Raw genomic sequence first — 72,089 nt, 5'->3', positions numbered from 1 at the left:
GTCGTCTGCCATGGAGTAATGAAGACCCTGCACCAAACTTGGGACCTGCTGGCCTGCAGAGCGGGGCAGCATGGTGTGGAGTGTGCCATGTCCGCAAGGCCTAGGCTTGTGGCTTGGAGCAGCACATGGTGGGACCCTCTGCTAGCACGACAGTGGCAGAAGGTGAGCAGTGCGGCCTGGGTGCACAGGGGTGGGCATGCTCCGATGGGCGGGGGAGGGGCTGGGGTGAATCTGTCTGGGTGTGCATGGGGGGAGAGGTGATGTTGTCTTGTGCAGTTGTGTGTACTGTGCCAATCATGTATCTGGACTCTGTTTCAGATGACGGGTCTGTCTCAGATGTGTGACCTAATGAACTGCACTACATGACCGGTAAGTGGTTGGAGACACACCGGTGGCAGCAGGTGAGCAGTGTGGCCTGGGTGCGCAGGGGTGGAGCTCTGTCTCTCTCTCTCCCCCTTTCTTCTTCTCTCTCTCTCTCTCTCTCTCTCTCTCCCCTTTCTTCTTCTCTATCTCTCTCTCCCCCTCTCTTCTACTCTCTCCCCTTTGCTCTCTCTCTGTCCTTTGATGTGCGCAGGACACACCTTCTCATCATGATTTTTGTCTTGCAGGCTGTGACCTACGGATTGGCCCTAGGGGAGCAGCAATGTGTCTTCATTTAATTTCAGTGTTCTTTTTAATAAAGCTTAATTTGTTGCTTCGGAAATGAATGTGTGATGCTCATTTTTGTGACAACATATGCATGTCACCAGTTGTGATTCTGTGACATCATGCGGATAATTTTGTATGTGATTGGATGTAGCTGATGTGGCATGTCTTTGGTCAGGGGTGCCGGGGAGGTTGCAGCGGGTGTTGTTTCCCTTTTGGCCCTCTGGGCTGCATGTTAAGTGGCCCGGGTGCATCTGTTGTTCTTCAGGTGTGGCTCTGGGCTAGTCTTCCTTTTGTGGTCCAGGCTGTGGTCCGACTTAGCACCAGTTCGGAGCAGGTGTTCTTTTCCTGGTGCTAACGCACCTTATCGCATGTTTCGTGTTCTTATCGCAGTTGTGGCTGTTCTTTGTGAATGTTGTGGAGTGGTGTTGTCGCGGCTTTTGGCACGGGAACGCCTACTCTGCATCTCATTAGCGATAGTTGTGGGGGTCATCCGTGGCGATGTTTTTTGCAGCTGCTAACACGGGTAAACTGGTGCTGTGGGCTCTTAACAACAGCTTGTGATTGGGGTGATAAGTTTATCGCAACTTTGGCTGCGATAAAGTGCCGTTAACTCGGCGATAGCTCCTTGTGAATATGGCCCAATGTGTTTTAACACACCTATCTAAGTTGAAGGTTGATATAGCAATGATTCAGGAATCACATCTTACAGAGTCTGAATCTCTAAAATTAAACAGAAATTGGGTTGGGAAAATGTTCTACTCTCCAGGTGATGGTAAACGCAATGGTGTTATTACGCTGTGCCATAAATCTCTGCATGTTAAACTTATATCTCAAGAAGGTGATGATGTAGGCCCCTGGATATTTACAGACTTGTTGATTGGGAAGGTTCCACTCACTTTATTCAACATTTATGCGCCAACTACAGGTGATTCCCTTTTTTGGTCTCACCTTGCCAAATAATTGGTACAATGTTCTCAAGATAATCTCATCCTGGCTGGAGATTGTAATCAAATCATAGATCCTTTCATTGATCATAATTCCTTAACCTCCTTTTTATCATCTAAAGCTCACAAATCCATCTTACAAGCCTTTCAACATAGACATTTGATTGACACATGGAGATTGTGTAATCCCACCCTGAGAGAATATACATACTTTTCTCCAGCACATCAGACACAATCTCATAGAGATCATATTTTTATCTCCCACAATATCACTCAATCCATATCATTTGCAGAAATTGGCTACATATTGATATCTGATCATGCCCCTGTACTTATCTCACTAGATATATTAAATATGGATCGCCATTTTTCTTAGCAAACTAGACACTTGCAACCAAAAAATGCCAGAGGTTGTTCAAACAACACACAGAGACTTCTAGGTACCATTTTTAGATTTTTGTTCCTGCGTAGCGAGGCACTGCATTTCCCTCCTCTTCTAGTGTCAAGGGTGGTGGGTGAACTGTGCTAAAATGGAGAACCAAAATTCCAGGGTGCGGTCCAGTTACCCAGAATCCATTACAGTGCAGCATCACAGATGGAAAACAGTAGCCAAGTCCCCTACCAGCTGGAGAACATAGAGCTATCTATCTGGCTGCGAGTAAGTCTGGAAAAGGACAAAAGAGATATGCAACACTTTTTAAAAGGAGTTCAGTAGCCAGACTAGACTCCTTAGACAACACTAAAACACGACTGCTTTCAAACTGGGAGCCAAAAGATTCCTATTGAACAAATATTTACCTTAATTAATGCTTGGATCACTTGTTCGAAATCTCTGTTCCTACAACCTTTGTACCCACATATGATGCTGCTCCTCTTTACCGAATTCTACGCCCCCCCTTCGCAGCCCTTTATATTCTTGTTTTTCATATTACTTTCTGTGAATCACTTGTTCCGGGAAACAGGCGAGTATTCCTGTGGTATATTTCCTACTTGTTGTCATTATGGGATATATACTCCTTTTCCGCATTACTTACTTGTTTATTGTACTATTCTCCTTGATTCTCTTGTTCTGGGATTAAGGTGTTTATTTGTCTGAGATTAAAGTGATAATTCCTGTTCTGTATTCTTACTGTTGTCAATATTGGATATATGTCCTTTCCTCCTTACTTTGTAAAGCGCTCTGATATCCTTTGGAATCTTGTTCGTGCTATATAAAACTTTATAAATAAAATAAAATAAATAAGCCTTCTGCTCCCAGACGTTGGAGCTTTAACAATTCTCTGCTACTTGATTCTGCCTTTACCTCTGCTTTCACCTCTTTCTTTGAAGATTATTTTCATTTTATTGAATCTGTTACTTTACCCTTCCATACAATCTGGGATGCTTTTAAGGCTGTGGCTTGTGATTTTATTATCAATTATGTTTCCAAAAAACAACATACTGCCCACAAAGCTGCCACAGACCTTTTTGCAAAGATAAAGAGATAGGAACATTCCTATTATACTACTAAATCAAAAGATTGTTTAACAGAACTCATAGCTACCAAACTTAAATTCAACAAGGAATCTACAGAAAATGCCTCTCTATATTTACTCTCAAGTCCAGTGCAAAATTCTATAGTGGCCAAAATAGGTCTGGTAAGTTACTAGCAAATTATCTTAAAGTAAAAAAAAACAGATTTAACATTGAGTCAATATTTGATGATCAAAAAGTACCTAAATATAAGGATTCAGAGATTTTGCAAGAATTTTACCAGTTGTACGAGTCCCTGTGTCCTCCAGAATCTTCACCCTCTGATGATAATATCTCGAATTATCTCTCTTCCATTGAGATTCTTTTGATACTCATTTGAATTTGACTCTTTGGAACTAGATATTTCATTGAAAGAATTACACACTGCACTACTCACACTTAAAAAAGATAAGGCCCCAGGCCCAGACGGATTTACTGTTTAGTTTTTTCTGTACTTTTCTCAGCTACTCCTCCCCAAATTACACCAACTTCTTATTTCCTTTTCACACGTAGGAACCTCCTCCGGCTCCTTCTTGGAAGCCTTGATTTGCCCCATACCCAAAGAAGATAAAGATCCACGTGTCTGTAAAAATTATAGACCAATCTCATTAGTGAATATTGAATAAAAAATGTTTTTAAATTCTTGGCTTCAAGATTGAAATCATGTCTACCTGATCTTTTAGGCAAGGAACAGTCTGGTTTGGTTAAAGGCTGCTTCCTGACAGACAATATACGTTTATTCTTTGACATACTTTCCAAAATCTCTCACACTTCTGAGTCTCTAGCTGCTATAGCTTTAGACGCAGAAAAGGCATTTGATAGAGTTTACTGGCCTTTTATTTTTTTCAACACTTAAATGGTTTGGTTTTGGTCCTAAAATTATTAATCTAATTTCTCAACTAAATTCAAATCCTAAGGCATCTATTTCTGCAAATCGTCTTACATCCTCATATTTTAACTTGAGAAGGGGTGTTAGACAGGGATGTCCCTTATCCCCACTTTTGGTCAATCTAACTTTAGAACCTTTTCTATCTAGAATCCGCCACAATTCAACTATTTTTGTATTTGCTTCTGAAAAAACGCATATTAAATTGGCAGCTTATGCGGATGACATCTTATTAACTCGCTGGAAGCCACAATCCTCTCTTCCTACTTTCATACAGGAGGCAAATGCTTATTCTTCTGTATCAGGATATAAACGTAACAATGATAAATGCAAAATTTTACCTACAACTGAATTCACTTTTAAAGATGATTTTAAAATAACCAATTTTAAATGGAACCCCCAACATATAAAATATCTGGGTATGTATTTCTCCACGTCTAGCACATTGTCAGTTTCCATAAATTTAGATAAATGCTCTTTAAAAATATCTACTCTGACAGACAAATGGCACCCTTTATACCTCTCTTGGTGCGGGAGAATAGATATGATAAAAATGATTTTATCCCCGATTGTTCTTTTTACTATTTCCAATATGCCAGTTGCCATACCTCAACAAATTTTAAAAAATTAACTCCTTATTATCAGCTTTTCTTTGGAATAACAAGAAGGCCCGTATGTCCTTATCAAGACTCACACGTCCAAAATCAGCAGGTGGTGTTAATTTTCCTGACTTTCCTACTTATCATAAAGCTTTCATATTACGTCAATCCTCTTATTGGCTAACAGAACCCTCACAAGATTCCCCTCTTTGGGTTGAACTTGAACATTCATACCTCACCCCCTTCTCCTTTCAAGAATACTTGTCATTTGCTCGTAAACCCCAAAACGTATATCTACTCCTTTTGTTAAACACACGACTAAACTATTAGTTACACTTTTATTAGATAAATCCACTGATGCGGAAATGCTCCTACATTCCACCATATGGCATAACAACCAAATAATGGTAAAAGTTAAGCCCATCTACTGGAGGACATGGAGACAGAGGGGTTTGCTATGGGTCAATCAACTGATTTCAAATGATACGGTCATATCTTTCCTTCAGGCTAGATCTATTTTTAACTTCCCTCTTTCATTTCGTATTAATTACCAATTGCTATACAACGCTCTAAATCTAGCCATTGATCGAGCTGGTCACACTTCTATCTCGCCTCCTAAGATTACGAATATCACCCGTAACTTTCTGAGCTCATGCCCCAAAGCTTCCACCATATATGCTTGCTTGCGTAAACTACAGACTTCTAGAGATAAATCTAAAGTGGAGACAGATTGGGAACATGACTTAGATGTAAATTGTTCTACTCACTTATGGAACACAATTTAGCTTAAGATAAGAAAATCCTCCAGAGCAGCCAATACTACACAGACCCTTTTCTTTATCTAAAATAGATTATTTGTTTCCCACATGATTCTTCATAGGATGAATGCTGATATACCTAATACCTGCTGGTCATGATCCCCTACAGATGCGAATTTAAAACATGTGTTATTTACCTGTCCTTATGTATATAACTTCTGGAAACGTGTTTGGAAACAAATTACCCTCATATTTAGTTCTAATGTATCCTTCTCAGTTATCAATATTTTTTGGGCTCACTCTCTAAGGATTGATATGACTGTCTCATGAATATGCAGATTTTGGACTTACTTTTGGGAGTAGCGTTTCAACAAATTGCTAGAAATTGGAAGAATCTGTCTGATCTTTCCTTCCAGGCTTGATTGTATGCAGTTTGTCATAACCATAGAATGGACACAAACTATGTATATCCAGTATCCCTTGCTGTGAGACGTCTATATTCCTGGTCCCCACTTACAAAGTTTCTTGATTTTAATGCTAATCTTTCTCATGCACGTGATGCTTTGGACCAAGACGTTTCTAAACCTCTTTGACATTCCGTTTTTTGTTTTTTAAGAACTGTTTATATATATTTACTTGAAATGCATTGTTGTAGATCTGATAAGTGACCAGACTTGTTTTGTACCTTATTTCTTCCTCTTCCCCTTGTTTCCCCCTTTTTGACGCTGTAGACATGATTTCAGTTATAACCATATTTTGCTCATCATAAAGTATTTATGCTCTTTACTGTATTTTATCTTTTTCTTTTTCCACAATAAACTTTGCTTTTTTGTAACTTAAAAAAGATTTTATACAATGAAAAATCTATAAATATGTTTTAAAAACACGTGACTGGCACTTTAAGTGCAATAACAGTAATTGTTTTAGTACAGACATAAGTTTGCCACCTTACTGGCATATCAGCAGCCTGCATTATATTTTTGTGTCTGCATGTCTTCCTCTGTTCGCAAAACAATATAACTAGCAAAAAAATGGGCCTTTATTTAGAGTTTGGCTACTGGGCAACTCTGTCACAAGAGTGTCAGATGTGCCATTCTCCATATTACAAGTTGATGGGATATTCATGTTGTTTTGACAGAGTATTCCTTTCTGCAAACACTAAATAATGGTCATAGTTGCAGACACTGTTTATTTATGTGTCATTTTGCACGCAGCAATGATGTATGTATTCATTCATGAAGCAGTGCACAGAGTTTACATTACCTTTTGATATTTTTTTATGTAATCATTCACAGTTGTAATTATTTTCTGACTGAATGGGCTCAAGATGGTTTAACAATGCCGATATGTTGTTTGTCTGCTTGTTCTGTTGACTGTGCTGAATAGTAACATATTATGGGACAGGATATTTTGAGAGCATTTCATGGATCCCTCATCGGTGAGACTACGTTCTATTTACTGCTGGTGGTGTGCTTGTTGATTGCTCCGATTACCTCTGCTACATCTTTTGGGCTTCTTCAACTGGATCCATTTAAACCATTCAGCTTAAAAAGCTCTGCATTATGCCTTTTTAATGCATAGCACAAACTACTAAACCAAATTAAGTTATACAATGTATTAATATTCACTTCATCATCTCTCCACTTCAACCTCTCTCATAAGCTAAATACTCTCTTCCACCCTATGTACACTCTGAAAGCAATAGCAAATCTCATATCTGGACTATGCAACTGGGAAGAATTAACTACTCATGTACTCCAACTCACACCCAATGAGAGGCAACGTTATGCTCAACTGTAGAGCCCATGCGTATACAGTATGTTATAGACTAATTTGATATGATCATAAGAATCAATCTGTAAGCAGCTACTTTGAGTTTAGGCTACCCCACTTTGGAATGTTTCAGTGTTTTCATTTAAAGCATACATAAAAACATGATTACCTGCAGAATTACCTCCTGTCAAACCTTTAGCAATGAGTGTGGTGCTCAGATGAATTAAAGAATTCTTAACAGTACCACAATTGACATAACTATGTGGCAATATATCTCTTCCAAGATATATTGAAGGGTATTGTGCTCAAGAATGTGGGCCATTCATATCTTTTTAGGCATTAACCTCATAACCTAATGGGCCTAACCCTACTCCTAACTGTATTTGGAAATGGACTTACAGTGTGCTTTGCATGTTTGCTTTAACCCCATCTTCTCAACAAGTCAAAGTAATCGGTGTGGAGATATCCCTCCCTAAACCACAACTAAACTTAATTCCAGCCTTGTTAACATACATATTCCAGTCACCGTGGACAGGAATTAACATGCACTCCACCTCTGTAGCACCCATGCACCCATTTCATGCAACTGAATGCACAAAGTAGATATATTTTTCAACTTATGTAAAGAAATGCTCTTTTCATTAAAACCGGCCTTCATAAATTCAACTCTTGTGTGTAAGAAAAACCTTTCCTACAGCTACATGTGTTAAGTGCAGAAAACAACTCACATACAGGTCAATACATTTTCAAGCATTTGTTATCAGCGAAACTTTGGAATAATGTAAGATACTTACCAGTGCTTACTCTGTCCCCCTGTCTACCACCTCGATAGACATTCCAATTCCATACCCTTTGCTACTGTTGGTAAATATGCATTCTGATATGGATTCAAGATGAAGACTGGCATAAATGATGTAATTAATTTGGGAGGGACCCCCCTACCAACTTAATAAATTCACTCTGGTTAGGTCAAAATTCAGTTCTGAGTGTCCACTGGTAGCAATGGCACAAGCAGCAGGCAAACCTCAGAGAAGTGCATGTTAAGCTCAAGCACTAAAAACTATTTTAAACTGCAAAACCCAATATAACAAAACTCCCAAACAATTAAGAAAAATAGAGAAATAAATAATGAGCAAAAAGACACCAAGGTCTATAAAATAGGTTAAGGGGACCTAGAGATACTAATTCAGATTGAATGACAAATGAGTTAAGAAAAGTAAAAGCCACTCAAAAGTCACAAAGGACACTAATGCTGGTGATTTCAGGCCAACGGCGATGAAAGACAGGTCAGATGCAACAAATGGGATTTCTTCATCAAAGATTTTACCTTCTCACTTATTCAAAATCATCCAGCAGAGCAAAATCCAAGGTTGAGGTCGGAGAGTGTCAATTGAAGTCTGAAATGTCATCTGTGAGTTCCTCCTGAAGCTAGTGGTTTTGGTGGTAAAAGCTTGCAGTTAGAAAAACCTGAATTTCATAGTTGCCTTGTCTGCTTAGTTGGTTTAGATAGCTTTTGCTTCCCCACCCTTGTCCGAGGTTTTACCTTCAGGCACGGTCACTTTTTTGGAAGTCAAAATCCGCAAGCGGGGCATAGCTGCAAGAGGCCAATGCTCCACAAGACCACATACCTTTGCTATGAGATGACACTGAACCAGTTTTCAGTACAATAAAATGCTTTAAGCAGGAGAATCATTGGATTGTGCACAGCAAGGGTGCAATCTTCCTGGACAAGCCTCAGTGCGTTGGCCCAGTCCCCTAGAGGTACAAATAAATGACTAAGTGCCACTTTTCCAACTGCTTGAACGTTGATTTTAGTCAGTCCTTCAGCCCTCAGTTCCTCAGCACAGGCTTCCTGGCACTGGCTCATTCTCCAGTAAGGACTCCTGCATGGCACTGTCCTCTATGCTCAGCTGGGCCATCTTGGAGTCAGCAGAACATTTGCTTTTTTGTCCCTGAAGCAAGCAAACATGAAGTCCGACCACTTGACAGTTGCAGCGCAGTTCTAGTTCTTTGGTGTCAGCAGGATTCTTCGAGTACTTAAATCCTTTAGGGACTCCTCTTCTTCCAGCATAAATCAAGAGTCTTCTTCGAGAAGGGCACTTTTTTTAGCCGAGTCCTCCTAGATTCAGGAACGTTCTAAGGAGGTGGTAGCTGAAGTGCCAGATTGGTCCTGTGTATTAGCCAGTCATCTACCTCTTTTTTCAGCAATTCCTATTTGGTTTGCAGTAAAGCTAATACAAGATACCAACAAGATTTATGGTGCTGTTTTGACCCTATATCAGGTCAATGGGTCTCATCAGGTCCATTCATCTGGCTAAACATTGCAGCTATGAGTTAAAACAGAGCAAATGTGGGAAGCTATATGTCTCTACAAATGATTTTATGATTAAAGATAATGTTTCTCAATCTGATAAACACTCACCCTACTAGTGGGGCAGAGCAGTGCCCTTCTTAGAGTCAATCAATAAAGTGTAGGGTCCTATAAAAAAGAGATACAAAAAATGACTATTTAAACAACTTACACTTCACAGTTGTCTGAATCGACCAACTCAAAACCTCCACCAATTTGGCTCCATATCTTTTAGACCACTTGCTCTTGACCGTATTAAAGCTCATACTCATAGCTCTAATAAGATGGCCCAGTTGACGTGCAAAATAAGGATACAAAAGGGAGCCTCATACGGTGAGAGTGCCTCATGCCAGACAACTGTTAGATGAAGCATGCGTGGCGAGGAGCACCTGTCACTAATAGGCAGAAGAGGAAATCCATTGTGCAAGAATTGTACAAACATCAACTAACCAGAGAAACACTAACCTGTGAACCGCATGTATTTTCATGTAAATAGTCACCAGGACTCCTCACTAAACTGTGACATACAATGATCACAATCATCAATTAAAGGCATAGGAAAAGTTTGAAGCAAAGTCTTTGTATTGCAAATTAACTTACTTGCAGAGAACTCTGGTGTGTGGACTTCCTTTCCTGATGTGGATCTATGAGTGCAGACGATCGGAAGGTACCAATAAAGATCAAACTCCCTGTGCTAGATCATAACCTACTGGACGCCATCTCAGGGAGGAGGAAGGGTGAGATTCAAGCTCGCACCTGAGTGGGGTAAGGAGAAGTGTTCATGTATCGCAAAAGCTAATGTGGTGACCGATCTCCCTTAATCATGTCACCCAACTACCAAGAGTGCACATATAGCTCCCCTAGGTAGTCAAATTCCTGCACTCTGTCTGAGGCAATCAATGGGGAATATAGTCAAACCCTTCAAAAATGGTGAAACAATGTACATGCAATCCCTCCTAGTAAAACATGCATGCGCCTTTTGCTCTCTCACAATAAATAAGGGGGAACAATAATTATTATTATAATTCACACCCAGATATCAATCTACATACCATTTCCTTCAAAACTAGTGTAGACATAGGATCGATCATCATATGTACACCACAGTGTGGGATGCGGTATGTGGTTCGTTCTTGGCAATAGAACAGGTGAGGTAGCTATTCATCAATATTTCTGCTTCCAGACTATCTCGGGGGCTCATAATGCCACCTCTTGTCACCCATCATACTACATTTCCAACAATCATAATCATCAGTTTCCAGTCCTTGTCCAATTAAAGATCTGCCACTGTCTGTACAAGAGAAAAAGGCATTGTAGATCAAACACATAGTTCAACCCCTTGGTTGTGCTTTGCAGCAAGTCCATTCATTTGCATTCCCTCATGCAAATAAGGAATGCAAATGGATGGACTTGCCTGCAAAGCACAACCAAGGGGTCAACCAAAGTGTTTAATCTATGATGCCTTGCTCTCACTGTGAAAATGAGTGTGTCTTTTACTGAGCGCAACTGACTGAGAGTGAGTTAATGTGAGTGAGTAATTGACTGAGTGACTAAGAACTTGACTGTGACATTATGAATGAATGTGTGGTCGTGAGAAAGTGAGTCACAGAGAGTGAATAACAAAGTAAGTATGAGTGAGTGAGGAAGCCTACATAAAACACAATGAGCGACAGAGGTTTGAAGTGAGAGTAAATGAGTGAGTAAACAGGTGAATATGTGAGAGAATGACATACAGTTAATGGGAAGTGAGTGAATGAGAGTGATACAGAGTGATTAAAAGACAGCCAAATAAATAGATAGATAGAGTAAGAGAAAGAGACCGAGACAGATACAGTGACAAATAGAGTGACTGAGAAAGAGTAACAAAAAGTTACAGAGAGAAATAAGTGATAGAGGGGGCAATAGAATGACTAAGAGAGTCATAGAGAGAGAGAGTGACTGGGGCAGAGAGGCTGAGAGACTAAGAGAATGATGTAGTGAGAGATAGTGACACGGGAAGAGTGACGGAATACCTGACTGAATGACTGAGAGTGGAATTGGGACAGAGGCAAAGTGACAGAGAGATAGACTGCGAGAGATATAGTGAAAGAGAGTGAGTGACAAAGTTACTAAGAGACTTACTTGGATACTGTACTGTGACACGTATCTGTAGCTGAAAAGGATTGAGTGCATCAGAAGAACTCAAGAGTTGAAAGGGCTGAAGGTTAATGGTGATAAGAGCTAATAAAATTGGCAAATGACGTGAGGGAAGTATGATACACAAAGAGCATGGGACAACTCAGAAAAGCAAGCGTTAAGCGAATGTGTAGGGATAAGAGTCTGTACCGCACTGTCTGAAAGAGGACTGATACACAAAGGGGATTCAGGAGCACAAAAAATATACAAATCAAGGGCACAAGGAACATGCAAACAAAAGGTGCAAGGAACATACAAATGTGCCTCTCAAGGTAATCGTGAGTAGGACATTGGTGATGAGGAGGTTTCGTTGTTGTGAATGATGCATGGATGAGCCTGAGTAGGGTGAGTATGGGAAGGACTTCTGCAATATAGGGCTGAGGAGGAGAAGGTTTTCGGGGGCCAAAAGACAGCAGATTCTAAGCCTAGGAAGTGACTTTTTAAAATAAAATGTACGAGAACAATGTGCTGTAAAATGCACTAAATAACATAATTTTGTCAAAATCTTCTCGCTAAGATAATTATCCCATCCATTCTTTATCCAGTCCAGCTCACTCATTGCTCTTGCTTGCTTACTGAAATTTGTGGAATCGTGCTACACCCCACAACTTTCAAAGATCAGCAGACGCCTCTGGTCCTGACATGTTAGGTATTTGGTCTATGCAGTGTTCATATGTGCCACAAAGACTGATGGTAGCAGAGCTGCATCCATCAGCTCGATATGAGAGAGACTTGCACTTTAAAAATGTAATCTCCTTTTATGTAAGTGGAGACACTATATTAACTTGATTTCTGATCAAGGGGGCTTATTTAAGAGAGGCTTGCGCATTGGAGTGTCACTTTTTTGATGCTCCGGTGGTGCAAACCTCTCAGGCATATCTATGAGGCCACGCTAAGCCACTTTGCATGGCGTCATAGATATGGAGTAAGACTAAGCACCGCAAGTCACTCTGTTGCCTTAGTCTGCACCAGGGAGGCATTCCATGGGTGTTGCAGTGGGTTTTCCCATGCAACACCCATGGATTTTGAGGCTGGCCCAGATTTACTTAATCATGTAAACATGGGGTAGTGCCAAAACCTTACCCCTCCCCATAGCAGAAGTAATGAGGAGAAATATTTGTATTTCTCCTCATTTATTTCCACTTTCCATGTGTGCTGCCTACTGCAGCAAACATAAAAAGAGAAAAAAGGCCTCTCTGGATTGTTTTCATGCAGGAAGGTGCCCCTTAGTAAAAAAAACTATCCAGCATGAAATACAGACACCCTTGCACCATGGTGCAAGGGTGTCTGTATTGGCACTAGACAGCAAATTGTGCCCCAGTGCAGGAAGAAAGGACAGGAAGGCAATGTATTCCATAAATAAAGTGCATTCTTGCTCTTTCACATTGGCGCAGAGCAGCGCAGCAAGAAGCCTTGTGGTGCCACCCTGCACCAACTCCTCGTAAATGAGGGCCCTAGTTTGCAGTGAACCGTCTGCTACCTGAAGAAGAAACTAAAGGCACAGAAGGAAATTAAAGGTGCAGGTAATGAAAGGGGAAAGAAGCCTTAAAGTTGGCTATGATATTGAAAGTTGTAATAATCTCATAAAGATAAGGAAAGTGTATTAAACCTTATTAGAAATCAGAAAAAGCATATAAAGAGAAGAGTTTGGGAAATCTGTTATAAGTAGTAAAATAAATAAATGTAAGAAAGCTCTGGAAGTCAATACAGGAAGGCTCAGGTAACACACAGGGGTCAATCAAGTGTGTGGTGGAAGAAGCTGCATGGGAGAAGTATTTGGAGGAAATGGACAGTAAAAGGACAGAGGCAGTGCAATAAGTGCAATTCCTTGGCTATGATTGTACAAGGGCATTACGTCCCAATTCACAATATGTAATTTTTTTTGTGTTGTTTTTCTTCATTACTATCAAAACTATGCAGCATATATACAGCATATAACAGAGTACACATTTGCGTGGCTGTGGATGGGGACTGGGGTGCATGCCAAAACACGTGAAGGGGAGTGGCAGGAGGTGGCAGAATTCCAAGATATTATAAGGGGCAGGTGCATGTCCGAGGACTAGGATGAGGATAGGAGAGGGAAGGGAACAGAGACAGGAGGAAGAAGAGAGCGGGGAAAGTATGGCACAGGAGGGGAGAGAGAGGTATGGGAGAGAAATATGAGCGTGAGCCAGTAGACAGGGGCAATGAAGAGGGGGGAGAGAAGAGAAGAGGTAGGAAGAAGGAAAAGGGGGGACAAGGTGAGGGCGTTAAGCTGATAGCTCCTAGCAGGTTGCCTGAGTAGAATCTTGTGGTCTGTGGAAATTCAAACACCATTGTTTGGGGCTTTAGGGGTGTGCTGGTGAAGTATTTATGTATCATCTCGCAGGAAAAGTGCTCACGTCTGCATGAACACCTCTGACTGGTCTTGCAGGTTGTAGATTACCCATTTGAGTGTCACTGCCTAGATCATATTCCTCTTGTGATGAAGGTGTGGGGGACCACCAGTGGCGGAGGATGCAGATTTTGGCTGTTGACAATGCTGTGTGGTGAAGCCAGCACTGTCGTGAGAAATCTCCGATGGACCCACTACGTCATGCGGGAGTATCAAAGGGGAGTGAGGGGGAGTTGACGGGGCATGGTTGTCCCAGGGTGTTCCTGACTGCCATCCAAAAGATTTGTCTCATAGGGGGAGAAAAGAAGGAACTTCAAAACCTGGGTTATATAGGTGTAAAAGTCCCACAATGGTTGGACATACACAAAGGTGTTTAAATACCCCTCACACACCAAGAATGACCAGTGGTGTCATGCTTCATCATAGGGGTCTTCCCGCCCCGCTGCGGGACGGGGCGTGCTACGACCTACGGATACGTGGGAGCACTGATAGTAAAGTGCTATGTGTAGTGCAGTGGGAGGGTCTGGGATAAGTGTGAATGTGAGTTAAAAAGGACCTGGCCCCTAGGACAAAAGAACTTTAATAAGTCGGAGGGGGCTGGTACTAGTAAAAAGGTGGTGCGGAGACTCCCTACTCAATGTGTGGTATTCTCCTAGTATGTTGTCGACATGTTTCGATGCTAGGCATCTTCTTCAGGACAAGGTTAAGATCCCTCCTATGTGCGCATATTCGTACTCATGATAAGTTTATCATTTATAAGAGAAAACATGCGTGAGTATACAGTACCTAATGGTATTCGTATTAAGTTCTGTAAGAAAAAAAGGCAAATTACTCGTTCAGATTCCCAGGAATTGTGAACATTGTACCTGCAAACAAAAGAGGTGTGCCACAAAGGTGACAAAAAACGTGATAGTTTAGCCATAACTCTAAATGGTTGCAGAAGAAGGTGCAGTGACCTGTAAGAAAGGTAAAGACATACACGACACTACAAACAAAAAACAGAAAACACACACTCTGAAATAATGGACGTAACTGTTATTCGAATATGAGACCAAAGATGTAAAAAACATACTTAAGTGTATGTGAGGTGTTGCCTCATGGACCTTAGGGTTGATGGAAAACCAATATGGATCCTCAATGCTGAAAACGATAATAAGAAAGGGGAGAGATGCCCGTTATCTACTGACTACTCCTAGAGAAAACGCCGTTATCCGTGACCTCTAGCGGCTAAGCCGTACTCACGAATCCTTTAGCAGCCAATCGCTACAAGTGCCTCCATCCCGATGTCCGGTCGTACTGTGGGGAAATCCCTACTGAGCCCCGTTTAAATACAGCCAGCTTGCACCAATCTGCGGGGAAACTAGTTGCACCTGGTGAATATCAGACGACTTCCGGTTGAAAGGGTGCCGGTAGACTAGACCCGATCGATTAAAGGATCTATGTCCACCGGAAGTGGGGACCCAATACGGGTATTTTGACGGGGTGCGATCACATGCGCCCCCTGTAAATGTGAAAAATAAAGATTAAATGAGGGTAAAGGTCTCCCAAGTATACCGCCACACAGCCTGTTAGACGGATCAGCTGGACTAAGTGAGAGCGAGGAGCGTCTCTCGTGTGCCGAGAGGTATGATAGCTGAATAGGCTCCCGAGTGTCGAGAGGTGTGACAGCTAAATTACAACGGGGAGAGAAGCCAAATGCTGGGAGGTGATGGGACTAATCCGAGGGTGGGGGTCAAAGGGTATCAAGAAAAAGGAGAAGGAGGTCCTCTGACGGCAGAAAGGATGCTTGGGTGGTTTGTTGTAAACACAGGTACAAGCATCCCTAAAGTGCCAAGAAAGAAGTGTCATAATTGATATCGTTGGTCATAATTGACAGTGAAAGCGGTAAGGTAAATCACTATGCCAGCTGTGACCATGGTATGTCATCGTTCAGGCCAACCATGTGAGTGCCCAGGCGGAACACCCAACGTTGTTCTTTCTCGAAGAGTCCTTGCTCATTCTGTAGTTGCTCTATGACCGTCCATTTGAGATCATCGACCCCATGATTCTCAGTCAGGAAATGCGTCGCCATCTTGGTCGTGCTTTTTTTACATCGGATGTTGCTCTTATGTTCGCCCATTCGCACCTTTACTGGTCTGGTGGTCATACCCACATATTCCAATTGACAGGGGCAAGTAATAAGATACACAACGTTTTTGCTGTTGCAATTGGTGAATTTTCTCTGTTCCCAGATTGTGCCGTTGGCAAAAGTGATGTTGGTACTCTTCTTAGTGAGTGTGCAAGTGCTGCACATCCCACAAGGATGGTGCCCTTTGACAGGTGGTTGAATGCCTCTTGTGATCTGTTGGGCAGGTGGTTTACGTGGTCTGGTGTGAACCAACATGTCCTTTAAATTTCTACCCCTTTTGTGAGAGAACATGGGTTTCGGTAGATTGAGGCCTCCACAATTAAGAATTTTCCAATTCTTATTTATGATCTTGGAAACCTGGTTTGAATGTGTATTATAGGTAGTGACACAGATAGGCCTGGTTTCCTCTTCCTGTGACGGTCGATCCTCTAAAAGAGAATCCCTATTGTTGTTCCTTGCTCTCTTGAAACCCTTTTTGACAATTGCCTCCGGGTAGTGTCGATCTAACAGTTTCTTCTGCAGGTCTTTCGCCTGGGCCTTGAAGTCTGTCAATTCTGAGCAGTTTCTACGTAGACGTAGGAACTGGCCATAGGGGAGATTATCACGAAGGTGCCTGGGGTGGAAACTGTCATATAGCAACAGGCAGTTCTTGGCCGTTGGTTTGAAGTGTGTGCTGGATTTCAATCTGCCTTCATCTGCATAGATGTTAAGATCCAGGAAAACTAGGTTGCTACTGGATGATATATGCGTGAATTTTAAGAAGGTATTTTGTACATTCAACCAATTCATGAAGGTGACTACTGAGTCGGAGTCTCCTTTCCAAATCACTAGCACGTCGTCAATATAACGCTTCCACAAGATGATGTTCTGTTGAAACGGGTTGTGAGGGTTCAGTATCTTTTGGGACTCCAGATGGTGGACATATAATCCCGCTAGGCTCGGCGCAAAGGTACTACCCATGCTGGTACCGTGTTTTTGGAGGTAGTGCACATCATGGTACAGAAAATAATTCCTCTTGAGGGCCAGGGTAATACATTCCATCACCAGATTGCGAGGGGTGTGATAGTTCCAAGGGGTGGAAAAAAGAACCTCCTCAATGATATCCAAGGTGTCGTTGTGCGGTAGACTAGTATATAGGCTTTCCACATCCAATCCTATTAGTAGATGTTGTGTAGGATCGAAAGCCAGATTTTCAAGAAGTTGTAATACTGCTTTTGTATCTTTTAGGTAGGTATCTGTACCTTGGACTAGTGGTCGAAGAAATGCGTCCGCAAATTTCGACAAAGGCTCCAATATTGAGCCAATCCCAGATACAATGGGGCGTCCAGGGGGATGTTCCAGGTTTTTGTGGATTTTAGGGATTGTATAGAAGTAAGGTGTTCTCGGTGCCTTCTGTACTAGGAAGTCCGCCTCCTTTCGAGTGTTAAGTAAATAATTTGAAGTGGAGGACGTATCCATCTCTGAAGCCCGTGAAGGGCCATCCCTCTACACTCCCCAATTTTGTTACTAGTAACTAATCCAAAAGATTTGGACAGAGGGGCATTCTCAGAGGATGCAGGTCAGATCACAGTGGGTGGCCGAGCATCTCCAACAATTCTTGTCAGGTATAGGCCTTCCCTGTTCAGTCTCCCTGGGGTCCAGTGCCATTCATCGAGCGTTTTGAAGAGGCAGAACCTCAAGTGCACCTCGCAGGCGCCCTTATCCAGGGCTTACATGATATCAGCCCAATCGCCCTCCTTGAGTGCTATCTATAGCTGGGTCTGCCACTTGACGCAGAAGTTAAGGAGGAGAGGCTGTGATAAAAGGTGGTTTGTGAGCGTGCTGTAGACACAGTATCTAATATTAGACGCATTATAACTCTGACCCGAGCAGCCAAACTTGATAACCTCCCTGCTGTTATAATAAAGACTCGACCAGATTGATGGGCAGATTTTAGATTTGGATGTTCTCTGACATATTAGATACAGGGCTGATTCCTGAAAACTGAAGAGGTGCAATTATTTAACCCATTCACAAATGGGGAGATATAAAGGCCCCCAAGAACTAAAGGTTGATTAACTTCTTAGATGTGGGAGAAGAAATATTCTTTTGGGAATGTTGACGGAGTGGGCTGAACTGAATCATACTGTGCCCACAGAACAGTGGGTTTCAAGGAGTGTCACTCCACAATAGATCATTGTTTTGCTCTCTGGTCCATTGCGCAAAAATCAATTGAGCAGAGAGGCTGTCTGCTCTGCTGTTTCATGGATTTCCGTGCAGCATTTCATCTGGTGGACCGGAACTGTTTATGGGAAACTTTGGTCTAAGGTGTCATCCCAAAAGGACTTTTGGTTTTATTGCAGGAGCTATACAGGCGTAACTGGGCTCTGTTAATTATGGACACTGAAGGAACCATGACACAGTAAATATCCATTATTAATGGACTAAGGCAGGGGTGGGTATTGGCCTCTTTACTCTTCTCCTTATTTGTGGCTGACTTGCCGTCTGCTTTGGTGGTGGCCAGGGGTACCAGTCCAAGACTAAATGGCAAACATATATCATGCCTTTTGTATGCAGACAATCTCCTAATTCTAGACTAGGAGGAGATTGGCTTGCAGACGAAGCTGGATGTGTTTAGGGAATGCTGTAGCTATAATAAGCTAGTGGTAAATATGGATAGAAGCAAGATCTTGTGCTTTGATAAAAAGGTAGCAAAGTTCAGATGGTATTTGGGCCCTACCAAAAGAGTTTACAAATACAAGTATTTAGTGGTTTGGTTCGAGAAGTTGTTGAAATGGTATACCCATATGGAAGCTCTGAAGGCAATGGCTCTTGCCTCGGCGAGCAGCTTGAAAATATTTAATAGGGACTAATGGGAAGATGCCTTAAAAGCTTATGTGGCTATGATACCCTGTAAATTCAATACGGAGCAACATTGTTATGTATTTGTGGTAAAAGTGGGTGGGATGCTGAGGAGGAGAAATGTCTAAAGAGATCTACTGTCCCATCCTGGATCTTCCATGACTCAAGCTGCAACGATGGAGACAGACGACATTGTGGAATATACTGGCCAAAGTGGCGCTAATAAGATTCTGGCTACATTTAAGTGCAGGGGAGGAACAGAAAGTCTCCAAATGTTGTAAAAATTAGATCAAGAAAAGTGAACTTAAATGGGCCAAAGGTGCCAGAAGCAATCTGTAGACAGTTTGTAGGGATTTGAAGATTAAGCTAAACCCACAGAATTTTCAAATAGAGGTCTCAAAAAGTGAGCTAAGGGCTTTGGGTAAAGCTCTGTCCCGGGAATATGATCGGCAGTATCTCGGAAGTAAAAATTAGTCGAATTTATGTTAAATTCCTGGCAGAATGAAACATGGTTTCCATATGAGGAGGTATTACCAAATTGTTGGCTTGGATGTGAATTGCTAAGAATAAGGACTGTCATATAAATGACAAGATAAAAATGGAAATGATCCATACCGGAGGGAACTGGACATGTGATTTGAGCACAAAACGCGATACTCTGCACATTTTAGTAGACTGCCTAAAGGTTTTATCCCTGCGGAAATAGATTTTACACCCAATATTTTAAAAATATGGCATTAGGAGTCATGCGGAAGCTGTAGAACTTCTAACTGATATGCGTTTTTCTGGATAATGCATGTGCTATTGGGAGGTTTATGATTGCAGTTTCAAAGGTTCTGTTTGTGTAAATAAGATTAGAGTTTCAGGTAATTTATGATAATGAGCTAATACTTGTGTAATAAGGTTATGTTGTTAGTAGAACTGGGTATATTTTAAGATGTTATGGTTTTAACTGGATTTTCATGGATGAACTTTAAACACGTAAAACTATGTATGTAACTAAGAGGATATATATTTACAATGTGATTATGGCTGTCAGTGGTGTGCTGTTTAAAGACCTAAGGTCTAAATAAACATTTCTTTGACTGACTGACTGACTGACTGACTGACTGATTGAGGGTGGTAATTACAGAGCAACAGTTGTGGGTCATTGAAAGGAAATATTAATCTCTACTTAGCATCCAATACTTTTGGTGTGTGTGGCTGAGCGCACAACCACCCAGGCTGAAGTAAATGCCTCATCCAGTTGCCCCCATGACCATGTGCATTTTAATTGTACCTTTCTGACACAATTAAAAGAAAGTTTTACTATGCAACACAAATCTACAGTATCTTTGAAGTGATTGTTCATTTGTTGAAGGGTAGACCACATTTCCAGATAATAGGTAAGTATGTGAAATGATTTTGATTTGTTGTATCTCACTGTTAACCCTGATGTCACCACAATCCTTTCAAAATGTTTTGTTTTGTTTTCATGATTTGTAACTCTCATTGTAGGTTGGAAATGTCTTATATGGAGTTGGTAACACATTTATGTGAATTTTAAAATATGTACCACAACAGGCAACAGATAGTGTGAAAGTGCGACGCTTTAGTGACTGAAATGTTCTCTGCATAAGAAAGCATAATCATACCACATTTTCCTCCAGAAGCCCTTTCCATTTGAAGAATCTGCTCATGCATTTCAAATATCCGTAAAGGTGAGAGTTTGATGGATTCCAGGTCATTTTTCATCAAGCATATCATGGAGGAAATGGGATTCTTAAAATAGTGAGAGAGCCGAAAGTATATTGAAAGCTATGATTCACAGTTTTTGCTTTTAAAGCACTTTGATCATGTCGTGAAGAAATTGATGTTGCTTTATCAGTGACATTCTTTCTGTCTGATTGAATTTTAAACCTCTTCACCCACTTTAAGAACCGACATGGAAAAACTGTATATGCACACACCTGTAATCTAGTGAATTCTGCTGAACCAATTTATTAGAACACACGTCACGCATTTACATTCTATAAAAGCAATACTCAACAGCAGAGTCGATTTTTTTTCAAACACATGACTTCTTTTTTATGGGTTACTCCATTGTCTGGTCCTTAAAAAAAGTAATACTTCTGAATGTTATACTCGTGAAATAATATCTATACTTGAGCATTGTAATGTGTTAATTTTTATAATGCTATTCAGTAATATTTCTGGATAATAGTAGAGTAAAACATCAGAATAGATATTGTGTGTATTGTCTGGTGTGCACGTTAAACTGGATAGCAGATTCTTAGTGATAGAAAAATTGAAGTGGCACATCTGTAAATGTAAATTGTAAATTGATACTTGTATAGCGCACTACTCACCCGCAAGGGTCTCAAGGCGCTTGTACAAATACCACTGTGGAACCCATCCTGGCTTTCCCTGTGAGGTCTCCACTACTGGGCACCCCTAAGGTGGAGGCCAGGGATCCTTAGCGTTGTGGGGGCCGTTGTGGAGATTAAGCAAGCTATTGCCCAGAGTTGCAGAGTGGGACTCCATGATTGAAATAGGCACTGAGGCGAGAATTGTCAGGTCCGTGGAATATTTTGAGCCCAAGACCCGCCGAGGCAGGGAATTGAACCCTGGTCCCGGGCCAGACCTCTGCATCAGGGTCTGCTGCTCTAACCATTGAGCCACACTTCTCCACACATCTGTCCCTGATGTTTGTGGAGAGCGGTTTGCACAACCTCATATACCTGTGTCATAATTCCTCTATAGATGTGGAATGTTTCTGAGCTACTTTGAAGAAGGCCTAGGCGGAATTTATTTTATGCTTGCGTAATTTTCAGCAATTATGCTAGTAATCGATGTGTCATTTGAGTAAAAATCCTATTGCTTGGGAACAGAACGCAAGTGTCTGTTGTTTACATCATATGCAATTTTGCTCTACTTTTCTTAGCACAAAAAAACATTCTTGTGTCCAAAATGTCAGAACTGCATTACGCATAATTTGCCTACTTTCACTTAATTTTCTTGAACATTTTGCATATTTTCTGCAAAGGGAATTAGGTGAATTGCACCCAGGCCCACTGAGAAGTAAACTGAAGGTCATCTTCTTGAACAGGATCATCAGGTATCAAGAAATTTGTTAGGGAATGTGAAGTGGCTTTTAGAAGTATTTCAACAGTCTGACATATTCAGGGTCAGTATCAAATTTAGACATAAGGCTCACAGTGGCGGCTTCTCCGGTATGGCGGTGGTGCGTCTCCTCACTGCCTTTCAGCAGTGCAAAAAAAGGAAAAAACAAAATGATATGAACACGATGTTATTATAATTTAATTTTTCCATGCTGAGCCAGTTTTGGGGAATGGCAGGGCTAGGCTGTCATCATAGCCAGCAAGGGGGGGAGTGGTTGGTGAACTTCAGCATGAATGACAGTTTGGCCAGCTATTTTGGGCCGGTCAAACAGTCATGCGCACTTAGCATGTTCTCCACCCAGCTGTATTGCACAGCCTGGATAAAGAATATACACAGGGTACCACTCCCTGTTTCAGAGCCTAACCAGGTCACTCAGACCAATCATAATGCTGCTGTCATGCTGGTAACAGCAGTGTCGCGATTGGCTTGGGGTCCTTTGTGTGCTTCCGGGAGGGGAGACGATGGAGGAGAGACGGTGGCTGTGCAGATATAAGTGTTTTTATGGGGGAATCTTTAGGCTGCCACCACCATTCCACCCTAGCTGCTACTGAATACTAATCATAAACAATTGATGAAATCTAATTAATCATTAGGGAAAATATTAAGAAGTCCGTCATCTACGTTCTAGCAACCCTTGCAGTTTGGCAGTATATGGCTGGAAAAATTGCAAATATGGTTAGCTATTCTCCGTCACTGTTTTTCCGGTGTGAGGGGAAACTTATATCCAAAACAGGAGCCTGAGTTCTTCGGATATATTTTAACCACACTTGCCATACTAGTAACTGCTGATCCAATTATCCTTCAAAGTGTCATAACTAAGTTATTCCAGATTTGGAACTAAGGAGTGTGACAAGGAACGGAAAACGTTGGATGAGGAGTTTGGACTTATTTATGAATTACCCCCATCTTTTTTGTTTGTCCCAATTCTTACCATGTAATGTATAAAATATTGAAGCTCCAGCTTTGAACCAGCTCATCAAATCAATAAAGAACCTATGCAGAACACTGCTACACATTTTACTTTATTCGCCAAGCTGCAAAACTCCCTCGCCTCAGCCTGAATAACTCTGTTATCAAAGTCAGAATAAACGAAACCTCCAATATGGGCAAAACCACTGTGCCAAAATGTGTGAAGGAAAGCTATTTAGATGCCCTTCAAATATACATTGAAAGTAACATTCAGAGGCGTAGCCCAAGGTGTTGCCTTTTTCTTTTTTATCTACCACGAATGTATTTAATTATTTATTTATTTATTATTTTATTGGAGCTACTTGCTAAGCTGCTGTACAAAAGCAATGAGACAGTACAAAAGGTCTAAGGCATGATCATACACGGCAAAGGATGGCCCCAGTGGGACAAGTTAAGGAAATAATGCTGTGCAATATATAAAAGAATAAAATAGATTTACTAATATAGATCAAAGCAAAGCAAAGAATAGAAAAGCGATAAACACACCAGTTAAATTGTTCTGGTGTTGAATGGAATTTGTGGCTCAATCACAACAGCCTTCTAAGCACAGCAGGACGTCCATGCTAGACGACACACAATAGAGTTCAAAGTGCTATCTAATAAAGCAAGAGGGCTGTAACTAAAAATGTTTGACATTTGGTAAATTGTGAATTAAATACTTGTCCATTCACAACGAACACTGCCATGTGTGTCTCATTCCTACTACATTTAATATAACACAAATCAAGACAGAACTGAATTAAAAATACAAGTCCCTCCATATGTTTGTATTACAAAGAAAAAGAGCGAGGAGATTTTTAATAGAGTTATTTCATTTTTATATTCCCAAAGTCAAATGATAGGTGCGTGGAAAGCGAAGAGCAATACACTGCTCGTTGTTCTTGTGCAGGGGAGAATGTGTGACGACGATACTGCATGTGGAAGTAGGCACATCGGAATTTAAGCGACCCATTAATACAGTTGTACATTGGCACAAAACCAAACCCAGGGACATATTATCAAGGACGGCGTTAAAATTATCGCCGCTGAGCAGCGATAATGGGCTTGATAATATGCCGCAGAGAATTCCAATACAAGCCCATGTTCTGGTGTAAACCTGGGCTTCTAATGGAATTCTCGAGGGCATATTATTAAGGCCATTATCGCCGCTTTAGGGGCAGTTTCCTGCCGCTAAGGCGGCGATAATTTTAACGCTGTGCTTGATAATATGCCCCAAAATGTTAGAAACTCACCTTCCACTTGGTTAGTAGATGTCATTTTGACTACGGTGGATATGTCCCTATTTCACCACCAGGACTAATTATAACCTGTGAACAAGCATTTCTAAGTGACTGATAAAAAAGAATAAAAGGGTCACTCAACTGTCCCAGGGGAAATATTCGTACTTGTTAAAAGTAAGAAATGACTTTATTGTGTATAAAATAGCAATGATGTTTGTTCCTTAACAAAGGGTTACAGTGTGAAAGCCACTTCCAGGGAATTACTCCAGGAAATCGCAAATTTGATATAAGCATGTGCTAACAAATGGTGATGCAAACTGACGTGCCAGAGAGATCTGGCAGAGCAACCAATTTAAAAAAAAGATAGGACAAGAATTTGGCAGGATCCCTAATTCTTCAGAAGTAGTAAAAAAGAAAGCTGCGTAATCCCTGAGAAGTAATAAAAAATAAAGCTGGCAAGCGTATTGAAAAGTCCTACTATGTTCCCTATAAATGAACAACTCTCTCCACACATCGAGAAAATGCAACATTTCTTTCCTCTGCGGCACTTAATGTTGCATGACTTGATCATTGTTGGATATGAGAACCCTAGACTCATAAAAAGGCCCTGACTAGTTTTTCAAAGGGTGAGTAAGCCTGCATGGCTCCTTGAGCATTAAGGGGGTAGAGTGTCCAGTGTCGCATTTGGCAGTATTGGAGACACGAAGCTTCAGGGATCTTAAATCAAGTTTCCATTACACAAATTACACAAAGGGCTCAATGGTGCCACCTGCAAAAAGATCGCACAGGGTTCTACACTCAGCAATTCCCCAGTGGTAGAAGGTGTGGGTTTGAAGGACTGGAGTGAAGTCCAGGTTTCAGGCAAGCTGCGTTTTCGGACACAGTAATATAATGAGGCCTCTCATGACCGCAAATCTTTCCCAGAGCTCAACACTGTTCTGGTGCGGGTCGCCTTGTATCTGCTTCCAGGCTGGGCATGTTTGGGGAGCCAGGCTAAATCCAGCAAAGGACGACAAGCCACTGCACGGTTTGTCACTTTCGCGAACCACCCATTCAGAGATAAAGCGGAGATGAGCCTCCCAATAGAATTCGAGTAGGTTGGAGTGGTCCAGTGCCCCCCTATCTCTAGGAAACATTAGCAGGGGGCTGGAGATCCTGGGTCATTTACCTCTCCAGATGAAAGTAGGTATATCCTGTTCTAGGCGCATGATGGCATCAGTGGGAATGGCTGTGGGCAGGGTTTTGAACAGAGGAAGTATTCTGACCAGGGCATTTATTTTTCCGACATTAATATGACCCAGCCATGTGATGCATAGTGGCTTCCAGCGATTGAGGTTTCTAAAATGGATTGCTGGTACTCTGGTCAGTTGCCCTGTGTCCATGAATGGAATGTGGGGATTATGTTGAGGCCTAGGTATCGTATGAAGCGTGATGCTCATTTAAATTGGGCAAGAGATTACAACATGAGTAGTTCCTGCTTGGGTATAGTAATGCTCATTGCATAGGCTTTCATCAAGTTTATTTTAATACCCAACACTGCTGCAAAAGCATTGAGGTATTGGACCACTGCAGGTAGAGAAGTAGTGGACTGTGTGAGAGTAAGTAACAGGTCCTCTGCAAAGAAGCTGACTTTGTGGGATTGGCCGGCAAAAGGGATACCAGCGATGGCATCAATGAATCACTGACAAAATATCGAAACACAAAATTTCATCATACAATTATAACGATACAAATTTATCGATGACATTATTATCAACATCATATACTTATTTAAGAAATCACCAAAATATCGAACAAACAATATCGAAGTCCAGAAATATAGATACCAGAAATATCGGCAACATACTTATCGAAATACAAAAATATCGAACTTCATTAAAATACATACACTAGGTTACAAATATCGTAAACTAAAATATCGACAACACTAATATCGTAACTTTATATATATCGACTGTATAAAAGTATAATAAATAGAAATAAAAAACTACATAAATAACACTAAATTGATAAAACCTCATTCACAAATTGTTTCTGAACAATAACAATTTTACTACATGAAATACATTAACACAGCTAAAAAAATACTAAAACATCATTAACATTACTACATTAAACATTAATAATACTAAAATTGACTAGAATAATTCAATTATATTACATATAATATAAGCGATTTGATTATATATACACAATTATACACAACGTACTACTAATTAGCGTTTTCCTTATTTGGAAACTAACTACCAAAACATTTTTTTTTCAAATACAAATTGACCAATAGAAACACTCCAAATTCAAACTAACCAATTAAACAGACATTACTACATCCAAAACACTATATAAAAAGTTAAACTTCATTCCCATTCTACACTCAAAATATAGAGAAATAATGAAGGACAAACTCAACAGGAATTTAACTACAGAACTAAGAAGATCAGCATACACCCAATATTTTACTCTATCAAACGTAAGTAAACTAAATGCAACTCATTAATACTAAAAGCAAATTACTTGAAACTAGAATATATATAAACTATACATTAATCTATATATTGTTTCTATTTTATATTTCCACTACAGGAAACTCCAGAACAAACTAAGAAAACAAAGAAAAGCACCAAAAAACATACAACTAACAAAGTAAGTATTTATCAACCCAAATTAAACTAATTAATTACACATCCATCCTAAATCAAAACCAATGCCAAACCCCCTATCCACCCCCCTTAAAATATATAAACAAATATTTACAAAAATGTTCTTTTATTTTCCAGACAAAGAAAATACAGAAAGAACATTCGAGAACTAAAGAGTTAAAGTCATTGGAGTCAAATACATAAAGACCCACTTAGAAAGTATATTATAACTAAATATTTCTGTGTTTAAATTAAAAATCCTAGAACAACATATTTAATAACTATAATATATATTTTTCATAGATTAAGCTACATCAAAATGACTGAAGAAGCAGAATTTATAACAAGCCAGAAAGGAAAAATGTTACTCTGCTATATGGGATACACATACACACAGGAAAAAATATTTGTATTAAAAGTTAACTGGAAATGCTGCAAATACTACTCTAATAAATGCTACGGCCGTGCTACAACAAGGGAAGCAACAGTACTGTATACTAGAGAACATAATCACCCACCAAACATTACTGAAATAGAAGTCAGATCTGCTTTGGAAACAATAAAAGAAGCTAGCACGAGTTCGCAAAAACCTACAAGTGTAATTTTAAAAGAGCAGCTTCCCAAAATTCCTAAAACAGCTACTACACAAATGCCATCTGTAGCTTCACTAAAGAGAACTATAGCACGTACAAAAAAAACAATTACAACTTCCACCCCAATTCCTAAAACATATAGCGAAGTTGTTATAAGTCCTGAACATAGTATCACTTTAAACAAAGAACCATTTGTCATTTTTGATAATAAAAACAATGACAAAAGATTAATTATATTTGGAACTGCAACTAATCTCTTAAAACTACAAGAATGTCAAAACTGGATGATGGATGGGACTTTTACTACATGTCCCAAACCCTTTTTCCAACTATACACAATACATGGCCTACATCACAATTGCAATATACCATTAATTTACACACTATTACCAAACAAACAAAACTCCACATACATGGAACTATTAAATACAATAAAACAAAAAACTAATAACTTTTCTCCACAAAAAATAATCCTAGATTTTGAACAGTCAATGATTAACACTATATTAAAAACACACCCCCATACCTGCATCGAAGGCTGTTATTATCATTTTAATCAGTGCTTAGGAGACACATGCAAAAATCAGCACTAAGCATTGAATATGCAACTAATTCTTCTTTCGCATATCAAATTAAAAAATTAACAGCACTAGCTTATGTACCTGACACAGACGTGGCAGAACATTACAACATTTTAATAGACAGCACCTTCTACAAAGAAAATGAATTAAAACTAAGTCCACTATTGGACTATTTTGAAGATACATGGGTTGGCAGACTACACAGATCGGGCCACAGAAGAAACCCTAAATTCTTAATTCCCTGGTGGAACGTATACAGAAGCACATTAAATGGAGAATCAAAAACTAATAACGCAGTTGAAGGATGGCATAACGCCTTCCTTCAATCAACAGGCAGAACCAAACCAACACTAGGGTGCCGATCACGATCCGGTAAAAAAATTCCCCGTACGACTCGTATCCGGTCTTTTTACCGTACGAATCGTACAAGTGCCGTATAAACTGCCAATTACGATTCGCATGGTAAAAAGTCCATACGAATCGCATTGGGAATTATTCCCCACACGTCCTCGGGTCGGAAAATGTGTCTGACATGTCCACGGACGATTTACCGTACAAACGTGAAAAGTGAAGTCCGACCGCGCAAGTACGATCCATCCCGTGCGTCCGAAGTCACAACCGTATGGAAAAAACACCGTCCGCACCGAACTCCCATAGCAACCATGGAGACATGCGCCCGCATACGCGCCGACCCCCCCAGCCCCCGTATGTACGTGTCGAACCCCCCCGTGTATGTACACCCGTGTACGTGTCGAACCCCCCGTGTATGTACACCTGTGTACGTGTCGAACCCCCTAGTGTATGTACACCCGTGTACGTGTCGTACCCCCCGTGTATGTACACCCGTGTACGTGTCGAACACCCGTCTATGTACACCTGTGTACGTTCGAGTCGTACCCCCACCCGTAGCGCTGGGGGTACGCACCGTACATACACGGGTGGGGGTACGACTCGAACATACACAGGTGTACATACACGGGGGTTCGACACGTACACGGGTGTACATACATGGGGGGGTTCGACACGTACACGGGAGTACATACACGGGGGGGTTCGACACGTACACGGGTGTACATACACGGGGGGGTTGGGGGGGGGGTCGGCGCGTACTGGGCCACCTACTCTGGTCGTTTCGCGCCATACTTCGCTTTTCCGGCACTTTTTGGGACTGCTGTCGGTTCGAATCGTACTTCCGGGGTCGTGAAACGCTGCCTGAAAGCGTCCCGACGTCACGTCGCAGCATTCCCGGATCACATTCGTACGTATATTTTTGTCGGTCGGTGTTTTTTCGATTCGTATGGAAATGGTGTTTCCGTGCGAATCGTAATTCCATGTTTGTTAAGTTTCACAACCGGGTACGAGTCGGACGGAGAAAACGCTCCGACCGACGGTTCGTACCCGGTTTTTACCGGATCGTAATCGGCACCTATATTTTTTTTTATCATGCCTACAAAAAGAACAGAGCTATCAAGAGTTCCGAATGGAACAATCCATAACTCAACTAACTCCAAAAACATCAAAACAAACCAAACAAATGCATAAATATCTAGAGCAACAAGTCAAATTGTACCCTAGTACAAAAGGGCTGGAATACCTAAACATAATAGCCAAAACTCTTCTTTAAAGCATTAATACAAATAAATACTAAATAAATCATCTTTCAAACATACCATAGCAATAAATTATTTTTATTTTCTCACAAAAATAATTACTGTGTGTAACATATTTTACAACTTTTCATGAAATATATTAACACACATTAATATTATTTGTAATAAAATAAAATTTAACAATAATTATATAAAACATTACCCACTCACAATAAATAATAATAAACAAACTTACCAAGTTGACTCCAAACTAGATAAAATCAATTTTCTGCTAACACAATCCAAGTATTAAAAACTAATGTTTCCCCAAAAAAATGGAAAAATCCAACTGTAGCAAAAACAATAATCCATTCAGCAAATGTCCATAGAAAAGCCATAAAAAACCCGAAAATATATAAAATAGTAAAAAAACGCTCCAGGAAAACCGAAAAATTTAAAGAAGTGTAACTAATATATTAGTCAATAAAACTAACAAACAATTCTTTGAAAAAAAAAGACTCCTTCCGAACGAAGAACTTCTGAAAATAAAACCTGTCAAAAATAATGAACATACATTCCCACCCACATAAAACAACACATAAACACCTACTAACAAAACTACTAGCTTTACATTTCATACTAATATACATTAATCACCGTAATCCTAACTCTCGAAACAGGCCTACACAACGTTAACAATACGTAAAATCACCATACGTAAATATAACATATAACATTTCCGAATATAACTAATAAATATCTAACTACACTAAACAGTATGTAACTAGTTTCACAATTATTTAAAAAATGATCTAAAACAAAGAAAACAAACCTTACCTTTAGCGACGTGAAGTTTCTCCCAACCGCGAGCTTCCCTTCAACCCAAATAACACAAAACGACATTACCCGGTTACAAAATAGAGAGCCCAAAACCTAATAAAACATTTAACCACACTAAATTTAACTCATGATGTATGTAAAATATTACTTCACCTCTAAAAAATCACTAATATTTTACTTGAGTAATGTTTTTTTTTCCATGTTATAAAAAATTGTTACAAAATTTACCTAATTTGTAAAATTATAATAATAAATATTATTAAAAATATAAAATGTATTATTATAATTACAGAGAAATAAATACTATAAAACAATGTATACAAAATTGTGACATATATATCTCATTGATTATACTAATATATTTGTAAAAACTATAATTATAAATATTTTGAATATTAATATCATTTAAATTTGTTACATGTTTATAACAAAAATATAACAATGCTAAAAATGTATATGATGTGAAAACAGTTGACACTTTCTTTGTATTAATATTTACAATACCTATTACTATATTGAATATTATTTCAAACACAAAATCCTACAATGTTGTTAATAATTAATATGTACAAAAAATAATAAATGTCAAAATATTGTAAAGGTACATAATATTTTTTCTGAACTATATGCAGTAATATGTTTCTATTTAATTATAATCTAATTAAATAATGTACTGTATTACCCTACTCAAATTAATAAACAATAAAAAATTACAACAACAATAAAAATGGTGTGTTTTTCTCATTATTTCTGGTTTTCTTATTACTTTTATTGAGCTTATATTATCTATATTTTACAAATATAAAATAATGTTTTAAAAAAACATTTTAATAAATAAATATTGTCAATTGATTAACTGCCATTACCCATTATTTAAATGCAAAATAATCTTATATTTCTTTGGAAGTAATAAAATGGAATATATTAATAAACATATTCCATTAAAACTGTAATAGTTTTTATTATCCTATACTCTACAAAATTAACAAATTATTACAATTCCAAAATATAATAATTAAAAACAGTTGTTATACACTAACATATTTTTATTTACTATTCCTACAACAATATAATTTAATTTGAGCAAATAGCAGACAGTGAACATAATTATTTTACAACAACCACTCCATTCTAAAACAAATTGATGTAGCTGCTGGACATTAAACCTAAATAATTTACTATTCCCATTCCAATACACAATTAATTGAGGTAGATGCTGGACAGTAAACAAAAATAATTTACTATTCCCACTCCACTCGATAATAAATTGGAGTAGGTGGTGTACAGTAAACCTAAATAATTTACTATTCCCACTCCAGTCTATAATAAATTGAGGAAGTTGCTGGACACTAAACATAAATAAATTCCTATTCCCACTCCAGACTATAACAAATTGAGCTAGCTGCTGGACATTACACATAATAAATTTACTATTCCGACTCCATTCTATAATAAATAGAAGTATCTGCTGCACATTAAACATAAGTAATTTACTATTCCCACTCCAATCTATAATAAATTGGGGTAGATGCTAAACATTAAACATTAATAATGTACTATTCCCATTCCAATATAGAACAAATTGGGGTACTTGGCAAACACTAAACATTAAAAATTCACTATTCCCACTCAAATATACAATAAATTGAAGTAGGTGCTGGACAGTAAACATAAAATATGTACTATTCCAACTCCAGTCTATAATAAATTGGAGTAAGTGCTGCACAGTAAACCTAAATAATTTACTATTCCCACTCCAGTCTATAATAATTTGGGTAAGATGCTGGACACTAAACCTAAATAAATTGCTATTCCCACTTCAGACTATAACTAATTGTGGTAGGTGCTGGACAGTAAACATATTAAATTTACTATTCCACTCCATTCTATAATAAGTTCGTGTATGTGCTGGACATTAAACAAAAGTAATTTACTATTCCCACTCCAATCTAGAATAAATTGAGGTAGGTGCTGGACACTAAACATTAATAATTTACTATTCCCACTCCAATATATAACAAATTGGGTTAGTTATCACACACTAAACATAACAAATTCACTATTCCCACTCCAATATACAAAAATTTGAGGTAGCTGCTGGATAGTAAACATACATAATTTACTATTCCAACTCCAGTCTCCAATAAATGTGAGTATGTGCTGCACAGGAAACAAAAATTATGTACTATTTCCACTCCATTCTATAAAAACTTAGGCTAAATGCTGGACAGTAAACATCATTATTTTACTATTCCCACTCCAGGCTATAATAAATTGGAGTAGGTGCTGGACAGTATACATAAATAGATTACTATTCACACTCAAATCTATAAAAAATTAGGTAAGATGGTGGACACTAAACATAAATAATATACTATTCCCACTCCAATATATTATATATAGGGGTAATTACTAAACACTAAACATAAATTATTTCCTATTTCCACTCCAATATAAATTTACATTAATTATGTACTAATCACTAAACAGTTTTGCAACCCATCAAATATTATCCACCCCTGCTGATTATGAATTAATCCAAACTTGTCCCGTCGATCAGACCAGGGATGTACAGATCAAGCTGATTAGCCAAGATTTTTGTGAAGATCTTGACGCATGACTTTAAAAAAGCTATGAGGCGGTGGGATGAACATGGTGTATGGTCTTTGGCTGATTTGGGTATAAGGGTAATTTATGCACCGGCCATGGTGAGCGTAAGTCCATTTTCCTGGTTGAATGAGATAAACAGTGTTGGTTGCAATCTTGGAGGCTGGAGACGATCGTTCAGTAAAAGATGATCAAAAGACCATGGGGTCCAGAGTTTTTCTGATGATGCAGCTCCCTGGGGGCCCAGTTCGAGGGCTTGTTCAAGCACTGCTAAGGTTATAGGGGTATCTAGGAGTTCAGCATGATGAGTGTCAATTGGAGCCCAATCACATTTGCTTAAATGAGCCTCTATTAGGGGCCGAGGGATCTCCTCTGCATGTAAAGTGTTTGCTAATAGTTATGTATTGCTTGTTGTTTGGCCCCTTCGTTGATCACCCAGGTCGTGTCTCCCATCTGTATTTTAGAGATGTGGGTTTTAGAATGTTGATGGTGTCATTTATGAGCCAGGAGTAAGCCAGCTTTGTCCACCCATAGTATTTATGTTTTAGGGCTAGGATGGAAGGCTCTACTTTATTACACCTGTGAGCTAATAGCTGTCCCTTGAGAATCACGAGCTGATGTTTATTGCGTCTGGTGGGAGTGGTCTGAGTGATAAGTTATAGGTCTTTAATCTTTGCTGGGAGGCTGGCCTCTACTAATCAGGATTGCCTTGTGGATGAAATTGCACCTAAGATTGAGACCTTGAACCCATCCCAGAATATATGGGGAGGTGGGTCTGGGAAGGCGCTTAGTATTCTACAATTGTATTTCATATCTCCATCGTATCCACAGGGTCTCTGAGTAACTGTAGGGGCAAGTGTCAGTGCGAGTGGCCCCGCAGAGAGGAGGCACATTTTCCCAAACCAGCTCTACATGGGCATGTTCCCATATTGAGATGTCAGAGATGGCAACCTAATCAAGTTCACTTAGGAGAGGGTGCATGGGGAATACATAGTCAATATGAGAGCAGGAGGCATGAACATGGAAATAAAAAGAGAAATATCTCGCATTGGGCATCTGTAACACCAAGATTCCACCAGCCCTAGTTCTGTGAATTCTTGTTTAAGTTGACTGGACATTGCAACAATGCCCTGGTACAAGATAGCGCTGCGGTCCAGGTCTGGGTCTCATGCAAGATTGACATTGCCACCCACGACAATGTCACCCACCACATCAGCAAGTTGCTCTTTGAATATAAATTGAATTTAGGAGTCTTGCACTTGGTGCGGCTGTAAAAGTTGAGCAGGGTTAGACTGTGAGTACCCCTCAGGATATTTATTTTCTGAAAGCACCCCGCCTTATCCTTGGTGACCTTTAACAACTTAGAGCAAAAGCCTGCTTTACACATGATGGCTTCTCCAAGGGTTTAGGCCGAGGTGTGCGCCAGAAGAGGTGGGGGGTATTTCTGGTGGGACATATGATGAAAATCACTCCCCAGGAGGTGCATCTCCTGAAGAAAGATGACATCTGGGTCCTGTTGAGAAAGGTAGCAGCAGACTTGTTTACACTTGTTAGGCGAATTGAAGCCTTGAACTTTGAGGGAGAGTAGTTAAGTGCACTGTGTAGTTTCCATAGGTGTAGTAGTTAAACAGAGTAGCTAAGCACTTGGGTCAACCTCAGCTAGTAAGAAGTATAGCATAGCCAGTGTGTCCAATTTAATTGACCCTGACTTCCCACAAGGAGAATGAGTAAGGGAAAGAGATGTTTTGAAGGTCCCACAGGTGCGAATAGTCAGCAGGATAGCCAAACATATGGTGCTGTTGTGCCCTTCAAGTAATAGCGCAGGCCCTTATGGTACAGCGTATGGAGACTGCAAACCCAAGGAACACATGACTGGAACAAGAAGAGAAAAAAGAAAGTACAACATATAACACTGAGCCAACATGTCCCAACAGTGCAATTTGGTCCTAGCGGTGACAAGCACAGAAGCACTCTGATCCCACTAGAGGTGTCACCCTCGGATGTGAATTGAGGTGAGCGGGTCTCAGGGAATGACAGCTTAGTCCATAAAAAGCAAATCCAGCGACAAGAACTAAGGGCGAACAAAAACTGATGCTAAGTGTTTCTCTCTGGATCCCCGTGTACCATCTCTTTTTGAACCCAAGGTTCATGCACAGCCTGGAGTAAGAAGAGAGAGAGAGCTCTCCCTCAATATGAAAAGGAGGTTATGATCAAGTGCATAGGTCAGCCAGGTGTGGACAAAATCAGTGAGGATTCCTTCTTCATGTTCTGGAGGTGAGTTATGATGTGTCTTTTTCGGCCTCCTGGAGAGTGCGCTCTTTCTTAAGCTTTTTGTGTCGGGAGCCATGAACTGTCTTCATGCTGGACGCCATCTTTCCCCAGCTGTTGACAGGGGAAGGGGAGGATTTTCTGTTGGTTATGTCATTGGGAATTTCCTATAGTTTCTTCAATTCTGTCAAAGAGCGTAGCAAACACAGCTTTCCATTCCATTGGAATATAATAGTGAATGGATGTATCCACTGGTATTGAATGTTTAACGCTCTCAATTTTTCAGGAACTGGCTTGAAGTCACACCTCTTGAGCAGTGTGACAGGAGGAAGGTCCTGAAAAAGATGGATGGTGTGACTATGAAAGACCAGGTCCACTTTCTTCCTAGACACTTGAAGAATAGCTTCCTTTTCTGTGAAGAAGTGGACCCTCGTGAGGATGTCCAGCACTGCACCTGGATGCCCCTGGATATGGGACACCTGGTGGTCCCTGTCTAGGACAGGTGGAGAGGCATAGAAACTGCCCCGGGTCATCTGAAGGAGTTTGGCTCTGAAGGTCATGATGTCGTCATCTTCGGCGCCTCTGGGAAATCCTCCCTATGGATGTTGTTGCAGTGTCTTCTGTTTTCTAGGTTCTCCTCTTGGCTTGCAGTTTTGCCTGTTGCTCTTCTAGCATTGACACTCTGAGCCATAGCATTTCTTGCTCTTCCGCTCGGGAATCAGCCTGTCATTCCAAGTTGTCCACTCCGCCCCCAATTTCATACATATCTTGGTGTAGTTCTTGGAGACAGACTTTAAAGTCTTTCGTGAGGGATCCTATTTCTGAGCAGATGCCATTGTGAAATTGTTCCATGCAGTCCTGGGAAATGGACAAGGAGGTCGAGCCTCTGGCTGCCATTGGGGGCCGCTCTGCTTGGTGTCAACATCGGCTATTGAAGCTTTGTGCCAGTGGGAGGTCACAGAATGTTCCTTAGCGGGCTTAAGACGTGGCATACTGTGTTAGTCGGTGAAGGGGATACACTGAACCAGCAGGGGGCAGTCATGACTATCATGCACGAGAAGCAGTTACAAAAACTGTGGATGATCCAGAATGCTGCTGCAAAGATGCTTCTAGGTATCCTTAAGTTTCATTCAGTGGTAAAACACATCCAAAATCTTCATTAACTTCCAGTCAGAAGCGGTATCAAATTTAAAGTTTTATGCATCACATGTAAAGCGCTGCACGGCACCGGCCCTCAGTTTGTGAGGCAGTCAATGAAATGGTATTCCTCCAATAGATGCCTCTGCTCGGAAGGAGGGAAATTGATGCTCCTGCCCAGGATTTGGAAAGCCGACTGAGGTGTTAGAAGTTTCTCAGTAGGGACACAAAACTCTTGAATAGCCTCCCAAGCTCCATTAGAATTCGACCGACTCTGATGACCCTTAGGAAGAGACTCAAAACCTGGCTTTTCTGCAATTAGGGTATGTTTTGATTACTCAGGACTGCTAGCGCTAAGACACTGGTTGGTGTTCGTGCACTTTATAAATCACAATAACAAAACATAACATACCAGCACCTGCTGTGCTGCTGGAACCACACAGGGGGTCTATTAGTATAGCGGCGGAGTCACCACCGCGGTGCTGGCGGTGGCGGAAAATGCTTTTTTCCACACGCCAGCAGCGGTTCTCACTTCTGCCATATTAGTATGGCCAAACATAGCCCATTACCCGTCTGCCGCTGTGCAACGTGAACCGCCATCAAAGTGCAGTGGGAGCCAATGGAGACTCACCGCCATGCGGAATGATGTCCTGTCCACTGTACAAATCAGGATACCCCAAACATCCAGTCGCACCGCAGCGGAGAAACTGCCCAACCAGAGACGGTGGAAGCACGACAGCGGAGCGCAAAACCAGAGTCCCGGTCCCTTCCACCCGGTACCGACCAAAATGGATCCAGCCCTACACATCTTCCTGGTGCTGTACCTGATACGTTACCAGCAACTCATGGACTGTCGAGGACGCCGCCGCAAGTACGCAATAACACAATCCCGCACACAAACATAACACACAACTCCAGGGCTGATATAGAGTTCCTGTCCACACCAGACACCCTGGTGGGGACAGGAACACATCCACAAGTGTACCCACACATGTCAAACCTGTCACTAAATCACTCCTCTGTATCTAGGTCACCCCTCTACCGCGATCATGATGTAATGTCCTGGTCACGTCACCGCAGCGGTGGAGACATGGAAAACATGCGCCCAATGCAGAAGGCAGGGCCAGCACCAAGCATGGGCAGTGCACAAAGACCACAGGGCCACACCTCCACCCTCCACACACTAGGCCCCCCTCCAACATGAAGGGACATGCCATGTGCCCCTCCTGGGCTCCCCCATGCACAACAACAAGCCAGGTGAACCCACACCCTGCACCACACACCAAACAACTAGGGAGACAGTCACAGCAGGAGTGGCTGCAGAGAAACACAGCATAGAAGCAGAGGCCCAGGGCAACCCACACACCACCACAACACCACACAAATGGCAAGAAAACTGGTTCCAAGCACAAAATGAACACACACAGACAATGAACAATCACTCCACTGGACACACAGCCCTCCAAGTCACACAGACATACCCCACACTGACACACAGCCACATACACAGACCACGTGCCAGCAGCAATGGAGCACAACATATAGGAAACCTAAAGTGAGGTGCACACAAATGGAATACCAAGGAGATAACCACCAAGCATGTGTACATCACATGCAAGACAAAGAACATATAACAACACCCTCAGCCCATCAAATCGCACATGGCTGGCACAGTGAGTGAAGTCAAACCACAGTCACCTCAGTGCAACAACTCAGGGAGACAGCAAGGCAACCCTTGTATAGGCACAGGGATAAAAGGAAGCCCTGAAGTCAAACTGTGAACAGCCACACATATGTATCCAACTACTTGACAGGAGTATGTCAGCAGCACTACACACAGGGCCCATTGACACACTCCATGACTGTCAAACACAGGTAGGAATCTTCACACATACCCCCTCACACCTGCAGCACGCAACACCCATGTCAGACACGCAGAAGGGTGTCAATAATGTCCAGTCAATACACAAACAAACATCACACTCCCTGGGGGTATCCACAAACATCACACACACACAGGGATGCCAGAACCAATTTCTGCACAAAAACTACAGACAAACACATAACTCAACAAAAACACACACAGAACCACAACACGACCAGACATGACTTGTGCAGCCAAACTGTGGAACAGCAATGTGAGCACAGACAGAACAGGAGTGCACAACCCCATCAGTCAGGAACAATGCACATACAACATACCAAAACACAGACAAGATGTGCACCATCACAAAACAATCATGGACAAAAACTGGGAGAAATGGGCCCACAATGACACACAGACAGACATACCACACCACCCATCAAGTCACCATGATGTCACAGTGTACCACATGCCTGCACATGCACAAGAATGACAAGAGACAGCTCAAATATGAGAGGAGAAAACACCAAGGAAACATCTAACACAAGCACAGGAACTAGAATAGACCTAAGTTCATGTGACAGACACACAAATAAGGCACAACACACTGTTATGTTATGTTATGTTATGTTATCCGGATTTGTAGAGCGCACAGCTGCCCCAGCAAAGGGGCGTCCCGGCGCTATAAAGGACAAAGTACCGGACACAAGTAGTACCAAAGACAAGAGCACAGCATCACTAAGAATCCTGAAGAAAGAGGAAGGTTTTAACAGCCTTCCTAAAGGCAAAGAGTTCGTTAATTGCGCGGACATGGACAGGAAGAGAGTTCCATAGCCTGGCAGCAAGTACTCTAAAGGAGCGGCCGCTGGTCCTAGCTCTCTTAAAGCGCGGAACTGTGACCAAGTGAAGACCCGAAGATCTTAGAGAGCGCGAGGGAACATAAGGCAGAATAAAGTGCTCCAAAATCTGGGGAGAAGAATGCTTCAGAATTTTAAACACAAGGCACAGAGTTTTAAACTTAATCCTCTGAGCAACAGGGAGCCAATGAAGTTTGACAATGGTATTTTTGGCCGAGCAAAATCTCGGTAAGCCAACCAGAGCCCTGGCGGCAGCGTTTTGAATGCGTTGAAGTCTAGAAAGTTCGGCCAGGTTAGCCCCCACCAAAAGAGAGCTCGCATAGTCCAACCTAGACAAAATCGTGGCTTGAACAATGAGCTGTCTGGTTGAAGCATCAAAGAATTTAAAAATAGGTCTGAGCCTACGTAGAATCCCAAAACACGTGGCAGCAGTTTTCTTAGTGTGACAGGCAAAACTGAGTTTGGAATCCAACCAAGTCCCAAGGTTCTTAACCTCGGTGACAGGAACAGGAGTTGAACCAAGCTCGGGTGGCCACCAATGATCACCCCAGAGATGACTCTGCTTGCCTACAATGAGCACTTCGGTTTTTTTAGCGTTCAATTGCAGGCAATTATCTGTCATCCAGCGGGCCACTGAGCTCAGTCCCTCGCAGAACTTAGCAACCTCAAGGTCAGAAGCCCCACTTAATGCAACCGCCAGCTGCGTGTCGTCAGCATAGGACACCATAGTCAGGTTCCAACGCTTGGCGACAGCAGCCAGCGGCTGCACATAAAGATTGAAAAGTGTGGGGCTCAGGGCAGACCCTTGCGGCACACCCTGAGTGATAGGATAGGGTTTAGATTGAAAAGGGAGAGTGACAACCCTAAACGTACGACCGGATAAAAACGATCGAAACCACTCAAGAGCCACATTATCGACACCAGCCTCACCCAAACGCTGTAATAAAATGGCGTGGGAGACGGTGTCGAAGGCGGCACTGAGATCGAGAAGCACCAGTGCCGCCGTTTGACCAGAGTCAACGAACGTACGTAGGTGCTCAACCATAAAGAGCAACGCAGTCTCAGTACTATGGCCGGGTCGAAAGCCGTTCTGCGAGGGATCCAAAATGCTAGCACGATGAAGATGATTAGATAGGATGGCATTAACATGAACCTCAGTCAGTTTTGCAGCCCATGGAAGAAGAGATATAGGGCGATAGTTCTCCAGCTTTAATGGGTCCAAGGCAGGTTTTTTTTAAAATAGGCATCACCTGAGCTTGTTTCCAGCTAGCAGGAACAGAGCCAGACGTCAAAGATAGATTAACAAGATCACGCAGGGGAGGAAGACACAGTGACGCTGAATCTCTAAATTGGGCAGGTCGAAGAGGATCCCTAGGAGAGCCAGATTTGACTTTTGCCACAATATTATTAAACTCCTCCATCGAAAGCTCTGGAAAAGAGCCCAAAGACATAGTGGTCATTGGGCAGGGTTCCAACTTCTCCACAGAGACAGATGGAACAGAAAAGGAGCGATAAATGGCCTCCACCTTTTTCACAAAAAAGGCGGCCAGGTCCTCACAGTGCGAAGCAGAACAGATCTCAGCGACTGGAGCTCTACTAGCTGTAAGATCCTTAAGCACCTTAAATACTAATTTAGTAGGATTGGTGCTGGTGTTAAGTTTGCAAGAATAGTAAGCAGCCCGGGCTTTATTAACCGCTCTGTGATATTTCTTAATCCTTGCACGGTAGATCGCTTTCCTGCAGGCTAAATAAGACTTACGCCAAGTTCTTTCAGCTTGTTTGCATGCTTTCCTAAGGAGGTGAAGCGAATCATCATACCAAGGACTAGGTTCGGCATGACGGCGTTTACTCTCGCAATAGGAATCAAGCAGTCCAAGGCTCCAGTCAGACAATTGCAAAACAGGTCATATCCCGACTCAACATCCAAAAAAGGACCCAAAGGATGTTGAACAAGAAGCCGATGAAAGTCATCTAGTTTCAACTTTCTCCATGGACGCCAGAGAGACACAGACGAAATTACTCTGTGAGGAAGGTCCTTAATCACAAGGTGTAGCTCTATAAGATGGTGATCAGTCCAGGCCATAGGCCTGGGAGGCAGCACTTTAGCCGCAGATAAATTGGTGAAAACAGGGTCCAAAATGTGACCGCCAACATGAGTACAATGGTTAATCAGCTGAAATAGCTGGAGAGCTTCCAGATCAACAAGAGTGCTACTAACAGCAGAGGAAAGGGGAGTATCAAAATGAAGATTTAAATCACCAATGATACTAAAGTTAGCAGCCCTTAAAGCTAATGTACTGACAGCTTCAGGAAGAGCTGACCTGAAAGCGGTATCCGGGCCTGGAGGCCGATAGATAAGTAAGCCAGAGAAAGTAAAATGAGGATTAACCGAAATGCGAAAGTACGCACTTTCGCAGCCAGCTATATCCATAGCTTTCCATACGCATGGGTAGCAGGATTTAATAGCGGCCCCAATGCCACCTCCTCTCGAGTTACGATTGTGAATAAAAATCACATACTCAGGGGGGAGAGCCAAATTCACCGCAGCCGAGGCATCATCATGCAACCATGTCTCTGACATAAACAAAACATCAGGGGGTTCGTCCGTAAGTAGACTATGCACATCCTGATGGTGTCTAACCAAAGACCTCACATTAAGATGGCAGACCTTAAATATAAACGGATCCTGAGATTCTACCAATGGAGGCGTAATAGCGGCAGGGCAGCCTAAAGGGACTTTCCTATATGCAGAGATAGGAAGAGGAGATGGAAGTCTAAATACACACTTAGGGCAATTAATAGGGCCAGAGAGAGGATGAAGCGGAATATGCGTGCAGGGCGATGAGTTACGAAACTAAGCAGAGCAGATCTAGTATGCATGATATAAAAAAGTGCAAAACTACAACAACCGAAAGAAAGGCTACGGAGCCCTGCCCTAGCCCTGCCTCGGCGCGGGCGAGCGCAGACGGGCAGGACTCTGGCACGACTCAGGCGCAAGGGAGGGCGCCCCCGCTGCGCGCTTGAGGGACTGGCTTAAATAGGGTGTCCACGAGTGATCAGCACCACTGGGACACTCAAGATGGCGCCCAAACTGTGTCACCCAGTCCACTCCCAAGATGGCGGCCGATTCCCTCCCAACTGCCTGAAACCCCGGGACCGGACCCGCTAAACAGCGGTGTTACTACAAATTACAGTGCATGTAAGGGGCATTCCCCAGGTTAAAAACAAGGAAAAATAAATTAAGATTAAACAAAATGAAAAAACGGGTAGCGATTAAAATATCGAAATAAATGCGCAGCGCGCCTACAACACAGCGCTAAGAACAATGGCGCACTAGTAATCATAGGTACCTTGTCCAGCTGACCCCCTTGATGCACCACCTTAAATAGGGTGTCCACGAGTGATCAGCACCACTGGGACACTCAAGATGGCGCCCAAACTGTGTCACCCAGTCCACTCCCAAGATGGCGGCCGATTCCCTCCCAACTGCCTGAAACCCCAGGACCGGACCCGCTAAACAGCGGTGTTACTACAAATTACAGTGCAGGTAAGGGGCATTCCCCAGGTTAAAAACAAGGAAAAATAAATTAAGATTAAACAAAATGAAAAAACGGGTAGCGATTAAAATATCGAAGTAAATGCGCAGCGCGCCTACAACACAGCGCTAAGAACAATGGCGCACTAGTAATCATAGGTACCTTGTCCAGCTGACCCCCTTGATGCACCGCCTTAAATAGGGTGTCCACGAGTGATCAGCACCACTGGGACACTCAAGATGGTGCCCAAACTGTGTCACCCAGTCCACTCCCAAGATGGCGGCCGATTCCCTCCCAACTGCCTGAAACCCCGGGACACTGGCAACACACATCTGAATGAAACACACCACACCAACAAAACACACACACTGACATGCAAATAGAACACCACACACAGCGCATCTGTCAGCTGCAAGAGACAACACAGCCCAAACGGTAAACACCCAAAATATCGATTCCAAAATATCGACTGCCCAGAATATCGAAGTTAAAATATAGAGTGGACAGAATATCGACTCTACAATATATAGATAGGTCAGAATATCGAAATTGGCGTACAAAATATCGATTACCAAAATATAGACCTTAAAAATATAGATTACCAAAATATAGACCTTAAAAATATCGAATACCATAATATCGAATTTTAAAATATAGATTACCATAATATCGAAAAAATGTTTGTGTTATGTATGGTAGTATATGTGTTAAAATTATGTATTATTGTTGTAATGTATGTTTAATTTATTTAAACAAATGAATGTTATGTAATTTAATTATTGCGTAATTTAATTCCGTAGCGGGTTGTGGGTTTATAGGGGAATAGGGTGGGAAGTAATTTAATTATGGTTAATTAAATGTTAATTATATTTATATGTTTTGATAATTAATTAATTGATAATTAATTATTAATTGGTAATTTATTTTTATTAATTGGTAATTAATTTATATTAATTGATTAATTGACAATTATGTTAATTGTATTTGTTATTAATAGGAGCGGGTTGTGGGTTTGTAGGGGAATTGGGTGGGAAGTAAATTAATTGTAATAAAGAAAATAATTAATTTTTTATTTATGTGTATTGATAATTGATAATTAATTTGTAATTGGTAATTAATTATTATTAATTGGTATTAAATTTTTATCAATTGATAATTAATATTTTTAAATGGTAATTAATTGTTATTAATTGGTAATTATTTTTAATTAACTTTTTATCAGTATTGATAATTAATGTCATCTTATATTTAATTTAAATCATTACTTTCCCTACTTTTGCACTCTCTGGAGTGGGAATTGTAATTTTTACCTCTACGCTATCCAACGCTTTCCCTACTGTTGCACTGTTTGGAGTTGGAATAGTAATTTTTACCCCTACGCTATCCAACATTTTCCCTACTGTTGCACTCACTGGAGTGGGAATAGTAATTTTTACCTCTACGCTATCCAACGCTTTCCCTACTGTTGCACTCTCTGGAGTGGGAATAGTAATTTTTACCCCTACGCTATCCAACGTTTTCCCTACTGTTGCACTCACTGGAGTGGGAATAGTAATTTTTACCTCTACGCTATCCAACGCTTTCCCTACTGTTGCACTCTCTGGAGTGGGAATAGTAATTTTTACCCCTACGCTATCCAACGTTTTCCCTACTGTTGCACTCACTGGAGTGGGAATAGCAATTTTTACCCCTACGCTATCCAACGCTTTCCCTACTGTTGCACTCTCTGGAGTGGGAATAGTAATTTTTACCCCTACGCTATCCAACATTTTCCCTACTGTTGCACTCACTGGAGTGGGAATAGTAATTTTTACCCCTACGCTATCCAACGCTTTCCCTACTGTTGCACTCTCTGGAGTGGGAATAGTAATTTTTACCCCTACGCTATCTAACGTTTTCCCTACTGTTGCACTCACTGGAGTGGGAATAGTAATTTTTACCTCTACGCTATCCAACGCTTTCCCTACTGTTGCACTCTCTGGAGTGGGAATAGTAATTTTTACCCCTACGCTATCCAACGTTTTCCCTACTGTTGCACTCACTGAAGTGGGAATAGTAATTCTTACCCCTACGCTATCCAACGCTTTCCCTACTGTTGCACTCACTGGAGTGGGAATAGTAATTTTTACGCTCTCAGTATCCAACAAAATCTCGACTTTTTTAAATTACTTATATTATGTTTACATTTTAAGCTATTTTATATTATATTATGTATGTTTTATTTAATTGTTTTTAATATTTAATTAATTTTATATTATTTTTAATACATTTAAAAAATTCTATATTTTGGCTAACTATATTTTGACAGTCTATATTTTGGAATCGATATTTTAGTACTTACTTGTTTGTAGATAGGGAGTCGATATTCTGTCCCTCGATATTTTAGTGTCGATTTTTTGTATAGTCGATATTTTGTCCCTCGATATTTAGTCACTGAACCAGCCCAAACACTGCACACAGCCACATCAAACACACAACAGATGTACATGCCAATAAATCACATAGCAAACACAGCAGGACATCAGGGGATGCACACCAGGCACGGACAAGGCAACATACACTCCCAGCACTGCATGCATGACAAACAGTGTGTGCACACAAAACATACCAGTCCAACACAGATATGAGTGACACACCATGAACACCCACAACAACAATCAAAACAGCACACTGACAACATCACACTCTGGAAGTCAAGCAGTACCTCAGCAAACACACATACACCTAACCCAACACCCACAGATGCACAAGTCAGGGACACCAAAGTGGAAACAACTTGACCAGAGGACTGTGCAGCACAAACATTTGAACTGCATATGAGCAACCATGACTGCTGAACAGTATAAGAAAATCACATATAACCAATTGGTAAAATGTCCTGAGTGGCACATTGCTCCTGTGCAAAGATCTGCACCAAAAAGCACAGTGTCACAAAAGAAGTGATGGGGAGGCCCACACACAGGCAACACAAGTGGACAGCTGACATGAAAGTGAAGTGTTGTGTATGTCAGTAGAGGACATGGCAGGAGTGTGCCATACACAAATAGATGGAGTGCAGACTCACAATGGGTAGGCATCTGAAGCACAGATAGGGGATGGTATGACACCACACACCACATGCCACATGCCATCCTGGAGGCAATAAAGCCCCATGTGACAGCAATGCATGAGAAAATCACGCCTACAATGTCAGTGTGGTTGAGCAGGTATGCACAGTGACCACAAACAGCATCAAGATACATGGATGATCAACAAAACACAACACTGACTTGCCAACCACATACTCTGCATACTCACAATTGCCAAAAACAAGTAGAAGTCAGACAGAACTGCAAGGACACACCAACAAACCACACAGTGCACAACATACAACACACACATGTGCACACAATCACAAGCACAGGGCTAAACAATCACACAAACAGACACTCCACTCCTGGGTGACACATGTGTGTAGTTGACATTGCAGGGGCACACACACATCAACACTCCTGACAAATTAAACCCCTTCACACTGCACACTTCTTGACCACCCAAGTGCACACATTGAAAGCAAGCCAAGTGACTAGGATTACTGACCATCACAAGATGACTACACACCTACACTGCTGGGCACACATAAATTAAGAACACACATACACGATGACCCTGGCCAGCCTGCCTGCAATCCTGTGGATAGAATCCCACTATGTGCTGGCAGTGCCCCCAAACCTGACATGTGTAAAATATAGCTAAAAGGAACAAAGAATGATAATGATAACGGTATTTCATCTAAAACCACCATCATTGCACCCACAAGTATCAGAGTCAGGAAGAACTGAAGTCCCTGTTACCCCTGTAAAAATTAGAAAAAGTGAGACACGCCATTGGCAATGTTGAAGTGGCATACAGAGCATGTGGCACAGTAAACCATATACACACAGCAAAAACTTTATTCAGTAAGGACACTGAAAAAACAGACAACAGGAGCAACTGTCTTTATTCACATATTGCACAGATAGGCACCAATATTAGACAAGAGCAAGGCCAATGGCCAGCACAAAGTGCAGAGTATGTCCATGAGAAGCTGCACAGGGAAGGGGAAAACAGCAAGACCAGTGGCCAGTCCACGGTGCAGAGTAAGAACATGAGAAGCTGCACAGAGAATAGTTTATCACAGCAAGGAGCAACAAGGCCAGTGGCCAGATCAAAGTGCTGAGTATATCCATGAGAAGCTGCACAGGGAATAGTTTAACACAGCAAGGAGCAACAAGACCAGTGCCCAATACAAAGTGCAGAGTATGTCCGTGAGAAGCTGCACAGGGAATAGTTTAACACAGCAAGGAGCAACAAGGCCAGTGGCCAATGCAAAGTATAGAGTATGTCCATGAGAAGCTGCACAAGGAATAGTTTAAGACAGCAAGGAGCTACAAGGCCAGTGGCCAATACAAAGAGCAGAGTATGTCCATGAGAAGTACAAAAGAAAAGACTTAGATAGCACTCCCACACGGGGAACAACCTTTACTACGCAACTTTTACAACGCACTACACTTACAACGCATTTTTTACAACGCACAATCCATTACAACGCATGACATTACAACGCATGACACTACAACGCATTTTTAAAAACTACCTTTACAACGCATTCCATTACAACGCATACTACCATTACAACGCATACCATTACAATGCATAATATAGTAATTTTTACCCCTATACTATCCAACACTTACCCTACTGTTGCACCCCCTGGAGTTAGAATAGTAATTTTTACCCCTATACTATCCAACACTTACCCTACTGTTGCACCCCCTGGAGTTAGAATAGTAATTTTTACCCCTATACTATCCAACACTTACCCTACTGTTGCACCCCCTGGAGTTAGAATAGTAATTTTTACCCCTATACTATCCAACACTTACTCTACTGTTGCACCCCCTGGAGTTAGAATAGTAATTTTTACCCCTATACTATCCAACACTTACCCTACTGTTGCACCCCCTGGAGTTAGAATAGTAATTTTTACCCCTATACTATCCAACACTTACCCTACTGTTGCACCCCCTGGAGTTAGAATAGTAATTTTTACCCCTATACTATCCAACACTTACCCTACTGTTGCACCCCCTGGAGTTAGAATAGTAATTTTTACCCCTATACTATCCAACACTTACCCTACTGTTGCACCCCCTGGAGTTAGAATAGTAATTTTTACCCCTACACTATCCAACATTTACCCTACTGTTGCACCCCCTGGAGTTAGAATAGTAATTTTTAACCCTATACTATCCAACACTTACCCTACTGTTGCACCCCCTGGAGTTAGAATAGTAATTTTTAACCCTATACTATCCAACCCTTACCCTACTGTTGCACCCCCTGGAGTTAGAATAGTAATTTTTAACCCTATACTATCTAATACTTACCTTAAATGCAATTTAATATTATGCGTTGTAATGGTATGCGTTGTAAAGGTAGTATGCGTTGTAATGGAAATGCGTTGTAAAGGTAGTTTTTAAAAATGCGTTGTAGTGTCCTGCGTTGTAATGTCATGCGTTGTAATGGATTGTGCGTTGTAAAAAATGCGTTGTAAGTGCATGCGTTGTAAAAGTGTGCGTTGTAACGACATACATCCCTCCCACACGGTATACAGGTTAAATTCCCTACTAATGTAGATTGCCAGCTTTATTCAAGTCACATATGCTTGTCAACAAAGAAGATGAGAGGATCAGTTCCATTAGTTGGTCGTCTTGTCTGATAACAAATCCAAGACCCCTTAGATATTAGTTGCTTGTCATCTTTATTTTTTTAGGATTGCAAGTTCCAATACACGGACCAGCCAACACGTGTTTCGTCTTACAAAGACTTTTTCAAGGCACAAAATGTACGAAGGTTGTATTGATGGTGTTTGTAGTACTCTGTAGAGGTTCAAAGACACGAAGTCCAAAGTCACTATAGCGCGTGGTTAATCATACCATCAATAAAAGTAAAGTGTTGTCCATTCCAATTGGATAAGTAGAATGTTTTCAGTAAATTTCTTGGAGTTAGTGGCGTGCTGACTCCTTGATACAAGTGCACCCACTGCCTGTCTCCACAAAGAAGAGGATACCACCGCAATCCCCACGTCTCGCTAGACATCAATATTAGCTTTGAGCACCCTTTTGCAATTGTTGATCCTCTTACAGTTTGACGCCTTGACTTTATGCATCTATTTATTACTCCTATTCAGTTTGGTGTGCCGTTTTTTCCTATTTGAGGGACACTACTACCTAATTTATCCTTGTATCTATGTCCATGAGAAGCTGCACAGGGAATAGTTTAACACAGCAAGGAGCAACAAGGCCAGTGGCCAATAAAAAGTGCAGAGTATGCCCATGAGAAGCGGCACAGGGAATTGTTTAACACAGCAAGGAGCAACTAGGCCAGTGGCCAATACAAAATGCAGAGTATGTCCATGAGAAGCTGCACAGGGATTAGTTTAACACAGCAAGTAGCAACAAGGCCAGTGGCCAGTCCAAGGTGCAGAGTATGTCCATGAGAAGATGCACAGGGAAGGGGAAAACAGCAAGGCCAGTGACCAGTCTAAGGTGCAGAGTATGTACATGAGAAGCTGCACAGGGAATGTGTGTGACTGTAGCCTGTCATGGTCAGCAACACAGTCAGGGGGGTAACAATGGGCAGTATAGGCACCGCTGTGGGAGAGACAGGTGTGTGAGGGTGACTATCACTCAGAATTGGCTAGCAGTCAGACTGGGAGATGGCTGTGTGTCGGGGACAGTTGAAGCACTTGACTGGGGAGGAGAGAGGCCCAGCTGAGGTAGAGGCATCAGTGGCTTGGGAAGCTGGAGGGCTGCTTGGACCATGTGGTGTAGTGGCACATGGAGGTGGAGTCATACTGACGTGAGACACAGTGTGGGTGAAAGATTGTGTAGGGGTGCTTTTCCACTTCTTGGGGACTTTAAATGACTTCCCTGTCTTGGGATTAATGGGAAGTGAAGTGGACACAACAGGCACACTCACCACCAAAGTAGCACCAGGTGCAGACGGTGGCCCTCCCTCTGGGGACGTGCTGGATCCAGAGGTACGCTTGGCCTGCCCTTAGCTTTGTCCCTCAATCCCCTGTTTACCAGGTGTACCCCCTACAGTGCCCTCCTTTCACTTCTTCACTGGGCTTTGGATGGGAGTCGAGGTTGTGGGTGAATCTGCCTTGGAGCTCTTCTTATGTGTACTCTTAGCAGGCACAACCTTCTCAGTGGGCACGGAAACTGTCTGCTTGTCTTTGCGAGATGCGTTTGGGACTAGTGAGTCCTTGGCTGGGGATACCTCTGAGGCATGTGACCCTGAGGTCTGCTTCTTGGCTTTGTGGCCCTTGGTGTCGCCTGATGGGCTTTTGTCTTTGCGCTCTGGGGTGGCTTTAGTTTTCTGTGCGGATGTTGTCTGCACCCTGGACCGCTTGGGCTGCTGCTGCTGTGTGCTGCGTGTGCTGTATCTTGCCCTTGATGTCTGTGGTGTGTGGTCACTATCATCAGATGTGGCCACTGGCAGGGGGGTGGACAAAGGGACTGGAGCTGGACTCTGAGATTGTGCCAGTTGAAGAGCCCGCACCTTGCTTGCAATGTCCCTCCACACGGCCTTACGCTGTTGTACTTTGAGCTGCAGGCATGGGAGACAAGAGGGGGAAAACATCATTGACACAGTGTAATGTACCAAAATCTCTCAGTACAGTAGCATGATACTTACTCATCCAAAATCAGATATGTCAAACAGAGACAAGAATGCATCTCACATGGTACATCATCATGGGAGAACCACACGTAAATGCATGCAGGTGTGAGGGTGGACACAGTACCTGCACATCTCACACACATGCAGGATGCCAGCACAGAAAGCCATGTGTAGTCTGCCCACATCTACTGTCCATTTTTGAGGTAGAGCAAGACATACATTACATATCAACATATGTTTGGGGGTAGACTCACTGTGTCCAACACTGCGCAGCCCTCAATGTCCTTGTCCTGTGAATGGCTCGCTGTGTCATTGATGCCACATTGAGGGACATGATCTCACAAACACACACACTTCTCACAAGGCCTGCCGTGTGTAATCTATAGGGCTGAGATGGCTCATTGATGGAGAGTAATTAAAAAAGACACATGTAACACTCTGTACATTCAGTGATGTGTCCTTGTCATTTTGGGCGGTGACTGTGCAGGCCAGGTGGACTCACACTGAGATGGACAACAGGGACACACAAAGCCAGTCACATAAGCAATAACTGTTCTGACTCCTGCATTACCAACTTGCTGCATCACTGTATGGCTGACAAGACAATACATGTCCCTCCAATCTTGATGTGCAGACAGGGAAATGTGTGATATAGGCTACACACCCCTTACCCCTGGAGACAACATGTTAGACAGTGCATGACACGAACCCACACTCTCAGGCACATACTGCATCAGATCAATTACATGTGTGCCCCCCTGCACTCTCACTCCCACTGTTGAAGACTTACCACGACCTTTGGGGCACCATATAACCTTGGATACTGTGTGAGCACCTCGTCCACCAGGACCTCCAGCTCCTCGCTTGTGAAGGGACTGGCACGGATCTTCTCAGTCTTCACCATCACTGTGGCCATGTGACAGCAGTAGCGGCAGTGGGTGGTGAGGAGTCTCAGGCAGCAGTCCCTGGAGGCAGCAGCAGTGACAGTGGGTGGTGAGGGATCTCAGGCAGCAGTCCCTGGAGGCAGCAGCAGGTGAGGGGTCTCGTCTCAGGCAGCAGTCCCTGGAGGCAGCAGCAGGTGAGGGGTCTCAGGCAGCAATCCCTGGAGGCAGCAGCAGGTGAGGGGTCTCAGACAGAAGTCCCTGGAGGAAGCAGCAGATTCGGGGTCTCAGGCAGCAGACTGTGGGAGGAGTGTCGATGTGAGGCTCTCTCCCACACATATAGCCCCCTGGGGTCATTTCAGTGGTTCTAAGCTGCTGCCACTGGTGTTCCAGGTCTGCCTTTTTCAAATGCATCCAATGACCGGCTCCGCGATGGTGGAGTACACCTACCGTGATGTTCAAAAATGCATTAGGCTACCGTGATTGCGGTTCCCGTTGGCTGTAAGGGCATGGTCCATGGCGGTGACACACTGCAGGGGCCAGGCCGGCACTATTGCGGTGGTGCATCTTTCAATTGCATCCAATGACCGGCTCAGCGGTGTTGGAGCACGCCTACCACGATGTTCAAAAATGCATTAGGCTACCGCAATTGCGGTTCCCATTGGCTGTAAGGGCATGGTCCATGGCGGTGACCCAACGCTGGTGCCAGGCGGGCGCTACCGTTATTTGGGTGCCATACATTCGTGCCTATGACCGTGATTTGGGTGGTGGAGCATGCCAACCTCTATTTCACCATGTGTATATGCCTATCACTACCGCGATTGTGTCTTGGGCATTGGCGGTGACACACCGCTGGAGCCAGGCGGTACCTACCGCATTTTTGGTGCCATACATTGACATGGGTGACAGTGAATTGGGTGGCGGAGCACTTTGACAGCACCTATGGACACATCATGCTGTGCCAATGGCCAATGGGCAGTTCTCAACAGTGCACAGTGGCCACATGAACAATGGCACATCATTGTGCACGAAATGCCAATGTCACATTTAAACCACTGCTGACTACACATGGCATGTTTGTGTATGTGATTTAGTACATTGGCATGTACTCCCTCACATGTCACTTGTGATATTGATGGTCATGTACACCGAACAGTGTTGTTATGGACTCTCCAATGTGTACACATGTCAATGTGTGATAGTGCTGTGACAATCCCAGTGATGTATGTTTCAATGAACAATGTGCATATTTGAATGTCTGCTTTTATGGGATCATGCACACATGTGTTGTTTACGCTCAGCCTGTGGTAATTGTGTTGTTGATGTGTGCCATGTTCACACACCTGAAGGTGTGGCAGGTACAGCAGCTAGGTATGAGAGAGTAGTGTTTCATTTTTACACATATGCTAGATAAAATACTCTCATGAGTGACCATGCTAGATGTGGCCATATCCCTATGTGCATTCTCATAGTCAGATGTTGTTTCGGAGGTACTTGCTGTGTGAAAGGGGACAAGTGTACGAGTAGTGTAGCTCAAGGTGTCCCTACATGTAAGCTGATCTGTAACTCAATTGTGATGACAGTCATTGTTGGTGTTTTGTCAGTCAAAACGTAAGAGGTTGTGCACATCTCATGGTGTATTGCATTGACATGTGTCCACTTTCATCTAAACTAGGAGGAGACCAAATCTGCATTGTCCCTCCACAGTGCTGGCAGACATGGAGAATGAGTAGATCATCTGGAAATTAGTCTGGCTAGAGCTACCCTACAGAATGTTTGTGCTATGTTGGAGCCCCACCTGCAGCCTCGCAGATCATATCCAACAGCTTTCACCCCAATGTCTAAGGTGATGGCGGCCTTGCATTTTTTTTCCACTGGATCATTCCAGAACACGGTGGCCAGCACAACTGGCATGTCGCAACCTATGTTCAGCATAGTGCTGTGTGATGTCCTGTCCGCTATGATGATCTACAAGGACAGATATATCCATTTCCACAGGTGGCCTGAATTGGCGGCTGTGAAGGGAGATTTCTATGCACTTGGACACATCCCCCATGTTGATGGTGCCATTGATTGCACCCATGTTGGGCTAGTTCCACCACAGGCACGTGAGCACATCTACAGGAATCAGAAACATTTCCATTCCATCAACGTACAAGTGGTGTGCCAGGTGGATATGATCATGCACTTGTGTGCCAAATTTCCCGGCTCAGCCCAAGAATCATACATCATGCGTAACAGCATTGTACCACAGCTGATGGCTAATCTGCTTCCTGAGAGTGCATGGATTTTGGGTGAGTATGCAGAGTCAAATAGCTTGCTGTGTATGTGACATGCAGTCCTCTGACGCAGTGTCATTACAAGGTTTCTCTGTGTTCCTCACACCTAGGTGACTCTGCATATCCCAACCGTCCTTGGTTGCTGAGCCCACTGCGGAATCCCAGGACACCAGCCGAAGTCCGCTACAATGATGCCCATGGGAGGACACGTGTGGTTGAGCGTACTTTCGGTCTCCTGAAGTCACGGTTTCACTGCCTGGACAAGACCAGAGGTGCACTGATGTACTCGCCCGGGAAGTTGTGTTAGATTGTGGTGGCATGCTGCATGCTCCACAACCTAGCCATTCGCAAGGAGATCCCCCTGCTCCTGGATGTTGATGAGCAGCAAAGGCCCCGCCTGCAAACCAACCTGTGTCCAGTGATGAGGACAGTGGAGAGGAGGAAGGTGTTGACCTGCGTTAACAGCTCATCAACCGCTACTTCACTTGAAAGTGAGTCACAATGTACTACGGACCCATTGTCTGATGATGTTGCTGTTGTTGTGAAGGTATATGTGAGCTTTGTGACTGCAGCCTGTTGTCAGCTCAGTGCTGGCTGCCAATGTTTCTGGGACAGGGTAGTTTGGCACAGATACAGGATGTTTGTCGGTACTGTTGCTCATTGTAATGCGTGCAGATTGGAGTACCCTGATGACAAGTGTTGTGTGATGTCTGTGATGCCACACCCAGACTAGTGAATGAAGTTTGGCAGGTGCTTGGTCATGGGATACTCTTAGGGATTTCTTGGGACGGCCCCTTCGTCGCTTGTCAGGGGGGGGCCTGTGTTGTAGGGCCAGTGGGGTCTGAGGACCCACTCCTCTCTGTGGCCGCAGGGGAGGATGTTGAACTGTCATCCTGCGGCCCAGCAGGGGGAGGTGGAGGTGTTGTTTGTCCCTCAATACCGCCACTAGCTGGCCCAAGAGGTCCACAATTTGTCCCATGGGGTGTCGATGGAACTCATCAGCAGGAGGAGCTAACAGGAATCTTCTTCTGACCACCCTGTTTGTCCCTGGGCCCGTTCATGTACCCCAAGGACTCTGTTTATGTTGTCCGGGGCATTGGTCCTAGGCTCTGGTCGTCTGTGAGTGACCCTGCCCCTCCCACCTGCCCTGCTGCCACGGACCTGTTGCCTCACTACTGTGGGCACCCGCATCCTCTCCCTGCCCTCCTTAGTTGGTGGTGTGGGGTGGTCATCCTCTGTGACAGGGGGAGTGTTGCAGGCACCACTGGTGGTGGTGGAGGACGCACAGGCCGTAACAGCAGGGGTCTGCGTAGCTGTTGGTGTTGTTGCAGATGTGGTGGGTGGGACGATAAGGTCCTCGGACTGGTTGCGCCCTGGCACACCAGATGGGCCGGCTCGGAGCTCCTGGTCCTCTGAACCCCAAGAGTCAACATCCGAGAGTCCATGTTCCGGGGAAAGACTGGCTCTGCAGGTTGCTGGTGTTGTCCTCTGCAGTCAGTTCTTGGTCACCTGTGGGACAGATGGGAAATGATCATTGCAGCGCACCCCGCAAGCTTTGTGTTAGCTGTGTATTATTCACTGTTTGTACACCACACACTTGACTAATCATTACATTGTTTGTATGTGCACTACTGTGCCTCCTGAGATGATGTTGAGGTACATGCATTTCTTGTCCATGGTGTGAGGTGTAAAAACTTACCATGCGCCATGTGCATGTTTTGTGATTACAGGGACATGTTGCCATCTAGGGACTAGCGCAACAAATATTTTCTGTTACGCATCTTTGTTGATTACTGCGCCCTGGCTGACATAACATCTGAGCATGATCTGGCCATTGTTATCTCATGCGAACCTTTGTCATGTCATTTGCAAATCTGAACTTGGACCAACAACTATGCTTTATTAGTTTCCAGGTGGTCCTTGCTGCTCTGGCCACTTGGCACTTACACATGGCATTCAGTGCTGTGCATGATTGTGCACAGACTTTCTTCAGCATGTTTGTTGTGTCACACTTTGGTTGCTGTGAACGTTTAATTTGCTTAGCTCTCTGCCCACTGTGAGTGGCAATGGTATTGGTGTTTATTTGTGCGATGAGAGGGCTGGTGTTGTCATATGGCACCATGCGTTTTAAGAGGAATGGCTGGGTGCATGCACTGGCTAATTACCTGTTATGTTTTCTCATTTGTGTTTGATTTGTGACACATCTGTGTGGGTGTGTGTGTGTGTGTGGTGTAGGCTTCCATCCTGCTCAGGGGTGTGACTTCAGAAGACTCCTCAAGACCTGGCTCTTCGACCAGTAGCACCTCCCCCCTCCCCAGCGCCTTGAGACCCTTGCGGGTATGTAGCGCGCTTTACAAATGCAGTGATTGAATGATTGATAGATATGTCTACCTACCTATTAGTTTAAAGTGGACAGTGCAATGGCTGACACATGCATCTGGGTGGGAGGGGGTGCTCCTACCTGATGAGCTGGGAAATGAGGGGGCCTGGTGTGAATTGTAGTGCAGGCCTCCTACACCCAAACAGCCCTCCCAGGGAAGATGGATGCCTACCTGTTAGTTTGTATGTAGTGATACAATGACTTCTAACTGCTTCTGGGTGGGAGAGTGCTCCATCCTGCTCAGGTGTGGGACAGGTGGCCTGATGGGAGTTGTAGTGCAGTCTTCCCACCCCCAAACACCCCTCCCTGTTAAGATGGCTACCTACCTGTTAGTTTGATGTGAGCAATGCAATCTCTGCCACATGCTTTGGGGGGTCCATCCTGCTCAGGAGTGTGACAGGGTGCCTGGTGGGAGTTGTTATGCATGCCTCCCACCCCCAAACAGCCTTCCCAGGGATGAGGTCTACCTACCTGTTAGGTGAGTGTGAACCATTCAATGGCTGGCAAATACTTCAGGGTGGTGAAGTACTCCATCCTGCTCTGGTGTGGGACAGGGGCCTGGTGTGAGTTGTAATGCAGGCCTCCCACCCTCAAACAGCCCTCCCTGGGAAGATGGCTACCTACCTGTTAGTTTGTTTGTAGTGATACAATGGCTTCCAACTGCTTCTGGGTGGGGGAGTGCTCCATCCTGCTCAGGAGTGGGGCAGACGGCCTGGTGGGAGTTGTGGTGCAGACCTCTCACCCCCAACAGCCCTCCCTGGGAAGTTGGCTACCTATCTGTTGGGTGAGGGTGAACCTTACAATGGCTTCCAACTTCTCCTGGGTGGGGGGAATGCTACATCCTGTGCAGGGGTGTGACAGGGGGCATTGTGGGAGTAGGGAAAGTATTGGATAGCGGATGGGTAAAAAATACTATTCCCACTCCAGTGAGTGCAACAGTGGGAAAGTGCTGGATAGCGGAGGGGTAAAAATTACTATTCCCACTCCAGTGAGTGCAACTGTAGGGACAGTGCTGGATATCAGAGGGGTAAAAATTACTATTCTCACTCCAGTGAGTCAAACAGTAGGAAAAGTGATGGATAGCAGAGAAAACAAAATTACTAATAACATTTAAACAATTGAAAAGAAGTAAATAATCTTAAAAATAAATAACCAATATCTTAAAAATAAATAATTAATATTAATTGTCTACAGAGTTACCCCAAGGGTGGAGGCACAGCCCAGGGTGGCTTGCATTTTCACTCACGTCCTCTGAACAATCTGTAGCCGCCGACGCGTTTCGGGCCATTTGTCCTTCCTCCTGGGCGGACTTAATTCAAATGGAGGCAACCAACCACCAGCGTTTTCCTCTTTTATCACATTTCCTGCCAAATGGTCAAATAAATGAATTGTGGGGCTGGTAGTTACATACAATCAAGCTCCAAAAGGAGTGCTGCCAAACAGTCCATTTCAAAATTAAAAACAGTTCAGTAGATGATTTATCGTGAGTAAATGCATATCTAAGCATCCCCGTTCCGCACGCCGCTCGTGATCTTTGGCGGCAGCGGACCCATAACAATCAAAATGGTGGTGCCATCCGTGGCCGGGGTCGACCACAAGAATTGTCTACAGAGTTACCCCAAGGGTGGAGGCACAGCCCAGGGTTGCTTGCATTTTCACTCACGTCCTCTGAACAATCTGTAGCCGCCGACGCGTTTCGGGCCATTTGCCCTTCCTCCTGGGCGGATTTAATTCAAATGGAGGCAACCAACCACCAGCGTTTTCCTCTTTTATCACATTTCCTGCCAAATGGTCAAATAAATGATTTATTGGGCTGGTAGTTGCATACAATCAAGCTCCAAAAGGAGTGCTGCCAAACAGTCCATTTCAAAATTAGAAACAGTTCAGTAGATGATTTATCGTGAGTAAATGCATGGTTGGTTGCCTCCATTTGAATTAAGTCCGCCCAGGAGGAAGGGCAAATGGCCCGAAACGCGTCGGCGGCTGCAGATTGTTCAGAGGACGTGAGTGAAAATGCAAGCAACCCTGGGCTGTGCCTCCACCCTTGGGGTAACTCTGTAGACAATTCTTGTGGTCGACCCCGGCCACGGATGGCACCATCATTTTGATTGTTATGGGTCCGCTGCCGCCAAAGATCACGAGCGGCGTGCGGAACGGGGATGCTTAGATATGCATTTACTCACGATAAATCATCTACTGAACTGTTTTTAATTTTGAAATGGACTGTTTGGCAGCACTCCTTTTGGAGCTTGATTGTATGCAACTACCAGCCCCATAATTCATTTATTTGACCATTTGGCAGGAAATTTGATAAAAGAGGAAAACGCTGGTGGTTGGTTGCCTCCATTTGAATTAAGTCCGCCCAGGAGGAAGGGCAAATGGCCCGAAACGCGTCGGCGGCTAAAGATTGTTCAGAGGACGTGAGTGAAAATGCAAGCAACCCTGGGCTGTGCCTCCACCCTTGGGGTAACTCTGTAGACAATTAATATTAATTATATACAATCCAAAGGTACACATATTATATAAAATAAACCAATAAATACATGTGTAAACAATATTTATTTAAAAGAAGCAAATATTACCAAACAAATTATTTAAAACATAAATATATTTTTTTTATTTCCTACCCTATAACACCACACCAATAAAAAAAGTTAACATTGTATTTTACATTTATTTCCATAATTAACATAATTAATAATGGATTTAAAAAATATTATTAATTAAAAAAATAGACATTCATTGAGTACACATTATTTACCACTATAAGATCCACAAAACACACCTAACAATAATTACACAATTACCATAATTAATTACTAATTAATTAATTTAAGTTCATTAACAACTAATTATTAACTCACCAATGAAAAATACATTACTTCGCACCCTTACCCCATTTACACCTATAAACACCACAAAACACACCTAAAATCAATTGCACAATTATCGTAATAATTACTTTATATTAATTAACGACTAATTAATAATTCATCAATACTAACTAAATTACTTCCCTCCATTTATACCTATAAACGGCACAACACACACCTAAAATTAATTACACAATAACTATCATTAATTACTAATTAATTAAATAAAATTAATTTACAACTAATTATTTAATAATTTATAATAAATTAATTTACACATTTAACACTTTAAAATCTCAACTAAACAAATATTAATAAATAAAAATTATTCCAGAAAGGAAATATAATTAAATTACTCTCCACTCTATTCCCCTATAAACCCACAAGCTGCTATGGAACTAAAAACACAAAATTCAAATAAAAAAAAATAATAACTACTAAAAATAATCAGTACATTTTATATAATTAAATTACTACCCACCCTGTTCCCCTATAAACCCACAAGCTGCTACGGAACTAAAAAGGCAAAATTCAAATAAAAAAAGGTATAACTACAAAAATTTTAACACATATAATAAAAATACAAACAATTCTTATACACAAAAACATACATCACACACATATAAAATATATACTCAAATACATAACATTAATACAAAATCGATATTTTTAACAACTATATTTTTGCAAACAATATTAAACACTTTGATATCTTTTAAATTGATATTACTTACTTAAATCGATATTCTTGACAAGAAGACTTTGTCTGTCGATATTCCTGACCCATGATATTTTTGACACGATATTTGTGCAATTCAATATTTTTTACTCAATACTCTGCCTCTGCACCTGCTACAATGTGACAATTCATGAATTGGTGCATGATTTTTTCATGTTACCTTTAAACCTCTCTGCCCTTTTTGCTCTGATATAACCGAAGAGAAATATATACCCTAAGGTATTTCACATCTAGACCTCCTGTTGGTCAAAAGGGGCTAAAGGCTGGGTACCCAACTGCTGGGGTATCTATTTGCCTGGGCCTAAGAGCTTGTAACAATAGGTCTAGTTCAGAGCCTACGGGTGCCTATACTTTTAAAAGGCATGATCAAAAAAGTCACATTGACTATATATATTTTCCTTTAAAAATGGGAGACTCTATGGTTGACATGAAGGTTGTCGAGAGACATGTAAGTAATCACATTGTGCTTAGTTTAAATATTACTTGTATGGGATTCCAAGATCAGTCGCACACCACTTCTAAAATGTCTGGTGAGGTGGGTCTTTACAATAACAGGCGTGCTCTTAAATGGTCTTTTGTGTCTCAGGATAACAGTGCCCTATCAAAAATATTTGGGTTGGTTATTGATACTCTGGAGAAGATTCAAACTAGCCCTTCACCTGACTTTCTTGATCGTTTTGTAAATACAATTTATGATCAGTTTTATAAAGATCTTCAGGTGTTACTAACTAAAGAATTAGATTAGGCAAGCAAGCCGCATCCCGAGGGTTCCTGGTTTAAAAGCCAGTTTAGGGCAGCTAGACTCAACTTGAATAGGGCACTAAAGGCTTGTAACAGAGTGGAAATTCCCGCAGCTAGGAACGATTATAAAGCTTCTCTCAGAGCTATGGGGACACGCAAGCACCAATGCTCTTGTCACACCTGGAAATACGTTTATTAGGAACCTTCTAATTCTCCCACAGAGCACCCTTCACCTTCCCCAGCTCCTTGATATGAGGATTTTCCTGATCAATTTTACATTATTGCTCAGACCCTTTCTTTATTGGCATGGGCTGTTTTCTGCAGAGGAGTTGGAGTTCTATAGACAGTTGATCAAGCTGCTTCTTAGTCAAAAGGAATGGGTGAATATATATCATGGTTTGCTTTAACAGGTCCATATTCTGTGAGATAGGCTTACCAGAATTCTGAGAGAATACAGATAGATCTAAGCTAGTCTCATGCTCATTGATAAAGGGTCCCTGTAAGGAATATCTCTGGGAGTGAGAGATGAGGGGAGTCAAGCCTGCAAGCATGACTGATACATTTTTAGATTGTAAACTTGTCCCTGCGTATGAATCATTACTTTACGTCATCCCAGGGTGCCATGCCAAGCAACTATTTTTGAAGTGGAGATATGGTATACTTATTTTTAAAAGCTACACCACAAGTTGTCCCCTTGATAAATTTATCACTGGTAAGTTCCCCTCATGCAACCAGGAAGAGGAAGGTCTTCACCAATTTGCCTTTTTTTGTAGTGCTTATACCCACCCATGTGGAAAATGGATTAAGTCATTATGCAAGCTCTTGGACTTTAGACAGTAACTACCACATTCAGAGCTCGGCGAACAGACAGCAGTGAAGTAGTTGTCATTTCAGTATCTAAATACATTCATGCACCATGGCTCATACTGTTTCGAAGGGAACGTGGTGAGCACTCAGATGCTGGCATGCTCCGACGATTAGAGTCTCACCATCCTGGGGTTGTTGACCACTGGAGTATATTTGTAAGTTTTTAAAGAGGTTATTATATAATATGCACTTAGCATTGGCACTTTTTGATAATCAAGGACGGCACTGTGATATTTTCTTGAAATGGAATTGAGGGCACATTCTTTATGCGTACCTTAAATCCACATCAAGAACAGTGCACAAACTTAGTCCTGGTGACTGGGTCCCGGTCAAAAACCATGTTCAGAAGTCTTGCCTGTAGCTTAGGTAAAAACCTATCATGTGTGATCCTCATCACGAAAACTGCTGTTAAATGTGCCGGAATACCAAATTGGGTGCATGCGTCGCATACCCAGAGAGTTGGAAATCCATACGAAGAGTTGTGTTCTTTGAGCCAGAAAGAAGAGCACTAGTGGCAGAGTCATGACGGGTTGGACAACATCAAGGAGTAATACAGCAAGAGGCATAACTGCAGAGAGGAGAGAGGGGAGAAGAACGACAACAGCCACACCAATTCAGGTTACTGTGATTTCTCAAAGTCGATTGAAATTGTTGTGGAAGAAGAAAAGAGATTTCAACCTGAGAGAACAATTGAGACAGTATCAATACAAGCAGACGATCCAGGTGAAGGAACAAGAACTTGAACAAGAAGAGTCACCTGCACTGCTGAGTTGCCACAGACTTATGGTCAAAGGATATTAGGATCAAGTGTGTCCGTTGATTGCACACCGCATACAATTGCAGAAGAGACAGTCAAGTGATATAAGTGAGACAGAAGAAGATCAGCAAACCCCAAGAAGGTTGAAAAGAGCCTTGTCATCGGTATTCTGCAGCTGAATGGACATACTACACAAACCAAGTGCTCAATGAACCAGTGGAAAACTTGCTATCTATGAGATCAGAACTTTTTTCAACCCTATGACATCTCGCTGAAATCAATTGAGAGTAAAGGTGTTTCATACAATTTCTGAAACAAGACAAAAGTTTGAGAGACTTTGTTAAATGTGAATGTGCAAAAGACAGAAATTTTTTTTTAAGATGATTGCTTGCATCCAAGACTGCTGTAGAACAGTAGGGATAACTTTTAGAAGAAGACAGAGTAGAGTTAGGAATAACTGCAAAGATTGCTTTAAATAATGAGGCAAGAGAACCAATTGCTTAAAGAAAAGAAACTAACTGCAAGAAGAAACTGCTTGAAAAAATCTGAATTGAATTGCTAAAATAAATATATATATATATTTTTTTTGCATTGTCAAATAATACAACATATGCGCCAAGCGTCAACCAATCAACCCCCCTCCCCCGTGTGACACCAAGAATCAGTGAAATTACAATATAGCATAAGAAGAATCATTGTTTTTACACAGATCATTTCTCATTATATCAAAGAGCTTTTTATGGTGTACAACTATCATTTGCAGCATCTAGAGAGTAAGTCAATTGATACGTCATCAGTGGGTACCAGACGTCCTTGGGCCTAGAGAGAGCTGGCAGTTCCTTGGCATAGCATGCCAACTGGTCTCTGCACAATGTCAAATTATGTAGCCAATCTCTAAATTTTGGGGCCTTCTTGCTGTCCCATGTTTGTGCTACCTTCCTCTTGGCCATTAAAGCTTCTATCAGCACCAGTAGCCTTTTCTTTGGTTTGAAACTCTTCGCCAGACCCAGCAAGCAAATCAAAGGGGAGCACTCTACCTCCTCCATTATCATGTTGGTTAATGCTTGTGTGGCCAGTACCCAGAATTCCTTAATCCGGGAGCAATCCCATGCAAGATGAAGGAAATCAGCCTCTTGTACCCCGCACCGCTTACATCTAGCTGTGTCTGGTAGGCCATACCTTTGTAACTGAAGGGGTGTATTATACAACTGTTGTAAATATTTATTTATTTATTATTTCTATTTTTGTCCACCATATCAAGCCTTACTGTTGTGTCCCTGATGAGTTTTGCTGTGGAGGAAAGTCAGCGTTCAGGGCCCCCCGACCGGTCCCGGATTAGGTCCAGGACACAGTTGAAATCATCCTCAACTAACAAGGAAAGTGCTGTACTGACTCCTTGGGCTGTAAATATAGAATAATAGAATTGTGGGTCATCAAAATTGGGACCATATATGTTGATAATCTGTAACTGTAGCCCCTTCCCTCTACACTTCGAAATGGTGTATTGTCCTCCCACATCCACCCTGACCGGATCAAGTTTAATTCCTGATTTGGGATTCACCCACCTGAGTACCCCTCTAGCATGAGAAGTGAATCCCGAGGCGTAGTACACACCCTGCAGAGCCCTCCGTGACAACATAGCACTGTCTATGAGCAGATGAGTTTCTTGGAACAATGCAATATCAACAGAATGATGTTTCAAATATGCGATGACGCTACGTACCTTACGGTGATTGTTCAAACATGGACATTCCATGTTAAAAGTCTATTAGGCTGACCTAGCTGTTGCACCATAACTTGGAAACAAGAAAAGAAATTTAAACAAACTAAAGTCTATACCGTCCTGCTCAGTATGTCGACTGCAATACATCTCACATTCCTCTACTGCTGTGACAAATAAAAGCAAAAATCCTAATGAACCCCTCCTCCCCCCTCCCACGCTACGTCATCCCCAACTTGGTGCAGTCGATTGCCCCACCCTCCACACAAATCAAACAAAAATGGCTTAAACCCATTTGGTGGAACACACGCAGGGGCGGATGTTGCCTCTCCGCTAACATGCTCCTGGTTATAGCCACAAGAACGAAGAAAAAAATGCCATGAATCTACTCTCATGGCAGATTGTAATGGTTCCTGAGATGGATGCACCCACCCAGAGCACTCAAAATGAAAATATCTGAATGTCATTACACTCATCCTATGCGGCCCGCTTCAGTATCTTACTCTTGGAGCAATAGGGCTTCCATATTATTAAGCTAGGGCTATGCAAATCTTCTCAATTCCTTGGCCATTAAACTGCTCGGCCAAACTGACTATGCTACCTTATTCTCAAAGAGCACTAAGCCACAAGGATCTTACTGCCAACAGATAACCTACCAAGTACAACAATTGCCTGCCCCCAAAAGAGCGTTCAAACATTGTGCCCCCAACTGCAACGATCAGCATAATAACATAAACTGAACAGAAGAATTCAACATCTGGGTCCTAACAGTGTACAGAGCAGTCTAGTCCCCCTATTGAAATATCTTATTCCTCTAGAATTTCAACAATCGCATGTGAAGCTCCCTCACCATCCCAGCCTCACATTCCCAATGCCCACATATACAGCAACTGTATGCCAGTTCTTGAAGTACAGTTAATCATTATCGTCCAGGGTGCCCCCATCTGCGCCCTGCAAACTGCTCGAGCCAGCCCCACGCTGCTGTTCTTTGGTGAAGTCTTTGAGTGCATTCTGTAGTGACTTGGGGTCCTGAAAGATCTTGGAGACACCATTCATGGTGACTCGTAACCGTGCTGGATATAGCATACCGTAATCTAGTTCTTGGGCCCGTAGAGCCTGCTTCAATGGGGAAATCTGTCTGCGTGCCTCCTGGACCTTAGCCGTAAAGTCAGGGAACAGTGAGATTGTAGAGCCTTCAAATTACAGTGTCCCTAGGTCCCTGACCTTCCTCAATTCTGCGTCTCTGTCCCTATAGTTCAAACATTTTGCAATGATCAGACGTGGTGGGGCCCCCAAACACAGCCTCGGGCCCAGCGAGCGGTACGCCCTGTCTATGACAAACATTGCAGAAAAAGTTTCCCAACCCAACAGAGTAACGAAAAGGGTCTCAATGAAAGTTCCCATATTCCCGGGGGATGTTGTCTCAGGAAGGCCGGTAAGGCGTATGTTGCTCCGTCTAGAGCGGGTTTCAAGATCCTCCGCTTTCTCCTGAAGTTGCAACAATGCCTTCCCCATATGCTTCTGCGTAGCGTCCGTTTCCATGTGTGACCCTTCGACCACTGTGATGCTCCTTTCCGCCATGTCAATCCTCTCCTATGTTTGAAAAGCCGCTCCGAGATACGATCAACTTGGTAGACCAAGGAGTCACTCTTCCTATCGATGGCACTGAGACTGGATTGGATGGTAGCAAGGATTTGACAGAACTACATCGGTGTCTCATCCCCCACAGCTCCCTGCTCAGGGATAGCTTGAGCTTCATCAGGCTAACGGTTTCTGGTCTTGCGTCACTCAAGCTGGATCTTAGGTTGGAGTTTGTCAATCTTTTCCATGACTGGTAGTGCAACACACCAAGAAGATCACCTGAAGTGGCTATGATATAACAAAGTGGCAATAGCACCAATAAAGCACAGACTATGCAAAGTTCACCATACAGGTTTGCAGGGGGTTCAAGTACAACTTCCACTGGACCTGCTTCGCTACCGCAGCAATCAAGGATGTGCCGCTAGGCTGGGGCTCCTAGTGATGTTTCCGAATCTCCCGCTCCTCAAGGTGCTATGCCAGAGATGGAGCAAGGAAAGGAAGGCTGCCCTTCAACACTAGAGACAGGGCTACTCAGCGGCTCAACTTAGCCGTTCCCCCGGTTCGGCTGTATGGTGTGCGATATACGCAAGTCAGTGCTAGATGACTACCTTCGCGGCAAATTAGGCTCTGCAAATATGTCTCCTTACGACAATGAAAAGAGAGCAGAGGCGCTGTGATTATCCAATGTTACACACTGTGCCAGTCCTCCATACGCATATAATGAAGTGGCCTCCCTCCGACCTGCAGCCAGGTCCAGTCACTCATGCAGCTATGTGTTCTAGAACTAATAGGAGGGTCCTGCGGCATGAAATTTAGGCAGCCCCCACAACCATCTGCAGGATCAATGAGGCATCATGCCACCACCAGGCCCAGTGAGGCGATCACAACCAGGTTCAAGGTAATACATTTAACGGTTGCTCCCCATAGAACCTTCAGCAGTCTATGTCAGCAGGCAGGGGGGCCCCTGCAGTGAACGCGTCCGGAGCCTTTATAGTGTTCTCCCCACCAGTGCCAAGGTGGCCCCACGCACCTCCACTGTAAGGCCCAGCCTCGCCACCAGCGCCGTGATCACAGGGTGAGGTTGTGGCTTGTGGAGCCTCGCCTGTGTCGCTCCCGCTACTCACTGCGTCTTTGTCACAGTGAGTTGTCTCCACCAGGCGTCCTCCGATGTGGCCCTCAGTTCGGTTAAGGCCTCACCACCACCGAGGCCGGGTCCAGGCTCTCCCTAGCCATGCCTGCCACACTGATCTAAGGCACTCAGGGGCGGCCTCGCTAGGGGTCGGGGGGTTGTATGCCACCTATCTTTTGCCCCGTTAGCCACTCAGCAGGCATCCGTGCCACAGCAGTCCACAGTCAATGGACAGGCCCGCTAGCTCCGGGGCTCCACCTCAGGCGACCTGGCTACGCAGTCAGCAGCCGGGCGTGTGGGGCACACAAAGTCCCACTGCCGTATTTTCAGTTCGGTACAACGAAACAGTCCCAAATCATCTGCTGCTGTGGGGGTTACAACACCCCTGGCCTCCAGGTGCTTGCGGCGAATAACGGATGTTCTGCCAGGATTTTTAAGGATAGTTATATGGCGCAGCGGAGCTCAATTAGCTCGCGGCCATCTTGTTGAGCCGGCAAGCTCCGCCCCTCAACTGTTTCAAATATTTAAAATGAATTATGCGCAGGTTGCAATTGGCTGTCAGACGTTTTTTCATTAAGCAGCTGAATACCCAATCCTCATCATTGAGAACATTACCTGGAGCCAGTTCCCAATGCTCTCGACCCTGGCTGAGTCTACGCGCATTGTCAAACTGCATGGTTTGATATAGTCAGGTGACCAGCCTACCCCTTGTGGGGCCTGCCAATACATTCTGAAATGGACTCATAGTGTCTGGTGCAGCGGGATGATTGGTATTAAAAGCCTTGAGAGCCTCCGCAACCTATAGTATGTGAAGACTGACATTAGCGCTCCCTGATGCCTATCGCTAATCTGTGCCATTGTAATGAAGGAGCCCACCAGGTATATGTCATTCATCGTAATGATATCCATATCCGCCAGAATCCCCAGCGCCCGTTTGTCACCGAAAGTTTAGGATGATGTGTTATTGGAAGAGCCGGGGCGTAGACCTGTTGCGTACCCGCACGCTTCGCCATGGCACGCCATGCTTGTGCTGTGCAGTCTGCAATGTAATGTCTCTAAGGGATAGGTAGTGTGTGATTTCGAGATTAATGCCACTAGTGTATCTGGGCTCATGTCATCAGCCTCAACCGCCACATGCAGTAAAAATGGTGGAGGAAAGAACCAATAGTGGGTAAATGGGGCATGTGCGCATAAATAATACAAGTACGTGTTAGGCGCCGCAAACCTCCCTTGTGAATATGGTTTTGTGAGAGTACTCCACCTACACCGGGATTTCTTGCCTGCCCAGACCAAACACAATATAGTCGAGTGTAGCCGTGTGAAGAATGCCCTTGTGGATGTTGGTCAAGAGGTATAAAACCAGGGTAAAATTACCATTTTTGCAACCGCTATTCTGTCCGCTAGCGAGAGAGATAAGCCAATCCATCTGTTCACCTGTTCTTCTGTGGAATGTGAGAGCTGTGCCAAAGTTTTCTCTCAGTACCGTCTATGGGTCAGAGTGCACCCACACCCCTAAATACCTGACAGGGTCTGACGACCATTTGAGTGGATATTCCTTCGGAAACTGCAGTGTGCTCGTTTTGAGTGGGAAGACAGAAGATTTTCACCAGTTGATTCGTAGACCCGATAACTGTTCATATTTAATGTATTCCCGAATGAGAGGATGCAAATTCTGTTCCGGGTCTCGAATAGAGAGAACCATATAATCCGCATACATGGAGATTATAAGAGGGCGATGACTGAACTGAAGAGCCGCATTTGCGTATTTTTGTCTCCTAACACACGCCAGCGGTTCCATCACAATGGCAAATAGGATAGGGGAAAGTGGACACCCCTGTCTGGTCCTTTTATGTATGCAAAATTGTTGAGAGTAATAATTATTAATGCATACCCTTGTCAAAGGTGCTGTGTATAGAATCTCTATCCATCTAATGAAGGGGAACGGCAGACCCATCCTCTTTAGAGTGTCAAATATATACCCCCATTTGACCAAATCAAACGCCTTAGCGGCATCAAGAAATACCGCTACTGCTCGGCACTCTGGGTCCAGCCGGTGCAAAATTGCGAACAGAGTGCGCAGGTTATGGGACGTGAACCAAGATGGAACCCGACTGATCCAGGAGGACCAGAGCGGACAATAGTGGACACAATTTGGAGGCAATAATTTTGGTAATCATTTTAGTGTTGATATTCAGCAGTGAGAGCGGATGATAGGACTCATCGTTGTCTGCCCACTTCCCTGGTTTCAGCAAAGTCACAATGAGTGCTTCCTGCAGGGTGGGGGAAGCCGACCTTTCTCGTAGGCCTCGCTGTACATATTCACCGAATGGGGGGCTAGGATGTTCACATATTCCTTATAAAATTCCCCAGGCAGACCATCCATGCCCGCGGTCTTACCAGATGGTAACTGACGTATGGCATCTTTCACATCCTCTACTTTTAGGGGTTGAATTAAGTATTTACATTGCCCTTCTGAGAGTCAGGCTAATGCTATGTCCTCAAAGAAGTCCCTGATCTCTTCACTGTCAGTTTCCACCCCAGCGCTATAGAGAGAAGCGTAATAATCACGGAATCCATCTACGATATCTGGGGTGGTATGGTACACTGTCCGATCCGGCCCTACCCGTTCCGTAACATAATCCTGAGTTCTCCCCCCTTTGATTTTGGCCGCCAGAGTACGGCCTGGGCGACCAACCTCGCCATATGCCCTAGCCTTCCAGCGTCTTGACAGATGTTGTATCTCTTGTTCCGCTGTCTCGTCATATTCTGTTACCAGTGTCCTAATCTCTGCTAGTTTAGACACATTCAGGGAGCTGGCAAAATCTTGCTCATGCTGTTTTATCTCAGTTTCAAGATGATGCATGCGTGTTCGCAGCGCCTTTAAAACCCCAGACTGAAGCCCAATACAGGTGTCCCTGATGGTCACCTTGAAGTGTACCCGCATCATCTACAGGGCCCACATTTTCATTAAAAAACAAGCCTTGACCCTGTGCCTCATGGGAACAGTCCAGCCCGAACTGAACTGAATGTATGACATTGTTCTGCATTCTGTCCATCAACTGTTGTTTTTGCATTTGTCACCCCGAGTGGGACAGGTATGCCCAGACGTGGGTCCTGTGCTCTCCATGCTATTGGAGTCAAGCTATTCTGGCTGAAGAAGGGCTGAAAGCCCGAAACCAGTCCTAGGATGCTTGTTTCCGGTCCAGGGAGGACCTGGATTGGCAGTTCGGGCTGGACTGTTCCCGAGAGACACATGGTCAAAGGCTGATTTGCATATGGCTGGGTCTAAACTGGAATGGCATGGTGAGCAAATGAATGATGGATTTAACCCAGATCTCTTGACTGAGGGTGAATGTTTGGATTTTTTCAGCATTCCGTCCATCAATTGCGTGTCTTTTGCTTTCTTGCCCTAAGTGCGCCGGGTATGCCCAGACGTGGGTCCGGGCTGAGTGTGCAACTGGAATCAAGCTATCCTGGCTGATGAGGGCTGGAAGCCCAAAACCAGAGCTACGATGCTTGTTTTCGGTCCAGGGAGCACCTGGTTTGGCAGTTGGGGCTGGACTGTTCCCATGAGGCACAGGGTCAAGGCTGATTTGCATATGGCTGGGTCTAAACTGGAGTAGCATGGTGAGCAAAAGAATGATGGATATAATCCAGATCTCTTGACTGGGGGTGAATGTTTTGATTTGTTCAGCATTCCATCCATCAATTGTGTGTTGTTGGAAATGGCCCTTTTTGCAGGGGTATCCCAAACTCTTTGCCTCTTCCTCCCTTGTTTTTCCTGACCTGTGGTTGTTAGCTATAGAACTCTGGGTGCATTACCACTGCTGATCAGTGTTAAAGTGCATATGCTCTCTCTGTAAATTGTTATTGTGATTGGTTATCTATGATTGGCATATTTGTTTTACCAGTAGGTCCCTAGTAAAGTGCACTGAGTGTGCCAGGGCTGGTAATTCAAATGCTACTAGTGGGTCTGCAAGCACTGATTGTGCCATCCACCTGAATAGCCCTAAAATGGTGTCTCAGGCCTGCCACCGCAGTGCCTGTGTGCAGTCTGTGAACTGCCATGTTGTCCTGGCCGGTGCACACACTTGCCAGGCCTGACACTTCCCTTTTCTTACACATTGGACACCCCTATGGTAGGCCCAAGGTACTCCCCTGGGCAGGGTGCAATGTATGTGAAAGGTAGGACATGTACTAGTGTGGGTGACATGTCCTGATAGTGAAATACTGCTAATTTTGTTTTTCACTATTGAATAGCCATCTTTCCCATAGGATAGAATGGGGAATGCTGTGTCCCATGTGTACCTGCATATCTCCCCATATGAGCAAGATGGGAAGCTGAAGTCTGGTATACCTGAACTCAGAATTTGATAAAGTATCTTTTAGGAAAGAGGGTTTTTATATTCCGTGTTTGAAAATAGTACTTTTAGAAAGTGGCTATTTTTCCTGTTCAACCTTTCTGTGTGCCTCTGCCTGCTTGTGTATTGACTGTCTGGTTTGTGAGTGAAAGGGGCTGGGGTGGCTCCAGGAGGCTGGGTGAGTCAGCACTAGGCTGAATAGACCTATCTGCATTTGGAGTGGTGGGAGAAGTTGCACCTGGGTCTGAATAGGGCTGTGCTTGCCTCCCACAATGATGGCTCCACCTCCTGCGGTGTGGCTTATAGCCCTCGCCCACACTCACAAAGAAAGAAGACATGCCCTGGCAGAGGGCACCCAGAACTGGTTTGGGCTGGATCCTGGACCCCTCACACATGTAAGAACAAAGACTTTTGGGGTATAAAAGTAAGAGCTGAAACCCCAGTAAAATTAGACGTCTACAATCAAGAGGAACTTCTGCCCAAGGAGATCAACTGAAGAGACTGGAAAGGAAGACTGCCCTTGCTGTGTGTTCTGGGGCTGACCTGCAGTTTGCTGAATCTACTAAGGGTGAGGACAAGGGACTTTGCTGTGTGCTGTGTCCCACCCCTGCTTGAAAACCAAGGACTTTGCTGTGTGCTGTGTCCTGAGAGTCTGCAAGGGCCAGAAGAGAGCTGGCCTCCTGTTAAAACTCAGGAACACAAAAGTTTACCAGAAGAAACCCTTTTTAGCAACATCTGAGTGCGTGTCTCTGCATCCTGACTGTGGCCTCCTGAGCCTGCTCCTTTGCGAAGCTGCCCATGTGCTCCAGACTCGGTGTGCTCATCGGCACACAGCTGGGGTCCTGTCGTGAGTACTGTGCTGCCCAGGATTGTGACTTAGCGGGGTTTGCAGACTAGCGAGGGTCTGCGGGCATCTGCTTTGCCCTAGATTGCTGCTTGTGTGTGCAATCACCGCAGCTGGCCCAGGAAACGCAGGAGCTCAAGGTCTGGCCCCTGTCTCCCCTGTGTGCTATTACCTTTGCCCAGCACCGATCACCGCCGCCAGCCCGGGAAGACACGGAATCCCTGAATCAGCCATCGCCAGCCGCCGTGCTGGGATTGGCCCAGCCGTAGTAGTTACCCGGGAACACAAGGAAGCTTCTGCCAGAGTCACTGCCCGGGGTCGGGTTTGCACAAGAGTGAAGCCAAAAGGGTTGCCTAGGTAACGGTGACGCCTGAGTCAAC

The sequence above is a fragment of the Triturus cristatus genome, chromosome 12, assembly GCF_964204655.1.
Source record: "Triturus cristatus chromosome 12, aTriCri1.1, whole genome shotgun sequence".
NCBI classification, from domain to species: Eukaryota; Metazoa; Chordata; class Amphibia; order Caudata; family Salamandridae; genus Triturus; species Triturus cristatus.
This window is presented reverse-complemented; position numbering follows the sequence as displayed.